At 40.4% G+C, this 60,948-nt stretch overlaps 2 protein-coding genes across 6 annotated transcripts; one reads left to right on the forward strand and one right to left on the reverse strand.

The window, feature by feature from the left end:
- Positions 1–21,828: 21,828 nt before the first annotated feature.
- HNRNPDL (heterogeneous nuclear ribonucleoprotein D like) lies at positions 21,829–27,537 on the reverse strand. Of its 5 annotated transcripts, XR_009052554.1 has the most exons (9): positions 26,407–27,011; positions 25,444–25,612; positions 25,183–25,344; positions 24,580–24,711; positions 24,317–24,431; positions 23,656–23,826; positions 23,246–23,338; positions 22,768–22,872; positions 21,829–22,088 (listed from the first exon to the last, which is right to left on the reverse strand). XR_009052554.1 is itself a non-coding variant. In XM_057726167.1 (8 exons), coding segments are annotated over exons 1-8 (1,026 nt in total). In that variant the 5' UTR covers positions 27,523–27,537; the 3' UTR covers positions 21,829–23,267. The 5 variants fall into 5 exon arrangements, 4 of the variants coding, with proteins under 4 accessions (XP_057582150.1, XP_057582148.1, XP_057582147.1 ...); XM_057726167.1 differs by adding an exon at positions 27,521–27,537 and having other exon boundaries at positions 21,829–23,338; positions 26,407–26,610; XM_057726165.1 differs by lacking the exon at positions 22,768–22,872.
- On the forward strand, positions 27,311–60,498 carry ENOPH1 (enolase-phosphatase 1). The gene is made up of 6 exons (XM_057726162.1): positions 27,311–28,095; positions 47,551–47,652; positions 49,080–49,282; positions 51,306–51,438; positions 53,459–53,582; positions 59,384–60,498. The coding sequence occupies exons 1-6, from the start codon at positions 27,457–27,459 to the stop codon at positions 59,521–59,523; spliced, it is 1,341 nt and encodes a 446-aa protein (XP_057582145.1). The 5' UTR covers positions 27,311–27,456; the 3' UTR covers positions 59,524–60,498.
- Positions 60,499–60,948: the final 450 nt, after the last annotated feature.

The following is a 60,948-nucleotide window of genomic DNA, read 5'->3' on the forward strand; positions in this document are numbered from 1 at the left end:
AATAATAAATAAATAAATAAATAAATAAATAAATAAATAAATAAATAATAAATAAATAAAATAAATAACATTTGTGAGGAATTCCCTGGTGGTCCAATGGTTAGGACTCCATGCTCTCACCACCAAGGGCCTGGGTTCAATCCCTGGTCAGGTAACTAAGATCCCACAAGTTGCATGGTGTGGCAAAAACAAAACCAAAAAACAAAAATAATAAAATAAAGAACGTGTGTGTATATACTTATAAGCAACACTCACTGGTGTGTAGTTTTCTTGTTATATCTTTCTCAGGATTTGATATCAGGGCAATATTGGCCTCATAGAATGAGTTGAAACATGTTCCCTTCTCTTTTGTTTTTTAGAAGATTTTGTGAAGGATTAGTGTTAATTCTTTAAGTGTTTGGAAAAATACACCAGTTAAGCCTTTAGTTCTAGGGCTTTCTTCGTGGAAAGTTTTTTAAAATTTTTATTATTATTAATTCAATGGCTTTACTTGTTCAGTTTTTCTGTTTCTTCTTGGGGCAGTTTCAATAGTTTTTGTCTTTCTAGGAATTTACCTATTTCAACTAGGTTAACTAATTTGTTGGTATACATTTCTTCATTGTATCCATTCATTGGGAAGTTACAACCTCACAAAGCTTACTCTTCTGAGATTCAGTCATAAAAAAAAAAAAGCTTCTTGGATTGTTGCAAGACTTTATTTCCAGAGTGATGAAAAAGTTGATTTTGACAATTTTTGCCACTGTTCTCATTACTTTTATGGAGTACTAAAATTTTGGATGTCCTCACTGCTATTCTGGCACTTCTTCTGATTAATTCATCTATTATATATCCATTCCTCACTCTCTTGGGTTTTTTTTTTTTTTTTTTTGAGCTGAAATGAATTTAATAATGACTATTTTAGTACCTTAGACTCTCCAGGATAGTTGGAAAGCCACACTTGGGAACTCTCATCCAGGAACTATTTCCAAAATCACACCAAAGAACTGGCTCCATAAAGCTACACTGTTTCTTTCTTTCTTTTTTTTTCCTGACAGTCTGTTTTTTTTATTTTTATTTATTTGTTTACTTATTTTTTTAAGAACTTTTACTGAGATACAGTTAACATACAATAAGCTGCATATATTTAGAGTGTACAATTTGGTATCCCAATCTCCCAATTCATTCCCCTCCAACCCTCTCTGCTTTCCCCACTTGGTGTCCATATGTTTGTTCTCCACATCTGGGTCTCTATTTCTGCCTTGCAAACCGGTTGATTTTGTACCATTTTTCCATATTCTGCATATATGTGTTAATATACAATATTTGTTTTTCTCTTTCTGACTCACTTCACTCTGTATGACAGTCTCCAGGTCCATCCATGTCTCCACAAATGTCCCAGTTTCATTGCTTTTTACAGCTGAATAATATTCCATTGTATATACGTACCACATCTTCTTTATCCATTCATCTGTTGATGCACATTTTGGTTGCTTCCACGTCCTGGCTATTGTAAATAGTGCTGCAATGAACATGGGAGTGCATGTGTCTTTTTGAATTATGGTGTTCTCTGGGTATATTCCCAGTAGTGGGATTGCTGGGTCATATGGTAGTTCTATTTTTAGTTTTGCAAGGAACCTCCATACTGTTCTCCATAGTGGCTATATCAATTTACATTCCCACCAACAGTACAAGAGCGTTCCCTTTCCTCCACACCCTCTCCAGCATTTACTGTTTATAGATTTTCTGATGATGCCCATTCTCACCGGTGTGAGGTGATACCTCATTGTCGTTTTGATTTGCATTTCTCTAATAATGAGTGATGTTGAGCAGCTTTTCATGTGCCTCTTGGCCATCCGTATGTCTTCTTTGGAGAAATGCCTATTTAGGTCTTCTGCCCATTTTCTGATTGGGTTGTGTGTTTTTTTGATATTGAGTTGGATGAACTGTTTATATATTTTGGAGATTAATCCTTTGTTGATTTATTTGCAAATATTTTTTCCCATTCTGAGGGTTGTCTTTTCATCTTGCTTATAGTTTCCTTTGCTGTGCAGAAGCTTTGAAGTTTCATTAGGTTCCACTTATTTATTTTTGTTTTTATTTCCATTACTCTAGGGGGTGGATCAAAAAAGACCTTGCTGTGATTTATGTCAAAGAGTGTTCTTCCTATGTTTTCCTCTAGGAGTTTTATAGTGTCTGGCCTTACACTTAGGTCTTTAATCCATTTTGAGTTTATTTTTATGTATGGTGTTAAGGAGTGTTCTAATTTCATTGTTTTACATGTAGCTGTCCAGCTTTCTCAGCACCACTTATTGAAGAGGCTGCCTTTTCTCCATTGTATATCCTTGGCTCCTTTGTCATAGATTAGTTGACCATAGTTTATCTCTGGGCTTTCTACCCTGTTCCACTGATCTATATTTCTGTTTTTGTGCCGGTACCATACTGTTTTGATCACTAATAGCCTTGTAGTGTAGTTTGAAGTCAGGAAGACTGATTCCATCAACTCTATCATTCCTTCTTAGGATTACTTTGGCTATGCGGGGAAAGTCACCCTGTTTCTATTGCTGCTGCTCTTGCTGCTTTCAACACTGACATCATCAATGCTACATACTGGATGTTGTTGCTAGAACATCACTGCTCCTTTGGAAAAGTTGCTACCGCCGTGGCTGCCGTCTGTCCTAGCACTGATTCCACTAAATCAATTTGATTCACTAGTGCCTATCTCAAAGTCTAATGTAGGAGAATTCTGATTGAAACAGCTGAGGTCATATATCTGTGCTCTGGCTGTAGGAGGCTGGCTAAGTTCATTCTTAAAATATGATGTTGGGTGGTACTCTATGCTTCTTACCAAGACTCATATAATGGGAATTCCCCAAACATGGGCAGGTAGTCTCCATTTTCCACAAAACCCTTGCTGTGTCATAATTAAAGAATAGTGATTTGTACTTTAAGTGTTTGCTTACCATAATACATGTTGCTTACCATAAGTCTTTTAATCTTAAATCACCTCCACTCCCCACTTATGTCATGTCATTACTTTTTTTGAAGAAGTGGGACATTCTAATAGTTGAATTTCCCACATTCTGGATTTGGATCATTGCATCCTCATGGTAGTTTAACATGTGCCTCTGTTTCTTATATTTCCTGCTTACAGGTGGCTGTCTAGGTTTAGCTGCTTTTAAGATTTTCTTCTTGTGGTTGAATATTTTGGTTTCACCATGATGTATCTTTGTAAAGATTTTTCTGTATTTTTCCTACTTGCAGTTTGTTGATATACTGAATCTGTAGATTCTGCCATCACTTCTGCAAAAATTTCAGCCATTATCTCTTCAAATATTGTCTCTTATTCTGTCGCTTCTTTTAAACCTCCGATTAAGCATGTTATATCTACCGACTGTATCCTTTATGTCATTGGTTCTCTACGGCAATTTTCATGTTTTTGTCTTTCTGTGCTATGTGTTGGATAGTTTCTTCTCTATCCTTCAATTCTACAATTCTTAAATTATGTCCAATCAGTTGTTAGACCTACCTATCTTTTGTTTATAACTTCATTTATTGTGTTGTTTTATTTGTATAAGTTCTGTTTGATTCTTTATCAGATCTTTTATGTTGCTTTTATACTTTCCTCTTCCCTGGAGATATTTTCAAGCTTTTATATTATTTCAATGTAATAAGCATGGAGGACTGATACCTCCTGGAATTGTTCATTGTGTGCGCTCATTCTTATTTTTGCTGGCTTTAATTTATTTATGTGCTGGTCATTATGTCTTAAAAAATATTTGTAGAAACAATCAGAAACCCAGGAAGAAATAATGATTTTCATTTGATTCTTTCAGGCACTTGAGGTCCTTTATCTTTCTAGGACTATCAATCTAAATTCTGAGACTGAAGTTGCCTTAACCTCCCAGGTGAGGAATCCGGATTATCTCTTGTTTTGAGAGTATAGCCCTTTGGAAGCCCTTAGTTTAATGCAGTAATGGGGTATCAGCACTTCCACCTGGGGTTGGACCTATGTTTTTGGCTTCTGTGCCCCTTGTCCAATAAGTCCATCAAACCCAGCTTTGAGTGCCAGGTTTGCTCCAGATTTTGACCTTCTCTTAGATTTTAGCCAGGTAAACTCTTTCAGTTCTTTTAAAAAGATTTTTTTTAAATAAATGTATTTATTTGTTCATTTGTTTATTTATTTTATTGGCTGCATTTGGTCTTCGCGGCTGCATGCAGGCTTTCTCTAGCTGCGGTGAGCAGGAGCTACTCTTATTTGTGGTGCGTGGGCTTCTCAGTGTGGTGGGTTCTCTTGTTGCAGAGCATGGGCTCTAGGCATGCAGGCTTCAATAGTTGTGGCACGTGGGCTCAGTGGTAGTGGCTCGCAGGCTCAGTAGTTGTGGTGCATGGGCTTAGCTGCTCCGTGGCATGTGGCATCTTCCCTGGCCAGGGCTGGAACCCGTGTCCCCCGCATTGGCAGGCAGATTCCTAACCATTGTGCCACCAGGGAAGTCCAAGAAGAGTTTTAAAAATATTTCATCCTGCTTAATTTTCTTCAGTAGGATTGATTTGAATAATTTAGGCCATAGTTGCTGAATGCAGAGGCAAGTAAATACTTTTTGAAAAATTATACAGGAATACTTCATTTTATTGCACTCCACTTTATTGTGCTTCCCAGATGTTACCTTTTTTTTACAGATTGAAAGTTTGTGGCAACCCTGCATTAAGGATGTCTAAGGGCATCATTTTTCCAACAGCATTTGCTCATTTAATGTCTCTGTATCACATTTTGGTAATTCCCAAAATATATCAGACTTTTAAATTATTATTATATTTGTTATGGTGACATGTAATCAGTGATCTTTGATTTACTACTATAATTTGGGGGCACTGTTTTGGGGCACTGTGAACCACGCCCATTTAAGAAGGCAAACTTAATTGATAAACGTGTGTGTTCTGATTGCTCTCCCATCTCTCTTCCTCTCCTCAGGCCTCTCTGCCCCTTGAGACAAACAGTATTGAAATTGGGCCAATTAATAACTCTACAGTGGTCTCTCAGTTTTCAGGTGAAACAAAGAGTCACACATCTTTCACTTTAAATCAAAAGCTAAACATGATTAAGCTTAGTGAGGAAGGCGTGTCCAAAGCTGAAAGCTGGGCCTCTCGATACAAACTCAGCCAAGTTGTGAATGCAAAGGAAAAGTTCTTGAAGGAAATCACAAGTGCTACTCCAGTGAACACACGAATGATAAGAGAGCAAAACAGCCTCGTTGTTGTTATGGAGAAAATGTGAGTGGTCTGGATAGAAGATCAGACCAGCCACAACATTCTCTCAAGCCAAAGCCTAATCCAGAGCAAGGCCCTAACTCCCTTCAATTCTATGAAGGCTGAGAGAGGTGAGGAAGCTGTAGAAGAAAAGTTTGAAGCTAGTAGAGGCTGGTTCTTGAGGCTGAAGAAAAGAAGCCATCTCCAAAACATAAAAGTGCAAGGTGAAGCAGCACGTGCTGATGTAGAAGCTGCAGCAAGTTATCCAGATCTAGCTCAGATCATTAGTGATGGTGGTGACATTAAACAGATTTTCAACGTGGAGGAAACAGACTTCTGTTGGAAGATGCCATCTAGGACTTTCATAACTAGAGAGAAGTTAATGCCTGGCTTCAAAGCTACAAAGGACAGGCTGACTCTCTTGTTAGGGGCTAATGCAGCTGGTGACTTGAAGTTGAAACCAATGCTCATTTACCATTCCAAAAAGTCTAGGGCCCTTAAGAATTATGCAAAATCTACTCCACCTCTGCTCTATAAGTGGCACAAAGCCTGGATGACAGCACATGGTTTGCTGAATATTTTAAGCCCACTTTGAGAACTACTCCTCCGAAAAAAAGATTCCTTTCAAAATATTACTGCTCATAGACAATGCACCTGGCCACCCAAGAGCTCTGATGGAGATATACAACAAGATTAATTTTATTTTCATGCCTGCTAACACAACACCCATTCTGCAGCCCATGGATCAAGGAGTAATTTCGAATGTCAAGTCTTATTGAAGAAATACATTTCGTAAGGCTACAGCTGCCACACATTGTGATTCCTTTTTTAAAAAAATTTTTTTAAATAAATTTATTTATTTATTTATTTATTTGGCTGTATTGGGTCTTCATTGCTGCACACGGGCTTTCTCTAGTTGTGGCAAGTGGGGGCTACTCTTTAGTGGTGTGCAGACTCCTCATTGCCGTGGCTTCTCTTGTTGCAGAGCACTGGCTCTAGGCGTGTGGGCTTCAGTAGTTGCAGCACATGGGCTCAATAGTTGTGGCTCATTGGCTCTAAAGTGCGGGCCCAGTAGTTGTGGCACACGGGCTTAGCTGCTCCTCGGCATGCGGGATCTTCCTGGAGAAGGGATCGAACCCTTGTGCCCTGCATTGGCAGGTGGATTCTTAACCACTGCGCCACCTAGGATGCGCCACCTAGGAAGCCCCACTGTGATTCCTTTGATGGATGCGGGCAGAGTCAATTGAAAACATTCTGGAAAGGATCCACCATTTTAGATGCCATTAAGAACATTTGTGACTCATGAGAAGAGGTCAAGATATCAAATACCAGTTTGAAAGAAGTTGATTCCAACTCTCGTGGATGACTTTGAGGGGTTCAAGCCTTCAGCTGGGAGATGTGGTGGAAATGGCAAGAGATTTAGAATTAGAAGTGAAGTCCGAGGATGTGTCTGAATTGCTACAATCTCATGATAAAACTTTAACAGATGAGGAATTGCTTCTTATGGATAAGCAAAGAAAGTGGTTTCGTGAGGTGGAACCACTCCTGCTGAAGATGCTGTGCAGATTGCTGAAATGACAACAAATTACTTATTTTTTTAACTTTATTTTTTATTGGAGTATACTTGCTTTACAATGTTGCGTTAGTTTCTGCTGTACAATGAAGTGAATCAGCTATACGTATACATATATCCCCTCCCTCTTGGACCTCCCCCCCATCCACCAATCTAGGTCAACACAGAGCACTAGGCTGAGCTCCTTGTGCTATACAGCAGGTTCCCACCAGCTATTTCTTTTACCTATATATGTGTATAATACTGTATATATGTCAATTGTAATCTCCCAATTCGTCCCACCCTCCCCTTCCCCTCCTGTGTCCACATGTCCATTCTCTACATCTGCATCTCTATTCCTGCCCTGAAAATAGATTCATCTGAATCATTTTTCTAGATTTCACATATATGCATTAATATACAATATTTGTTTTTCCCTTTCTGACTTACTTTATTCTGTATGACAGACTCTATGTCCATCCACACTCTACAAATGATCCAATTTCATTCCTTTTTATTGATGCGTAATATTCCATTGTATATATGTATCACATCTTCTTTACCCATTCATCTGTCAATGGACATTTAGGTTGTTTCCATGTCATGGCTATTGCAAATAGTGCTGCAATGAACATTGGGATACATATGTCTTTTTCAATTATGGCTTTCTCAGGGTATATGCCCAGTAGTGGGATAGCTGGCTCATATGGTAGTTCTAGTTTTAGTTTTTTCTGGAACCTCCATACAGTTCTCCATAGTGGCTGTATCAATTTACATTCCCACCTACAATGCAGGAGGGTTCCCTTTTCTCCACACCCTCTCCAACATTTATTTGTTTGTAGATTTTTTGATGATGGCCATTCTGACTGGTGTGAGGTGATATACTTCATTGTAGATTTCATTTGCATTTCTCTAATAATTAGTGATGTTGAGCATCTTTTCATGTGTTTGTTGGCCATCTCTGTCTTCTTTGGAGAAATGTCTATATATGTCTTCTGCCCATTTTTTGGTTAGGTTGTTTTTTTCATATTGAGGTGCATGAGCTCTTTGTATATTTTGGAGATTAATCCTTTGTCAGTTGCCTCATTTGCAAATATTTTTTCTCATTCTGAGGCTTGTCTTTTCATCTTGTTTATGGTTTCCTTTGCTGTGCAAAAGCTTTTACATTTAATTAGGTCCCATTTGTTTATTTTTGTTTTTATTTTCATTAGTCTAGGAGGTGAGTCAAAAAAGATCTTGCTGTGATTTATGTCAAAGAGTGTTTTTCCTATATTTTCCTCTAAGAGATTTATAGTGTCTAATCTAACATTTAGGTCTCTAATCCATTTTAAAGATTTAAAAAAATTATTTGTTTTATTTTCTTTTGTCTGTATTGGGTCTTTGTTGCTGAGCATAGGATTTCTCTAGTTGTAGCAACTGGGGCTACTCTTCATTGTGGTGCGCAGGATTCTCAATGCGGTGGCTTCTCTTGTTGCAGAGCACAGGCTCTAGGTGCATGGGCTTCAGTAGTTGCAGCATGTGGGCTCAGTAGTTGTGGCACATGGGCTTATTTGCTCCACAGCATGTGGGACCTTCCCAGACTGGGATTGAACCCATGTCCCCTGCATTGGCAGGTGGATTCTTAACCACTGTGCCACCAGGGAAGTCCCTTTAATCCATTTTGAGTTTATTTTTGTATATAGTGTTAGGTAATGTTATAATTTCTTTCTTTTACATGCAGCTCTCCAGTTTACCCAGCAACACTTATTGAAGAGATTCTTTTCGCTATTGTATATTCTTGCCTCCTTTGTCATAGATTAGGTGACCATAGGTGTATGGGTTTATCTCTAGGCTTTCTACCCTGTACCATTGATCTATATTTCTGTTTTGGTGCCAGTAGCATACTGTCTTGATTACTGTAGCTTTGTAGTGTAGTCTGAAGTTGGGGAGGCTGATTCCCCCAGCTCCGTTTTTCCTTCTCAAGATTGCTTTGGCTATTCAGGGTTTTTTGTTTTTACATACAGATTGTAAAAATTTTTGTTTTAATGTTGTGAAAAATACCATTGGTAATTTGATAGGGATTGCACTAAATCTGTAGATTGCTTTGGGTAGCATAGTTTTCACAATGTTGATTCTTGCAATGCAAGAACATGGTATATCTCTCCATCTGTTTGTATCATCTTTGATTTCTTTCATCAGTGGTTGTTTTCTTTTGTTTGGTTTTCTTTTGTTTTTGTGGGCTAAGTAGTTGTGAAGTGTGGGCTGTAGGGCTTACAGGCTTCAGTATTTGTGGCACAGGGGCTCAGTAGTTGTGACTCACAATTCATCAGTGTTTTATAGTTTTCTGTGTACAGGTCTTTTGCCTTTTTAGGTAGGTTTATTCCTAGGTATTTTATTCTTTTTGTTGCAATGGTAAATGGGATTGTTTCATTAATTTCTCCTGATCTTTCGTTGTTAGTGTATAGGAATGCAAGAGATTTCTGTGCATTAACTTTGTATCCTGCAACTTTACCAAATTCATTGATTAGCTCTAGTAGTTTTCTGGTGGTGTCTTTAGGATTTTCTATGTATGGTATCATGTCATCTGCAAACAGTGACAGTTTTACCTCTTCTTTTCCAATTTGTATTCCTTTTATTCTTTTCTTCTATGATTGCCATGTCTAGGATTTCCAAAACTATGTTGAATAAGAGTGGCAAGAGTGGACATCCTTGTCTTGTTCCTGATCTTAGAGGAAATGCCTTCATTTTTTCACCATTGGGAATGATGTTTGCTGTGGGTTTCTTGCATATGGCCTTTATTATGTTGAGGTAGGTTTCCCCTATGCCCACTTTCTGGAGAGTTCTTATAAATGAGTGTTTAATTTTGTCAAAAGCTTTTTCTGCATCTACTGAGATGATCCTATGGTTTTTATTTTTCGTTAATATGGTGTATCACATTGATTGATTTGCATATATTGAAGAATCCTTGCATGCCTGGGATAAATCCCACTTGATCATGCATTGGGTCTTTGTTGCTGCATGTGGTCTTTCTCTAGTTGTGGTGAGTGGGGGCTGCTCTTCATTGCAGTTCATGGGCTTCTCACTGTGGTGGCTTTTCTTGTTGTGGAGCACAGGCCCTAGGAGTGCAGGTTTCAGTAGTTGTGGCACGTGGGTTCAGTAGCTGTGGTTCACATACTCTAGAGCACAGGCTCAGTAGTTGTGGCACATGGGCTTTGTTGCTCCACGGCATGTGGAATCTTCCCAGTCCAGGGATTGAACCCGTGCTCCCTGCATTGGCAGGCGGATTCTTAACCACTGCACCACCTGGGAAGTCCCTATTTCATTTATTTCTGCTCTCATCTCTATGATTTCTTTCTTTCTACTAATTTTGGGTTTTGTTTGTTCTTCTTTCTCTAGTTGCTTTAGGTGTAAGGTTAGATTGTTTATTTGAGATTTTTCTTGTTTCTTGAGGTGAAATTGAATTGTTATAAACTTCCTTCTTAGAACTGGTTTTGCTGCATCCCATAGATTTTGGTCATCATGTTTTCATTACCATTTGTTTCTGTGTATTTTTTAAATTTCCTCTTTGATTTCTTCAGTGATCTCTTGGATATTTAGTAGCATATTGTGTAGCCTCCATGTGTTTGTGTTTTTTACAGTTTTTTTCTTGTAATTGATTTCTAATCTCATGGTTTGTGGTTGGAAAAGTTGCTTGATACAATTACAATTTTCTTAAATTTTCTGAGGCTTGATTTGTGACCCAAGATGTGATCTATCCTGGAGAATGTTCCATGTGCACTTGAGAAGATAGTGTATTCTGCTGCTTTCAGGTGGAATGTCCTACAAATATCAATTAAATCTATCTGGTATATTTTGTCATTTAAAGCTTGTGTTTCCTTATTTATTTTCTGTCTGGATGATCTGTCCATTAATGTAAGGGGGTGTTAAAGTGCTCCACTATTATTGTGTTACTGTCGATTCCACCTTTTATGGCTGTTAGCATTTGCCTTATGTATTGAGGTGCTCCTATGTTGGGTGCATAAATATTTATAATTGTTATATCTTCTTCTTGGATTGATCCCTTGATCATTATGTAGTGTCCTTATCTCTTGTAACATTCTTTTAAAAGTCTATTTTATCTGAGTATTGCTACTCCAGCTTTCTTTTGATTTCCACTTGCATAGAATATCTTTTTCCATCCCCTCACTTTCAGTCTGTATGTGTCCCTAGGTCTGAAGTGAGTCTCTTGTAGATAGCATATATATGGGTCTTGTTTTTGTATTCATTCAGCCAGTTTGGGTCTTTTGGTTGGCATTTAATCCACTCACATTAGGGTAATTATCAATATCTATGTTCCTATTACCATTTTTAAAAATTGTTTTGGGTTTGTTTTTGTGGGACTTTTTCTTCTCTTGTGTTTCCTACCTATAGAAGTTCCTTTAGCATTTGCTGTAAAGCTGGTTTGGTGGTGCTGAATTCTCTTAGCTTTTGCTTGTCTGTAAAGCTTTCAATTTCTCCTTTGAATCTGAATGAGCTTCTTTCTGGGTAGAGTAATCTTGGTTGCAGGTTTTCCCCTTTCATCACTTTAAATATATCCTGCCACTCCCTTCTGGCCTGCAGAGTTTCTGCTGAAAAATCAGCTGTTAACCTTACGGAGATTCCCTTGTATGTTATTTGTTACTTTTCCCTTGCTGCTTTTAATATTTTTTCTTTGAATTTAATTTTTATTAATTTGATTAATATGTGTCTTGGTGTTTTTCTCCTTAGGGTTATCCTATATGAGAGTTTCTGCATGTCCTGGATTTCGGTGGTATTTCCTTTCTCTTGTTAGGGACGTTTTCGACTATGATCCCCTCAACTATTTTCTCAGACCTTTCCCTTCCCTCCCCTCCCCTCCCCTCTCCTCTCCTCTTCTCTTCTTCTGGGACCCATATAATGCGAATGTTTGTGCATTTAGTGTTGTTGCAGAGGTCTCTGAGACAGTCCTCATTTCTTTTCATTCTTGTTTATTCTGTTCCTTGGCAGTTATTTCCACAATTCTATATTCCAGCTTACTTATTCGTTCTTCTGCTTTAGTTATTCTGCTATTGATTCCTTCTAGTGTATTTTCATTTCAGTTATTGTGTTGTTCATCATTGTTTGTTTGTTTGTTATTTAGTTCTTCTAGGTCTTTGGTAAACATTTCTTATATTTTCTTGATCCATGCTTCCATTCTACTTCTAAAATTTTGGATCATCTTTACTATCATTACTCTGAATTCTTTTTCAGGTAGGTTTCCTACTTTCTCTTCATTTATTTGGTCTTGTAGGTTTTTACCTTGCTCCTTCATCTGTAACATATTTTTTTGTCATCTTGTTTTTTTCAGTGGGTGGGGCTGTGTTCCTGTCTTACTGGTTGTCTGGCCTGAGGTGTCCAGCATTGGAGTTTGCAGGCAGTTGGGTAGGGTAGGTCCAGGTTTTGGTGCTGAGATGAGGACCTCTGGGAGTGCTCATTCTGATTAATATTCCCTGAGGTCTGAGGTTTGGATGTGCTCCCACCACAGGAGCTCAGGCCTTACCCCTGGCCTGGGAACCAAGATCCTTCAAGCTGCGCAGCACAGGAAAAAAAAAAAAGAAAAAAAGAGAAGAATAACAAAGAATAAAAAATAAAATTAGAAAAATAAAAAAATGTTAGAAAAGATAAAAATATAAATGAAATAACAATAAGGTAAACGGAACCACAAAAGCAAAGAAAAAAAAAAGGCCAGAAAAGGCCTTGGTGGGTGGGACTTAGGTGGGGGGCTTATGCAGGGAGCGGGGCCTAGGCTCAGGACCCTGGCAGCCGCAAAAGGCCCTGGGGGGGTGGGGTGGGGGGATGGCTTACACCCAGCCCAGATGGAGGTATCCCTGGAGGGCAGAGGTACAGGCACAGGACCCCAGCAGGCTCACTGGGACCCAGTGGTTGGGGGAGATGCTAGCTGTTCCCCTCCAATCCCCCCATCCCCTGAAGGTCTCTCCAAGTCCCCACTGATCCCCACACTGTGGGTGGGCTCCTCTGATCATGGGAACAGGTCCCCTCCCCTAGCTGCCCCTCAGGGGTACGGGTCCCATACCCCTTCCACTTTTCCTCTCTCCCTCCGTCCCCTCATGTCTTTCCCAGTCACTTGGGAGTTCCTCCTGTCCCTTTAGGTGTCCAAGGTCCCCCACCAGCACCTGGTAGGTGCCTTAGTTGTATCAAGAATTTAGAATATTACATAAACATAGTTGGTAAAGCAGTTGCAGAGATTGAATTGACTCCAATTCTGAAAGAAGTTCTACTGAGGGTAAAAATGCTATCAAACAGACCTGCATGCTACAGAGAAATCATTCATGAAGAGACAATCAATTTTGCTGACTTAGTTGTCTTAAGAGATTGCCACAGCCTCTCCAACCTTCAGCAACCATCACTTTGATCAGTCAGCAGCATCAACACCAGGGCGACACCCCCCACTAGTAAAAAGATTAGTACTTACTGAAGGCTCAGATGATGGTAAACATTTTTTAGCAATAAAGTATTTTTAGAGTTTTTTTTTTAAGGTTTTTTGTTGTTGCTGTGGACCATTTTCAAAGTCTTTATTGAATTTGTTACAATATTGCTTCTGTTTTGTATTTTGGAATAAAGCATTTTAAAATTAAGGTGTTTACATTATCTTATTAATTTTTTGAAGAATTGGTTTAGTGAGCTTTTTTTTAACATCAATTAATTAATTAATTGGTTGAGTTGGGTCTTCATTGCTGCACATGCAGGCTTTCTTTTGGTGCAGGGGTTACTCTTTGTTGTGGTGTGTGGGCTTCTCATTACTGTGGCTTCTCTTGTTGTGGAGCACGGGCTTCAGTAGTTGCGTCATGTGGGCTCAGTAGTTGTGGCTCACGGGCTCTAGAGCTCAGGCTCAGTAATTGTGGCACAAGGACTTAGTTGCTCCATGGCATGTGGGATCTTCCTGGACCAGGGCTCGAACCCATGTACCCTGCTTTGGCAGGCAGATTCTTAACTACTGCACCACCAGGGAAGTCCCTACATTGTTTTTTGCAGACATAATGCTATTGCACACTTAAGAGGCTACAGTATAGTGTAAACATAACTCTTATATGCACCAGGAAACCAAAAAATTGTGTGACTCACCTTATTGCTTTATTGTGATGGTCTGGAACTTTACCTGCAATATTTCCAAAGTATGCTTGTATGCCTTTTATCTTATGTAGGTTATATGTACACCTGAATTCTCTTACACTATATGTAGGACTGCACTAATGCATGGAAATGTAAATATGTAATGCAAATTAAAAAAATAGGGTATGATCTTAGCTGTGATTTATGGAGTAATTCTGAGAACCACTGACATCTTCATGTAATGCTTTTTTCCTTTCTTATGCTAATAAATGGAGTTAATAAGCTGTGACCATTGTTCTTAAGTTATACTAAGAGTCTGTACACCTTTCCCAAGGGAACTGTCAAGAGAACAGTAATGCCTGTATATTTCCAGGTTAAGAGTGTCTGTTTGCTTCTATTAAAGGCAGAGAGAGAAATCTGCCCCTTGGTATCTTTAATGAAGTAAGAGAAGCATGATTTCATTTCACCAAGTGGCAAATATTCACAACAGGAGAATTTTAAAAGATTCAGATTAAGGAAAAAACAAAAACAAAACCCTATTCTGGTAGTACCATGAATCTTGGCTATGGGTTGGTGGAAAATCCCTGTACCTGCTACCAATACCAAGACCCTCCTCTCCTGGGGTCTTAGATATGGGGAAAAAACAAAAACAAAAACCCAAACTCTACCATCAGCAGAGAATTTTGTCTTGGATGGGGAATGAAGGGAATTTAAAAACCCTTGTGCTGTTTCTTTACCTTGGTGCTCTAAAGCATCATTCTAATAGCAATTAAAATAACTTTAACCAAGGGACTAAGGGAAGGGAACTTCCTGGCAGTCCAGTGTTTAGGACTCTGCACTTTTACTGCCAAGGGCCAGTGTTCAATCCCTGGGGGTTGGAGAATTAAGATCCCACAAGCTGTGTAGTGTGGCCAAAAACAAGGGGGGAAAAAATAGTGGAGTTATTCTTGGTTATCACAGGCTCTAAGTCCTATCTTTACATGGATTGTAACTTAATTAATACATGAAAGAAATAGACATATTTTAAATGAGATCAAAGGTGTAATTTGGGGGTCTCTTCATTTCTGATGAAATCATTCAAATGCATAATTCAAAAAAATTATAATTGTATCCATAAAAATATTTTAAAATATCACCTCTTCCAATTATGAAAGTAACAGACTTAAAAATGCCTTTTGTTTTTCCTTATTTCCAGATGATGTGCTAAGTGTAGTTCTAAAGACCCAGGAAGAAGTAATAAACAATTCTTGGACTTATTTTCAGTATTTTAAAAGTCTCATAGAAACCACATATTAAAAATCTGTATAAGCTAATGAAAATATTGCTTCTTTGATTTTAGCTGGCATCAAGTTGATGGTACAATGCTAATTATCACTGCAGACATTCTAATTGACAGCTATATACCTTTGATTAATAGAAATGTCGCTACATAATGAAAGCAATATACATGACAAGTACAGCCATTCAAAACATATAGTTTACAGTAAGAAAATATTTAAAGGGTTTCCTGGTAATGAAAAATATAGGAACTACCCTAAAATATCTCAGTCCCCACTGTCACACCCTCCCGTCATCCCTCTGCCTGTATGGTGGTCTATGAATAACTTTTATGTTTCAAATGTCTCACGGTTCAAGGGCAACCAAAGTGATCATTGTCAATTCCACAGGACAGGGACTTCCCTGGTGGTCCAGTGACTGAGACTCTGTGCTCCCAGTGCTGGAGGCCCGGGTTCGATCCCTGGTCAGGAAGTTAGATTCTGCATGCCGCAGCTAAGAGCACACATGCTGCAACAACAACAAAAAAAGAAAAATCCTGTGTACTGCAACAAAGATCCTGTGTACTGCAACTAAGAGCTGGCACAGCCAAATAAGTAAATAAATATTTTTTTAAAAAAATTCATAGGACAGATCTTTCATGGGAATGAGTAGTTTCTCCAGATTATCTAGGACCCAGTTTCATCAGAGGAACAAGAATGAATCAATTGTAATATCATACTTTTGTACAAAACCCCTCAGAACTCACAACTTAAAAGACTGCTGACCAATCTTTTTTTTAAAAAATATTTAATAATTATCTTGGCTGCAGCAGGTCTTAGTCGCAGCATGCATGTGGGATTCCACCACCAGGGAAATCAATCAACATGATACATCATATCAACAAATTGAAGGAGAAAAACCATACGATCATTTCAATAGATGCAGAAAAAGCTTTTGACAAAGTTCAACATCCATTTATGATAAAAGCTCTCCAGAAAATGGGCATAGAAGGAAATTACCTCAACAGAATAAAAGCCATATATGAAAAACCAACAGCCAACATCGTTCTCAATGGGGAAAAGCTGGAAGAATTCCCTCTAAGAACAGGAACAAGACAAGGGTGTCTACTCTCACCACTATTATTCAACATAGTTTTGGAAGTTTTAGCCACAGCAATCAGAGAAGAAAAAGAAATCAAAGGAATCCAAATTGGAAAAGAAGAAGTAAAATTGTCACTCTTTGCAGATGACATGATATTATATATAGAAAACCCTACAGACTCTACCAGAAAACTGCTAGCACTCATTGATGAGTTTAGTAAAGTAGCAGGATACAAAATTAATGCACAGAAATCTCTTGCATTCCTATACACTAACAACGGAAGAGCAGAAAGAGAAGTTAAGGAAACTCTCCCATTCACCACTGCAACAAAAAGAATCAAATACCTAGGAATAAACCTGCCTAAGGAGGCAAAAGATCTGTATGCAGAAAACTTTAAGACATTGATGAAAGAAATCAAAGACGACACAAACAGATGGAGGGACATACCATGTTCCTGGATTGGAAGAATCAACATCGTGAAAATGACTGTACTACCCAAAGCAATTTACAGATTCAATGCAATCCCCATCAAATTACCAATGGCATTTTTCACAGAACTAGAGCAAGAAATCTTACGATTTGTATGGAAATGCAAAAGACCCCGAATAGCCAAAGCAATCTTGAGAAGGAAAAATGGAGTTGGTGGAATCAGGCTTCCTGACTTCAAACTATACTACAAGGCCACAGTGATCAAGACAGTATGGTACTGGCACAAAAATAGAAAGGAAGATCAATGGAATAGAATAGAGAACTCAGAAGTAAGCCCAAACACATATGGGCACCTTATCTTTGATAAAGGAGGCAAGACTATACAATGGAAAAAAGACAGCCTCTTCAATAAGTGGTGCTGGGAAAATTGGACAGCAACATGTAAAAGAATGAAATGAGAACACTTCCTAACACCATACACAAAAATAAACTCCAAATGGATTAAAGACCTACATGTAAGGCCAGACACTATAAAACTCCTAGAGGAAAACATAGGCAGAACACTCTATGACATCCATCAAAGTAAGATCCTTTTTGACCCACCTCCTAGAATCATGGAAATAAAATCAAGAATAAACGAATGGGACCTCATGAAACTTAAAAGCTTTTGCACAGCAAAAGAAACCATAAACAAGACTAAAAGGCAACCCTCAGAATGGGAAAAAATAATTGCCTATGAAACAACAGACAAAGGATTAACCTCCAAAATATACAACCAGCTCATGAAGCTTCATACCAAAAAAGCAAATAACCCAATCCACAAATGGGCAGAAGACCTAAACAGACATTTCTCCAAAGAAGACATACAGATGGCCAACAAACACATGAAAAGATGCTCAACATCACTCATCATCAGAGAAATGCAAGTCAAAGCCACAATGAGGTATCACCTCACACCGATCAGAATGGCCATCATCACAAAGTCTGGAAACAACAAATGTTGGAGAGGGTGTGGAGAAAAGGGAACTCTCCTGCATTGTTGGTGGGACTGTAAATTGGTACAGCCACTATGGAAGACAATTTGGAGGTTCCTTAAAAAACTACAAATAGAACTACCATATGACCCAGTAATCCCACTCTTGGGCATATACCCAAAGAAAACCATAATCCCAAAAGAAACTTGTACCATAATGTTTATTGCAGCACTATTTACAATAGCCAGGACATGGAAGCAACCTAAATGCCCATCAACAAATGAATGGATACAGAAGATGTGGCATATATACACAATGGAATATTACTCAGCTATAAAAAGGGATGAGATGGAGCTATATGTAATGAGGTGGATAGAACTACAATCTGTCATACATAGTGAAGTAAGTCAGAAAGAGAAGGACAAATATTGTATGCTAACTCACATATACGGAATCTAAAAATGGTACTGATGAACTCAGTGACAAGAACAAGGACGCAGACACAGAGAATGGACTGGAGAACTCGAGGTATGGGAGGGGGCGGGGGATGAAGGGAAAACTGAGACAAAGCAAGGGAGTAGCACAGACATATATATACTACCAACTGTAAAATAGTCAGTGGGAAGTTGTTGTATAACAAAGGGAATCCAACTTGAGGATGGAAGATGCCTTAGAGGACTGGGGCGGGGAGGGTGGGGGGAACTCGAGGGGGGGGAGTCAAGGAAGGGAGGGAATACGGGGATATGTGTATAAAAACACATGATTGAACTTGGTGTACCCCCCAAAAAAATAAAAAAAAAATATTTAATAATTATCTTGGCTGCAGCAGGTCTTAGTCGCAGCATGCATGTGGGATTCCACCACCGGGGATTGAAACCAGGGCCCCTGCATTGGGAGCCTGGAGTCTTACCCACTGGACCACTAGGGAAGTCCCCTGCTGATCCATCTTAATGCTTAAAGATCCCTCCCAGAAGTTGCAAACACTGAATCTAGACCTCAAAGATGCTTGAGAGGACTTTAATAGATTCCAAAATGTAACGAGTTATTTTCAACTAGCTAAATTCCTCAACTTGAAAAATCAGGGGATTAATTATCGTTTTCCACAGGCCCTTTTGTGGGGCTGGCCATTCCTGTCTCATCAAGAAACAATCACCCTATATGTGTTCACCAGTCAACACACAAATTTCTGAGAACATCTAAAGAAACTCCCTTTAGAAGGGAACCTCATTATCAAATTCAATAAATTTTGGTAATTCCCTGACAATCCAGTGGTTAGAACTCGATGCCTTCACTGCTGGGGGCCAGGTTTGATCCCTGGTGGGGGAACTAAGATCCCCCAAGCCAAAGGTGTGGCCTGAATGAATGAATTCTAGTTAACTTGTCACCATAAAAGCCAACTTCAAGTCTTCTAAACTAGATGGCTTTCAAAGTATAATTTCCTTGAGACTACATTTAGAGTATTTATGCATAGACATGAACTTTTTTTGTCAACTCATTTTTAGTCAGATTCTCAAAAGGAGACAACCACTGGAACACTATGAGAAAACTTGTCTGCAGCACAGTGCTTCTCATGTATTTCCAACACATGCTATACTCTTCAATAAACCAAAATCTTAAGCATTCTGTTACTTAAAATTTTTAGATTTTTGAGTAACAAATCAGAGATTATGTTGCATATCCCTTTCCCAACCACACTTAATTTCCATTCCCCTCCAAGATTATGACATACCTCCCCAAATGGGGGGTAACTCCTCTTGAATGAGCAGACCAGAGAAACATCAGAAATTAAACTGCCACTTAAATACAAACGCGATCTTCAGAATGTTCAGCATTACACTGTAATCCATAGACCACCACAGTATTCTTTGCTAGTTTAGAAAAATGCAGTGGTTAAGTTAAAAGTGTTTTAACTTCTCAACCAAAACTCGCTGAAATTCCACATCTAATTTAACTATTTCAAGACAAATATAAAACCTCAACCAATCCTAAAGGAACACCCCACATTTTTATGGCAATACATTTTTGAATGACTTTATACGAGATAAATTGCCTTGCTTTTCCTTAGAAAGGTGAGATCTCAGTAGATGTTGGAAGATTTTTATAGAATGACATTTCTTAATGACTTTGCTTAACACCAGGAGCAACTGAAATGGTAGAAACACACATCTCCTGTAACTAAAAATTACATTAAAAATGCAATTATAATTAGTGTCCTTGAGTCACCTTCTTAATCAATGAAACTTAGCATCCTGTGGTTGATCTGTCACATATTCCCAATGTGTAGAATTTCTCAAGTTTCCTTGAATTTTATAAGATTAGCAAAGTGTCTAGTATTGTCACCATTATAAGATGCATGAAAAAATGGAACAAATGCTGTTTATCCATGTTAGTATCCCAATGACATCTTAATCTTAATCCCTAATCTTGTAAACATAGCTGAAACTACAGAATATTAACATGTTAATCAACAGAACTGCTAATTAAGTTTCTTTTAGGATAAGTAGCAACACACAGAGCTTGGTCAAAACTCAGGAAGCATATTAAAGAACATACAGGTTGAGTATATTTGTCATAGGTACTTCAGTTTTTCTAAAAGACTTCAGACAATCTCTAGATGTAGTGTATTTCTTCAAAGTCATATATATCAAGACTTGATTGAAGAGTTTTGATTTTGTTTAAAAAGTCTTTATTCATTTTTGATCAGGGAAAGGACAATCTCAATGTCAACTTGTCACCTAATCATAAATTTGAACTTACAGAATTCACTGCCCTAAAAACACTGACTTTGACAACATAACTTAAAATGAAAATCTCCTTTCTGTTCCCTAAGGTTGCATATTGAAAGAATTAAACAATCCCTTGCAATAGCCAACACTGGTACTTGGCCTAAGCGTTAAGGTCAAACAGCAAAACAGGAGCAAAACAAGGCCAAAGCATTGTAACTTGATAGCCCAGGAGGTACAAACATCATTGGAACAAAGAAAGTTGCAGGCACCAAATGAAACAAAAAAAAGAGGCAGGTTCATTAGCATAAAAAATTTACACTTGGTTGAAGGTGAATTCAACTACTCCACATGTGAACATGTACGCCAATCCTAACGGCTAACATGGAACCACAGAAACAAAAACAAAAACCTTAAATTCAGTAACTACACCAAATGTAAATTCAAAACTTGAATTTATCCAGGACATCCTCCAAAATCTAGAGCTAAAACCACTTTTAATGCCCCAGGAAAATCTGTTGTAATGACATGACTTGGTCACACTTAGGACTTGCATTTACATAAGATTTAAGGGATAACTTTCCCTACTATTCCTTATGTCTGAATATGGATATGCTTAACTACTCAGCTCATGCACTAACTGCACTAAAAATGATGAAACCTACTACCTACCATGACTTTTTCTAAGAACTCACACCACATAACAGTTACACCCAATATAGCTTTCTAAAAATGCCCCAACAGAAAACGTTTTGTTCAGTTTGGTGCTTGCTGTGACATAATACCAACAAAATAGTATACAGATAGTTACTCAGCCACTACTTCAAATGTTTTAATCTAACTTGTTCAAAACTTTTATAACTTCATACCTATTTGCCAAAATTCTTGTGTGAAATGTAACTACATGGGATATTCTTAAACTGTAGCTCCTAAAACATAGTTTGAGTGTTTTTTTCCACCCTGGGTATATCTGGACATTTTAATTAAGAAAACAAAGTTATGGTATTATGATTAGCCAAAGCTCTTTCTAGCAGACCACTGAATACAGCAAATTATTAACAAATGCCTTTCCAGAGACAAGAACAAAGGAAATTTTTTTTTTATTCCTAAAAGGAGCTACCAGCATGCTTTATGCCATTAAAAAGTTACTTTTCGAAATATAACGACTTACGGTCTACTAGAAAGCTTCCACTAACCACAACGCTATAACCATGCCAAAGAAACTTTCATGAGTCTCCAGATACACAGAGAGAAAACATTAGTGTGTGATGGAAGCCTCAGTTAACAGGGAATGAAGCCTTAGAGCATAGAATACACCTAACAAAAAAGTGGAACAGAGTAGACACTGTAGCTGGCTATTTATAAAGGACCACAGTTTCTCCCTATGGATCAACAATCCCTACAAAATAAACTGTGCCTTAATTATTGCTTATTTAAAATTACACTTTTACAGAGCTATTTAGTACCTGACGCAGAAAAACAATCACATAAGGAAGCATTTATTTGAGGTTTAACATGAAATCATACAAATAAAATTTGTATAAACACAAATCCACATCGAGTCATAACACATATAGCAAAAGACAAAGCAAAAAACAAAGGAAACTAACTGGCAGCTATATACAGTTGGACACAGTTGTGTCTTGTACACTAGAAAGTCTTTTACAAAATAATCATCTTAGATCAACAGAAGACCAATCTTCAATGTCGTCCTGCAAGATGGGTTACTTTAGCAATCTCTTCCTACAAACAAAAACAAAATGGCAATTAGATTTGTGCAACTCTGACAAGCTTTCAAAGGTCCACTTTCATGAATTGTTTTAAGTTCTCACTTTATTCTTTTCTTCAATAATTAAAGATCACATGCAAATTCACTGGCAAAACGCAGTTTGGGTAATTAATAAATTCACCCTGGAGTTCCCAAATGACAGTAATTTAAAATTTAATTAGAAAATCTGGGAATGCAACCTTCCCATATTCACAGGTTGAACTGTGCTAGATTCAAGGTCTACTAGAAGCATCTCTAGTAAGCCACGTAAAATATTACAAACACGAATTTCTAACAGGTTTCTTATTGCAAAAAATCAAATTTCTGTGTGCACATGATCTTTAATTTATATCCCAGATTTTAAAGTTCTTGTTTTGGTTTGTAGATTTCACTATTAGCTATAAAAAGAAAAAGCAAGCATTAAATCTTAAAGAATGAACACTTAAAATGAGGCTCCACAATTGAAATACAACACTAAACAGAAGACCAAAATGATTAAGCTGTAAAAAGGCATTTATGTACTTTAACTCCTGTAAAAAACCATTTAAGTTAAGTTTAGACACTTAATCTTCAAAAAGATTAAAAAAGAAGCCAAAGTCTGAAGTTTTCCACTTTAATCTTTACGCTGGTACATGAAGTTGGAAGAGACCATACCACAGGACAGCGTTTTCTGGTGTATGCCTTGCGCTCTGCCCGCAACGTGCGACCCCCAGAGATAGACGTGGTCAGGGTGACACACGGCCTGCAATGAAGTTCCCGCTGGCGGGTACAAACAAGGTATAATGTCAGAGTTAGAAGACAACATTCCTGTTTTCCTTAAGTTGTACCCATTTCAGTACTTTACCTGTTAATAGTTCTAAAAAAGTTTAATTATTCCTCTAGACCACCTGGTACACAAAGCAAACAGAAAAACTCTTAAGTTTTTCTGTAATACTAAAGAAAGTGAGATAAAACTTTAAAGTTAAAGATCTATAGACACTTTAGGCAAAACAGGCTTATAAAGCAAGTAAAAAATTAACAATTTAGTAAAAACAGGCTACATGATATTTTGTTTTTACTTATTTTTCATTTGTCTATTGATCTTTAAATTAAATTAGGCATTTCCAGTGGTTTCTTGAACTCTTATACACACCTGTTTTCTCCAACGTCCCCTTTTAGTATGGCTGGTAATTATTTTGGTGATTGCCACCCCCTCGAGATGCCTTGCCATAAGTGCTCTGTTGGCCTAATTGAAAAGACAAAAAATTATGGCTTAGACCTTAACGAAATGGTTTCGCTATATATTTAAAAACTATTAAATATGCAAAATTCTTCAGGTCAAATATTAATTAGATGTCATTATAAACTAGTCACATATCACATTCTAGAATGACTAAAGTCTCTATATCAGTATAAGCTCCTATGACTATTAAATGTCTCAAAAATTTTCCTCTAAACACTTCAATAAACAGACCCCCCCCCCAAACAGTCTCAGAATGGGATTATACTTTAACACTAAAGTTTAGTACCATTGGTTTATGAAATTAAGTTAAATATTCTTACCACTGTAGTCTGCATATCCCTGTCCATATCCATAGTTCCCATAGTTATACCCAGTATAATCATAGCCGCCATAGCCACTATAGTTTTGATCACCACCATAGGCACTATTGTAATTTCCATATCCTTGATCATAATAGTTATTAAATCCTTGGTTCCAGTTCTGGCCCTGACCTGAAACAATGCACAATTGTTAGGAAACAACTTCTGACCCCCAAACCTAACATAAAATGATGTGATCCTGTCCCTCACTCTGCAAATCTTAAAAAGGCAGAATGAACACCTATATTGCTATCTGACCAATAAAGTACAGATATCACAAAAAAGGGGCAGAAAGTCCAACTGTGCCGGTATCAGGCTTCCTAAATTTAATGAAAAATCAGGAAAAAGAAGAGTTTTACCTTTAAAACAAGGACTCCTGGCCTAAAAAAACCTACCATGCCAAAGTGTACCATGTAATCTTAATTACATTTAATGGTATTTTCCCATCAGTAATGACACCGTCAGAGTGGCCATTCTTTGAAGAGCTGACACCGATAGATAAAAACAAAAGCCCGCCCACTATGTTAAGCACTTTCCATGTTTTAACAGTTTAAATTTGGCTTTACTTTTCTATGGGCTTATTCATAAAGCACCGACTCATTTCCCAGGAATTAAGTCTCACCTCGGCCACGACCCCTAGTACCACCTCGTCCACCAGCTGCAGCACCTCTTCCTCCTTTTTGTTGTTGCTGTTGCTGCCTATATACCTCTTTGGGTTGTGCAACTTTGATTTCACACTACAAACAAAATTTAAAAAGCAAACAGAATTGTTACCAATATGCTAATGCCAAGCCATTTCCCCCCTTCAAAACAGGTTGAGAAATTTCACTTAAACAAAACAAACAAAAGCATATTATTCATTTAATATAATCAAAATGGCTTTACCTTCCCAGAACCAATTTGATGATATCTGCTTTCTAACAATTTCTTTACTGGCTCTTCGTCTGTATATGTTATAAAACAAAATCCTCTTCTTTCATTTGTTTTTGTATCCATAGGAAGTTCGATATTTTCAATCTGAAATCAAGATGCACACTCAAGATCACCCAGTAATGGTAAAAATCTACCAAGATGTTTTAGAATGCCCCAAGTCCTTTTTCAAGCTTCAACCTGTTACTCTAACAAAATAACTTCTGTACAAGCTACCGGTTTATTATCCACATCAAACTAGAGTGGTTTGTTTTATCCATGGAGAATTTAGAGGAGAGAGCAAAACCTCCATATTTAATATCATTTCTTACCCCACAGATGCCACTAGTTAATAAACCCAAACCCTGACCACACAAAAGCATCCACCTTTCTGCCGAACTAGTTTCCATTAAATTAGACACTAGTTTTCCATTATAACACAGAAAGCACGGATTATGGTACAGTGACTGGAAGGTACTTCAGCAATAATTTAATCCCACCCTCATCCATGGACCAGGGATTAACATTATATAAACGTTATCAAGTGAAAATACATGTAAACATAAAAGCACAGCGCACCTCTCCAAAGGCTCCAAAATATTCTTTAATTTGTTCTTCGGAAGTATCTGGGCTCAATCCACCCACAAAAACCTTTTTTGGGGGCTCCTTCCCTTTTAAAGCTTTGGCCCTTTTAGGGTCTATCAATTTGCCATCCAGTTTGTGTTCTTTCAGTTCCAAAACCTAGAAGACAGGTTTATTTAATCTGACAACATACAACCAATCCTCTGAACAATTTGCAAGCAGCACACAAAAGCACCACAATGCGAAACACGTTCCTACCTTATCAACACTAGCAGCATCTTTGAAAAGCACAAATCCAAATCCTCTTGATCGTCCAGTGACTGGATCTGTTTTAATTGTGCAGTCTACAACTTCCCCAAATCGAGACAGATATTCAGTCAGATCTTTCTTGCTTGTATCCCAGCTCAAGCCTCCAATAAACATTTTACTAGAAATAAAAGTTGTCTTTTAAGGTTAGCAGCAACTACAACGATTACTTAAATTCTGAAAGTTATTACGTTTGCGAAACAAAGTAAGTACGGGGAAATTTATCCTTCTGTACAAGTAATTTAACCCGTGTACAGACACACACGAACAAAAGACCACAAGAACCCCCAAATTCCATCGAGATCACTTATTCAAAACGGTGGACACCTAGCTCTCCACACTGCACAAGGCAAAGTTTAAACGAGGCCAACAACACGTTAAAGATTGTTCCCGACTAGAGAATCCAACTTTCTAAACTGATCCCACACAACTTAGTCTCACCATCTTCCTCAGCTGTCAAGCCAACGTTCCACCTAAAAAACTCATCATCGCGCGTACTGGGGATCTGGGTACCAGTCGCCTACAGGTTCCCACACCAAGAGTTCCCTAAATCCTTCCCAGGAAAACTGCGCGGAGCCCTAACAGACGCACAATGAAGAGGCGGCGGCAGATGCAGCATGTGGCGCAACGAGGCCGGCCCCTCCCCCTCGGGCCCCACGCGGCGCCTGCGCACTCGGGACACAGACGCCGCCGCCCTCCACCTCCAACCCCTCTGCCCTTCCCCCACCTTCCGCGGGCCTCTCGAGTCACCCCCTCCGTCTCCTACTCTCCTCTTCCCTCCAACCTAATGCGGCCCAGCGGGCACGCGGGGAGTCGACTCGGAGCAAGAATAGGGGCAGCGCGCGGTCCCCGAGGGACGAAGGGGCGCGTGCGGAGCGCTGGGGAAGGGGGGGAGAGGGGAGAAGTGTGCGGTACCCGTCATCCTGCTGATTCTTGCTCGCGTTGATCTTCGATCCCTCTGCAAATTCCTCTATGTTGCTGTACTCGTTCATGTCTTCCATAGCGGCGGAGTTGTCGGCCGGGAGGTGCTGGCGCGCAGTCCGAGTCGCGGCAGCGGCGGCGGCGGAACGTTGTATGGAGCTGGATTTAAAATGGCGGCGGAAGAGATCCGGGCGCCGCCTGCGCCCTCCCTTTATAGCCGCCCCGCCCGCCAATCGGGAGGGCTGCTGGGCGGTGACGTGGCGCTGGGCCCGGCGCGCCCCCTGCCGGGCGGAGCTGGGAGCGAGCGAAGGGAGGAGCGGGGCGAGCTGCCGCGGCGCCCGCGGCCGCCAATGGGAGAGGCTGCGGGAGGCTAAAGTAGCGGGAGCGGAGGGGAACAATGGCGGCGGCACATGGGAAAGCCGGGGCGGGACCTCCATCGCGGCCCTCCCGCTGAGGAGCGAGGTCGCGGGTGAGGGGACGCGGGCTTGGGAAGAGAGGAGCGTCAGAAGAGAAAAACGAAGGGGCGAAAAGTCCTGGGTCAAATATCCCGAGCAGCGCCACAGTCCCTCTTGCCTTGAGAGCCTTTGTCTCTGGCGTCCGGTCCAGCCCACTCCCAGCAAAGAGCCGTCAACCCCGCCTTTTTCCGCCCTCGGTCCCCCAGTTCGGAGCTGCTGCGGCGGCTGCCGCTATCGATTAGCACCGTGGCCGCGCTGCTCCGGAAACAGGCGGACTGCGCCTGGCGCCGGCGGCTGAGGCGGCGAGCGCGCCCGCCCGCCCGCCGCGCGCACGCGTGTTTTGTCCTCGAGCTGGCTGGAACCAGCCGAACAGGAAGCGGGCGCGCGGCGGCCCCTCCGGACGGCGGCGCGGCGCGGGCGCCTCTTCCGCTGCCGCCACAGGCGCGCTGGCCGAGGGGGCGCGGCGGGCCTCCCTAGCCGATCGGCCGGAACCGGGGCCAACGCGGTCAGGCTGACCGGGATCCAGACGGCCTCTTTCGCTGGCTGAGGACGGGAGGAGGGGCGCGGGCCCGGTCGGATTACTGTAAAAATGCAAAAGCGGAGGCAGTGGGCGGGGAGGGGGCTAGGTGCCGTAGAGGGCAAGGGGCACTCACATCCCCGGCGCGCCACTCGCGGGGCTCCCGTCTGCACGTGCCCCCGGGCCTCTCCCGCTTGCTCTACCAGTCTGCGGAGAGCGCGCTCTCGCGCACTCGGCTCCCGCGTTCGCTTCTTTGTTCCCGCCCACGCGAGACCCATTTTGACGGATCGGATTCGAGGCCCTCTAGCGGCCAATCGACGTCGGCGCTGTTACCTCTCCCCGCCCCCTTGGAACCTCGCGAGGACCGCCCCCTTTCCCTGCCCACGTGGTCTCGGCCTCCAGTCCAGTGCGGCTTGCGAATTCAGGGTCCCCGGGTTGCGGCTTTCTCTACTTGCAGGGGCGCGGCCGTGTCCTCTCCGCCTCGTGCGCCAGGCCGCGCGCGGTTGTCCGCTCCGGGACTCTTTTCGGGGCTCTCGGAAACCCAGCACGTTGCTGAGGGCGCGGCCGGTGCCGCCCCCCGCCCCCCCTACCAGTAGGCCGATTCTCGTGATCGCTGCGGGTGGGGAAATGGTCGCGCTTTCGGTGCCCGCCGAAGTCACCGTGATCCTGTTAGATATCGAAGGTACCACAACCCCGATTGCTTTCGTGAAGGTGAGGGGCGGAAGGGAGCGGGGAAGTTACTTGTGCTTTAAAACGAAAATTTTAAACTATGGCAGACCTTGCGCTAGGGATACGAGGCGTGGGAGAGATGATGTGGCTTTGCACCGGCTCTGGAATGGGAGGAGGTAGTCTGCGGAGGATTGCGGAGATGCTTTTCCTCACCATCTTCACCTCACCCCGTCCCTGCCCTCGATTATTTGCAGGTGGGTGGGAAGGGATGGAGATGGTGGTGAAGAAGAGGGGAAGAGGGCAGGTCTGCCGCGGTTAGGTGAAGAGCTGTGGGCGCCCCCCGCCGGGCAGGTATGCGCCCCTTCACCCGGCTGATGAGCGCCCGCCTTGTCCCAGGTTGGACCTAGTGGTCTGTGAGGCTTCTAGTCCCGCAGAATGGGAAGGCTGAAGGGTTGAAGGTGACTTTTCCAGTAGCCCTGGTGTCACAGGCGATAATGGTTGCTCTTCGCCCTTTCCCACTCCTGCTGTTAGTGGCTGAACTGCACACTGTATGTGACTGGACTAGGCTAGCAAACGCGTCTAGATTCCGTTTATTTTCCTCAAAAGAAAAATGGAAGCTTAAAATTATTATCCAGAGCCTTCCTCCTAGGATGTCAGTGCTAACCAACACTTGTCTACGCCTAGTTCACAAACCTACAACTTTGCGTTCGAGCAGGTTCCTTTTTTATATATGTTGTATTTGTCAGGATAAGTAAATATAGAATATTAATATAAATTTTTAAAGAATTCCTCGGGCCTGGTCTTCTCTTTATATGACTTCTAGAGGTTTAAGATAAAAGTATTCACTGTACTTGCGTGCAGTTTACAAAGTAGGAAAAATAATAACTTTTCTTGTAATTTTCAAAGAAAAAAGGACTCCTCATCTTTGTATTTTTTAGTTTACAAGTCACTGTCTCCATTCTGGCTTTCTCTTGCTTTCCACTGTTATCAGGAGACCAGGGATAATGACAGGATAGGTAGTAATATGGTATATGTACTGGTCTTGTAAAGTTGATTTAAGGAGTAAGATACCTCATGCAGGTCAATTTTGTAACAAAACAAAATGCGTCTATTTCACCTGTTTATGACAGGTTTATTCTGAGAATAAAAATCCCTTGATGGTCTAAATAGATTTGTTTGTTTTTGTTTTGTTTGTTTTTGTCTTTTACCGTGATGCCCAGCTTGTGGGACCTTAGTTCCCCAACCAGGGATCGAACCCAGGCCCCTGCAGTGGAAGCGTGGAGCCCTAACCACTGGACGGCCAGGGAATTCCAAGATAGATTTTTTTTTGGATTTGACACCAGACTGCAAAAAATGATTCAGGGATCTTGTTTAAAGTGTAGTTTCTTGTGCCTTGTCCTATAATGTTATTAATTATTTTATTAATATTAATTGATTACAGTATAATTGTTAACTTGTTATACATTTATCAAAACCAGTGTTTCTAAAATAAAAGTATGTTCAGAAGAACATTAGGTCTGTGTGGTTGTTTATAGTAATTATGCAGGAAAGGATTCCATTATTAAATGAACTTTGGGGAAATGTTCTGTATGTATTCAACTGGGTTTATTGCATGCCTTCTCAGAGCCTTTATATTATACATACACATACACATACAAATACTTTGTGAACCTTCAAGAGACTAGCATTGCACAAATTTACTTGAACCAAAAAAAACTTAGTAGAGTAGCTCTATATTTTTAAACACCTTTTGAAGAGATGCTAAGTTATATCCTTTTTGGAGCTCCGAGCATGGAGCTGGGAATTGGGAGATGTTTGTTCTGCTTTGGGTTTTATTAGTCACATTAGATGTGTGAACTTGTAGCCCTACTTCCTGTGGAATGGTGGAAGGAAACATTGAGTACTATATACTTGCAACTTGTATACTTGAGTCATCCTCAACAACTTTGTGAGGTATGTGCACTGTTTGCATTTTACTGATAGGAAACTAAGGCACTGAAAAATTGAACATTATGCCTGGGATTTGAAACTGAATTGTCTGATTCAACAGCTCTTACTCTTTCCATTATTGCACTCTATCTCTGAAATGGGAACCACAGCGCTCGTTCCATGTTCTTTGCCTGGCCTTGTGGGTGTTAAATGATACAGCTGGTATGAGAGCACTTTAATCAGTAAGAAGTACCATAATAATATATGGTAGCAAATTTCAATTTACACTGTCTCTAGGCGGTAGATTTAGGAGTGAACCTTTGGAACAGAATAACTATAGTTGTCTTACCTTGGGGGATTGGTTCTACAGTCAGTGTACACTATGAAAGTTGAGTATTGTCAAAAATTGCCCTTGAAATACCCTTAGAAAGTCAGTTTACTTTGGAGACTTGATTTCATCTTTCAGTAAATCACATGCAGCCATTTTTCCTTCAGGGTTGAAACGTACCCCTGCTTCTTCCTTTGAGCATCAGAGGAAGTTGGTTTGGGATTAGGTGATGTAGGTGTTAGCCTCACACTGAACCATTCATGCTGTAAGAGACACTGGGGAACTGAGACTGTCCCAGGGAACAGAACACCTTCATTGAGTGGAGTGATAGACAAATTGCCAGCACTGGTTATGGTTATTTTTTCCCTTTCTTCTTCTCTCTCTTTTTTTTTTCTCTTGCTGAGCACTTACAGTTTGAATGTGTATATGATGTAACTTAACTCTATAAGATGACACTAACAGTCCTGGATATCTTATCGGATTCCATAAAATCTTCCCAGTTTGGGAAGTGGTGCTCTGTGAACAGCCTATTGCTCTATCAGGGCATGCTTCAGCCTTTGGGGTCCAGGCAACAATAAACAATGTTTTTACTTACCTGCTATTATATCTTATTTTCTTTGAGTCATAATGGTCAAATTTTTAGAGCAGGAAGGGTTCCTAGCTTGGGTCATCTAGTCAGTGTCCCAACCAGCTAATTAATTTCTCATGTGAATCAGTTGATGCCTGGAGGGATGTCTTTGTGAGGATCGTCACAACATGTTGGGGCAGAGCAGCAATAGAACCCAGCTTTCCTTAGATGGTTCCCAGTGCATCTGAGTCCTCAGAGCCATCAGCCCTGCCCCTCACTGCAGGACATGTGCCTCCAGAGTTTCTTTTCTTTTCAGGTGCTAACTTTGATCCTCTACAGTGGTGATCTCCCAACGTTTTTTGGTCATGTACACCATCAGCAGAATTGGAAAAGGCACTACCAATAGAATTTATTGTGTACACATATTACTGTACTATTATTAGATTATAAAGTAAATTGGAATTTAAAGATGAGATTTAAATAGTAAATGTAAATGAATGTTGTTGTATTCTCTTCCCTTCTCCCCTTGAATCATGTTGCATGCACCTCATAGAGCCACCACCTGATCTCTGTCTGTGGTGAAGTAATATTCATTTTCTGACTTTGTGCATTGTATTATTCCAGTGTTTTTAGTCTGTAAGCTGTGAAATAACACCATTACCAGTCCTTGTGGTTATCCTGTCAAGAACCGTCAACTATTGTTTTTGAGTTGGGGGAAATGGTCTCTTGTTTCTGAAAATGCTCTGTAATTTGGTGCCTTTCCTACCATTACATATTAAGTTAGTACATGTAACAACAGTTGCGGCAGTTATGTTCTATGAAGTCACCATGAGCACCATCTTAGCAAATACTGAATCATTGCCCCTAGAGAAAATACAGGGTTAGGTTCCTGTGAGCCTCTGGTCACAACTTTTTTGTCAGCTGATCAGTACGTGACTTTGTTTTATGTATGTTTCCATTTTCCTTATTTAATATATATCGTTGATTCATTAGCCTCGCACTCACTGCCAGTGGTTTTATAGCTTATGTTTTAGCAAAGCTTATCTAACACGTGTTTTCTCTGTAAGGCAGCTTTCTTGCTTTAAGGAACACTAGACAACACTTTGCTTGGGGGCCATTTTAAACTGCAAACTCACCAACAAAAAGCACAAAATGTGAAAAATGTGGCACTAAGTAGACTTTGAAAAGGATACTTGTGTAAAATGTGAGAGGTGAAATAAGAAGGCAAAGCATCACCTCATACTGGAAATGTGTGCATCTCGCTTTTCACAATTTTTGCTGTTCTTCTCCTGTATGCACCTGTCCTCAAAAATTTGGGAAAGTGCAGTGAGTAATGACTTTGGGGTTACAAATAAATTTTAGTGAGTAGGAGAATTTGCAGGCATAGAATCTGTAAATGACGAAGATTAGTTGTATAGAGTAGTATTTATAAGGATGGGCTTAGAGACTGTGCAAGTCTGGGTTAGCATTCTGGCTCTTCCCTAAATGTTTTAAGGCAAGTTAGCTGATGTCTCTGAGTCTAGGTACATATTCCCTCAGCTGTACTTTGGGGTTATCAACCTCATAGGACTACTGTGAACATTTAATGAATGTTTAGCCCTTGAAAAAACTTTATATAAATAAATAGATTTCCATCAATATTTCATCCACTATCTCAACAAATCTCGTCAGGGAGTAGTGGGTGGCAGTGGGGGCGTGTTTTTCACTTATGTCTTAGGAAGACTTTGTGCTTGGAAATAAAATCTTTGTAATAATTTTTTTTTAATAAATTTATTTATTTATTTATTGGCTACGTTTGGTCTTCGTTGCTGCACACGGGCTTTCTCTAGTTGTGGCGAGCAGAGGCTCCTCTTCCTTGTGATGCGTGGGCTCCTCATTGCAGTGGCTTCTCTTGTTGCGGAGCAGGGGCTCTAGGCTCATGGGCTTCAGTAGTTGCGGCACACGGGCTCAGTAGTTGTGGCACACTGGCTTAGTTGCTCTGAGGCATGTGGGAACTTCCTGGAGCAGGGCTCGAACCCGTGTCCCCTGCATTGGCAGGAAGGTTCTTAACCACTGTGCCACCAGGGAAGCCCTGTTTTGTTTTTTTAGATATGTGAAATCAGATGGTGTTTGTCTTTCTCTGCCTGACGTACTTCATTTAGCACAATACCCTCTTGGTCCATCTATGTTGTCACAAGTGGCAAGGTTTCATTCTTTTTTTATGGCTGAATAATGTGGAATGGAACTTGATGCTGCATTTTGAACAGGTTCCCAAGTGCTGCTGAGGCTGCTGGCCCATGGACTGAACTCTGAGTACTTAGGCTTTATACACATTCGTAAGTTCTACCTCTGCCGAGGTCTCTTAGCCCTGCTCTTTTCTAATGGTTCATTGGAGGCGACAGAGCAGACCAAGAGAGTGTAGGTGAATTAGAGGAGGTCTGTCATCATTAACAGAACCCAAACCTCTCAAAAGTCAAGTAAATTGACAAAAGAGAGCAAGATAATGAAATAAGCTGGTAGACAACAAAGCATCAAGCAGGTGGCCACTTCCCCAGGTTTTGCAAGTTATTTTCCAGAAACTGCAATGTAAAAGCAACTTTCTTAATAATAGAACGGAGTTATGTGTACATGTAGGAAAGCAGGATAATAGGCTTGAAAATTCCTGAGAAATCTCCAGAATTCCTTTGTGGGTTCCTCTTCTCCCTCACTACTGCTGTCTTGTGTCATTTTCTAGATAATTTGTTAGTAGAAATGTTACACTGAATGTGTGTACAACAGAGACCTGAATAATAAGCCTTTAGGTATCCTGGCAGATGGGCAGGTGAATAGTGCCTTGCTTTACCTGCTATATTAGTTTCCTGTGGTTGCTATAACAAATTACCACAAGCTTAGTGGTTTAAAACAGTACAGATTTATCATCTTACAGTTCTGGAGGGTCAGAACTCTGAAATAGGTCTCAGTGAGCTAAAATGAAGGTGTTGGCAAGGTGTGTACCTTCTGGAGACTTTGGGGAAAACTCTTCCTTGCTTTTCCAGCTTCTAGAGGCTACCCACATTCCCTGGCTCTTGGGCCCTTCCTCTGTCTTAAGAGCAAGCAGTGTAGCATCTTCAGATTGATCCTTCACTCCCTGACTTTGACTCTGATTCTCTACTTCCCTTTTTCACTTGCAAGGACTTTGATTGTATCAGGCCTAACCAGATAATCTAGGGTAATTTTCCCATCTTGAGATTTAAAGCAAGTCTGCAAAGCCCCTTTTGCCGTGTAAAGTAACATGTTCACAGGTTTGAGGCATTAGGGACATGCACATTTGAGGGTGGGGGGCAGATTCCTCTCTACCACACTTGACTAACACCAGCATTTTTGACTAATAGATCCCTTTTACAGGTTCTTGGCTACATCGGAGTTAGGCTTTATAGTAGCTCCAATTTTGTTTTGAAATTTATTATTTATGGTACTGGATAGCATCTATAAATTTTTTAAAAAATTGACAGGTTTTTTTGTTTTTTTTTTAAGATTGTGTTTCTCTTTAAGGATTGTTGTAGTGTGCAGGTTGGTAAAGACAGTGTTTAAAGGCTGGAGTTTTACCTTAGAGAACAAGATATTTGGCAAGGTTTTGAACAAGACTAAGGGAAAAGAAGAGATCTCAAACTGAACGTTCTATGTTAGAAAATATGAATTAAGCGGACAGATCCTTTTTCCTATAAATAATATTTATTTGAAGTAGCAGATACTCATTTAATTGAAAATCAAAATGATGAAGATACTGATTCCATTTAACAACAGAATCGTGTTTGTAAGCTCTTCTGACATTTGTTTAAAGAATTTCTTTGGAATATGTTTTACGTTAAAGCACTTTTAGAAATAGCTAATACATTTTTGATTGTTTAACAATACTTGTAATTTACTCTTTTATGTTCTCTTATAGTCTAACTATATTTTGGAAGATAATAATCAGGAAGTTTTGAAGTTGACATTTTTTTTCTCATGAAAACTGTTATGTTAATTTTATAATCTTTCTAGGAAGAGAACTTGTGTTGTCTGAGAGTATGTCCTAACTTTAGTTAAACATGCATTTGGTAAGTATTATCATTTCTGATGTTCTCAGCACTGAGAACTATATGATGCCCACTCTGCTCTCCACATGAAACTGCTAGAAGACTACCCGCAAGGGACAGCAACCAGGAGCTTGCTTCCACCTGCTCTGTTTACTACTGATGCTAGTGATTATGCCACTTTCCCTGGCTTCATTCAGTCGAGGGATTTAGGCTTTTTCATCTTCAGGAATGGGGTAGTAGGATCTATTATGCTTATAAGGTAGTGAAGAAGATTGAATGAGGTAGAGTACAAAAACCTTTGAAAAATATAAAGCTCTGTAGAAACACTGATTGTAATGCAGGAAATATCACACTGGTGGAGACAGACAGCACTTATAAAGGGTCTGTACGGAAAAGGGGAAAACTAACATTTGCTGAAACCCACTGTGATTACCTCCACCTCACTCCTTATGGCCCTGGCCAGAAGCACATTAAAAAAGAGATGCAGACCATGGCTAACCTGAGAGAACTTGAGGAGGCACTGGAATGGGAGGACTGCCTCGATAAGTAGCTGTTGAAGCATTGGTTAACGTTCCCCAAACCTTCCCTATTGCTCAGGATTCCTAAAGGGAGATATACCTATGGCAGTATGTGAGAGGATTTTTGTTGATTCAGCTTGAAACAAGGGGAGGAGCCTTTGGAGAATCACTGTATTGGGTCTGAGTATATCATGAGTGGATTAGAAAACACCTCTGGCCTTAATTTCTGGTCTTTTATTCGTCTACAGCCTTCTGTATCATGGCACTTGCATAATCTTTCTAGCCTAATCAATCTTCACTTCCTTTCCCTCACATACGTTTGAATACCTATCATGTGCCAAGCTCTGCAAGGCAACAAAAATCCTTAAAGATGCAGCTGCCACCCTTAAGGAACCTAGTAAGGAAGACAGGTATATTAACAGGTTGTCTTTGCACCATCAAAATCCTTTGTGGTTTCCTTTTGGCTCAAAGATAGTTTCAGCTCCTAAATTTCAGTGAATTGGGTTTTCCAGCTTTCTATTCCTCTGTTCCTTTCTTTACACTTTTTTTTTATAGCTGAACATGCCCATTTGGGTCATGCCACCCTTCATGCCACTACCAGTCCTCCAACTTGGGATGTCATACCTTTTCCTCTCCATGTGTAGGTTGCTTTCATGCACTCATTGACTTAAAACATTAATTTATCATGCTAGGTTGTGGGAATACATGGGTAAGATCTGCTCTGCTTTCAAAGGACTTTTTTTTTTTAAGATTTATTTTATTATTTATTTGTTTGCTTATTTAGGCTGCGTTGGGTCTTCGTTGCTGCACAAGGGCTTTCTCTAGTTGTGGAGAGTAGGGGCTACTCTTTGTTGCAGTGAGCCGGTTTCTCATTGTGGCGATTTCTCTTGTTGCAGAGCCCGGGCTCTGGATGCACGGGCTTCAGTCGTTGCAGCACGTGGGCTCAGTAGTTGCAGCACATGGGCTGAGTAGTTGTGGTGCATGGGCTTAGTTGCTCCGTGGCATGTGGGATCTTCCCAGACCAGGGATCGAACCTGTGTCCCCAGCATTGGCAGGCAGATTCTTAACCATTCTTCCCTGCGCCACTAGGGGAGCCCTCAAGGGACTTTTGTTTAAGCAGGAATTTCAAAGTCCTGTCCCTCCCTCCTTTTCAGGGCCATGTATTTGCCACCGTAGCAGATGGTGCCTTGTGGTGCTGTCTGTGTGTGCTGTTTTCCAGCAATGCTGAGAGCTCCTTAAGGGCAGAGAGCAAAGCCTGGCGCAGTGCTTGCACATAAGGCATTGAGCAAATTCTTGTTGATGGTGACATGATGCATTCCAGAATGGGCCTGGGAGGGGCAGGCATTGCTCCTCCCACTTCTGCTATCCTTGCTATTTCAGATTTTTTTCCAGGTGATACTGTATCTTATTCGTATAGCATGCAGTTTAACTGGAGTGCCTTTAGAATATTCATTGACCCAACATTGCTAAAACCTGCGTTTTAGAGAAAGAAATCAGTTAACAATGGAAATTAAAAACCACAAAAATTTTATTGACAATTAAATTTAAGTATTTAAAGAGCCAAATACATTCGTCTATGGAAACTTGTATCTGTTAATGTGAGGAGAGGAAAATGTTGTTTGTTTGTTTTATAAATTTATTTATTTATTTTATTTATTGGCTGCATTGGGTCTTTGTTGCTGCACACGGGCTTTCTCTAGTTGTGTGAGCGGGGGCTACTCTTCATTGTGGTGTGCAGGCTCCTCATTGTAGTGGCTTCTCTTGTTGCGGAGCACGGGCCCTAGGCACGTGGGCTTCAATAGTTGCGGCATGTGGGCTCAGTAGTTGTGACGCACGGGCTTAGTTGCTCTGTGGCATGTGGAATCTTCCCAGAGCAGGGCTCGAATCCATGTCCCCTGCATTGGCAGGTGGATTCTTTACCACTGTACCACCTAGGAAGTCCGAGGAAAGTGTTTTTTGCCCAGAATTTTTCCTCAAAAAATTAATTCACACTTGTTATGAATTGTAAACGTTACAGAATAGTGTAGACAATGAATGCCCTTTTTGCTGTTACCACCCAGCGATAGTCATTAAGAGTTCGGTGAACATTCCTTCTGATTTTTTTCCCTGTGCATACAGTAGAGTCACTTAGATCCTTGAAAGAAATGTAGTCAGATTGACCCACCAAAAAGGTACCCATTCTAATAAATTACCCCTGTTTTGAAAGGATATAGATAGGCCTTCATCTTGCTCAGATAAACTTTTAAAGGATATCCTGTGTTTAGCTCTGAAAAGTCCTACCTTGTCTGATGGTTCTTAAAATTTTCCATCCTTACAGTTCACCCCATGTCACCCCTCCACTAAAAAAAAAATTAAAAGCTTATTTTTGTATAAAACTTCTTACTTTCACATTTATTAACTCAATTTTCAAAATTCGTTTTGGTGGAGGTAGGGGTCAGAAGAAGGGTGGAAGCCAACCCACCCTGACCCTCGTGCATCTGGTTCTCCATCACCTCTCTGCATTGTGTGGAAAGTTGGTAGCCCTGTCCTCAGAGGCCCTCCTGAAACCTCGTTGGACCCTTCCCAGGGGACTCCATTTCAGAAACACGGATTTCTTTTCAAAGACAGAATTCTTTAATGCAGAAAAGGGTTCTTTGTCTTCTGGGTATGTACGTGAGGCGTTCATTTCTTAACTTGATTTTCTTTTCAATGATTCATTATGTGACCTTCTAACAAGTTCCTTTTCTTAAGTCTAAAGAGTGTTGGAGCTGATACCTTTACTGAGTAAAGAGAAACTAACGCATGTGGTTTGGAAACTAGTGGTAATCCTGACAGTGGGACCTGCGTGGAACTTTAGAGAGGAGCTCATGATCAAACCGGTGTTAGGCAGTTAAGCGGGTGTCTCCAAGAGGCTGGCTGACTCCTGCCCTGGGCCTTGTGTAGGTCCAAGTCATTGTGAGTTCAGTAAGCTAATTAGATCCCTTCGACTGGAATGATCAGGCTCTGGGGATCTGACTCCTCATACTAAAAAAAAAGACCTGATTGATAAACCAAAGTCATAGCTTCTTAATTTATACTTAACCTTTATATGCCTTTGTGAAATGGAGGAAATAAGAGCACTTGTTTCATAGGGTTATTATGAAGATTGAAATGACATAATTCAGGCCATTCATTAATCAATTCATTGAATAAATTTGGAGTGCTTGGGAGCAGTGGCAGATGGTGAGAAGTGATTAGATTCTGGATATATTTTGAAGGTAGGGCTGACAGGATTCGCTGATGAATTGGTTGGTTGTGGAGTGTGAGAGAAAGAGGAGTCAAAGATGACTCTAAGGCTTTTGGCCTGAGCATCTTGGAAGGATGGAGCTGCCACTTACTGAGATGGGGGAGGTGGGGGAGGGGTAGGATTAAGGGCTAGAAGCCCTTAATTTAGTTTCAGACATCCAAGTGGAGATCTGGGGTAGGCAGTTGGAAAAAATCAGTCTGGAGTTCAGGGAAGAGGTCCAGGCTAAAGCTATGGATTTGGGGGCCATCAGCAGCAGATGGTATTTAAAATCATGGATCAGATGAGATCACGAAGGATTGACTGTAGAACGAGAAATGCCTGGAATAGTGAGGGCTCAGTCAGAGTTGGCATTTATTCTCACTATTACTACAATTACTCACATTATCCCTATTTATCAGAACTGTTACAGAACTGCCAGGTGAACCAAAATCTCACTTTTTTTTTCCCCCCACAAATCTCTCTGAGAAAAGTGGTATTAGAAATTTCTGTAGAGAATATAATATCCAGGGAGTTTGGTGACACTAATGAGTTGTGCTTCCTGAAGTCATTCACCCACAGAGCTGGATAGGCTCAGGCATTAGGATTCAGTAGACCTGGGTCTGAGTCTTGGCTTTACTTTGTACCAGCAGTGAAACCTTTTTGAACCTTAGCTTCTTCATCTGTTCTAAGGGGTCACCTTGCACAGATGATAGGTGGATTCAAGGAAGTAAATGTCTGTTCCTTCCCCTTCTTCTCCACCCACAGGGACTAGGACTCTGTCCTAGAGCCAGTCAGAGTTCCCTCTCTGGAACGCATGAGATACTGATATTCTTTCTGTCACTGTGCTTCTTTTTAAAACCTTATCCCAACTGCTATCCCCTTGTAATGATAACCTTCCCTTGTGAGATGTGATTCGTTGCAGTTAATTAGATTATAGTTTATCTTTCTTTAATTACAGTTTAATCTTAATGGGATTTAGAAGACACGTGTCTTATGAGCAACACATTTTATTAATTTTTTTTGAATGCAGATGATGAAATCTAATGTTCATTCTTAAAGGCTTCAGCTTTCAAAGGGGAATGGTTATGTCTCTGCTTACCCCATGAAAATAGGGACAGCAAAGTTATCATTTCTGAGCCCCTGTGGCCCTTTGTAGCAGCTGGAGCACCGAAACTCCTCTTCATAGTTCCTAGTATGGTCTTCAGGAAGGATATTTAAGGAGTAATTTTAATACCACAGTTGCTGAAGCAATCTGATGGATGGCATGGACCACTCCAAGAAGTAGGAACTTCCCCATTGTTAGAAGTGTTCAAGCAGGTACAAATTTCCAGTTATAAATAAGTCGTGGAGATGTAATATACAACATGCCGATTGGCATTAATACTACTGTATTATGTATCTGAAGGTTGCAAAGAGAGTAGATCTTAAAAGTTCTTATCACAAGAAAAAAACTTTTAACTGTGTCGTGATTGATGTCAACTAGACTTATTGTGGTGATCATTTCACAATATACACAAATATTGAACCAGTATGTTGTACACCTGAGACTAATATAATGTTATATTATGTCAATTATATCTCACAAAAGAAAGACTGTACTAATTAAACTTAAAAGCGTCTGCACAGCAAAGGAAACCATAACCAAAACAAAAAGACAACCTACAGAACTGGAGAAAATATTTGCAAATGAAGCAACTAACAAGGGATTAATCTCCAAAATATACAAACAGCTTATGTAGCTCTATGTCAAAAAAACAAACAACCCAATCAGAAAATGGGCAGAAGATCTAAATAGACATTTCTCCAAAGAAGACATACAGATGGCCAAAAAGCACATGGTTCAACATCACGAATTATCAGAGAAATGCAAATCAAAACTGCAGTGAGAATCACCTCACACCAGTCAGAATGGCCATCATCAAAAAGTCTACAGGGAATTCCCTGGCGGTCTGGTGGTTAGGATTCCATGCTTCCACTGCAGGCGGGACGGGTTTGATCCCTGGTCGGGAAATTAAAGTCCTGTGTGCTGTGCGGCACAGCCAAAAAAAAAAAAAAGTCTACAAAGCATAAATGCTGGAGAGGGTGTGGAGAAAAGGGAACCCTTCTACACTGTTGGTGGGAATGTAAATTGGTACAACCATTAGGGAGAAAAGTATGGAGGTTCCTTAAAAAACTTAAATTAGAACTACTATGTGATCCAGTAATACTACTCCTGGGCATCTGGAGAAAATTCTGTTTCGAAAAGATACATGCAGCCTAATATTCATAGCAGCACTGTTTACAATAGCCAAGACATGGAAGCAACCTAAATGTCCATCGACAGATGAATAAAGACGACGTGGTACTTATATACAATGGAATATTACCCAGCCATAAAAAGGAATGAAATAATATAATTTGCAGCAACATGGATGGACCTAGAGATTATCATACTAAGTAAAGTAAGTCAGAGACGGAGGACAAATATCATATGGTATCACATATATAGAATCAAAAGAAATGGTATAAATGAACTTATTTGTAAAACAGAAATAGATTCATAGATGTAAAAAACAAACGTTCACCAGTGGGGGAAGAAGGGGAGGGATAAATTGGGAGATTGGGATTGACATATACACACTGCTGTATATAAAATAACTAATAAGGACCTACTGTATAGCACAGGGAACTTACTCAATAGTCTGTAATGACCTATATGGGAAAAGAATAAAAAAAAAAAAAGGGTATATGTATAACTGATTCACTTTGCTGTACAGCAGAAATTAACACAACATTGTAAATCAACTATACTCCAATAAAAAATTTTTTTTAATTTAAAAATAATCTTAAAAAAATAGACTGTACACTTTCATTGTAGAAATAGATATGTCGAAAAAAAAAAACTGCTTTTTTCACCTTGATATCTCATGACCCAGAGAAAACCTTTGTAAACCTTTATGTCCATATTCTCTTAGATTTTGTTTTACATATTAGATATTCCCCAAAATACGATTGTGCTCTATTTTTTATTTCTTATTTAGAGAATGTAATTTGTTAAGACCCATCAAGCCACTTGATTTTCCTTTGCTTTTTATCCTCTGAGATTAATACAGAAATAATAGCCCACCAAAAATGCCTTTGTGTTGTTTAATTTCCTGGCTGGAAAAATGTTAAATTCTCAAATACTATAAATCATTTGCACTGTGTGGTTCCTTTGGAAGGCTTTTGAAATAGTTTCTTTAAATAGCTGTAGTACTCTAAGTATTAACCGTTACCTTTTTATTACCCATTTTCTTCAAAGGAGACGAGTAAATATTATAGCAGCAATTTTATTTTTATTGATTCTGTGACCTTTTCATTAAAACAACCACTTGACCATAAAGCAAATCCATATTTGGGCTTCCAAACATTTATGAGGCACTTCTTTAATTTGATGTTCAGAAATATTGTAGCCCTTAATGGAGCTCTTTCAGAATGCTATCATTGAGCTGTGTAGAATAGTATAAATTGCTGCTTGCAGAGTATCCGTCTAGCCTTCAGTGGAATTTAATCATAGTCCCCTGAGAGACAAGTACTCTCATTTAGTTCTATAGCCCTTCCTTATGTGTACTACTAAACTGTAACAACCCTGTAGGTGACTGGTGGACTAAAATTATTTACATCTTTGCAGAATCCTGGTTTTATTGCAGCATTTTTTCATACTATAGAATTTAGAAATTATCTATAAATGGATTTTAACTATAACTGAAGTTAAAGTATTTATCATCACAGTTATTTCTGGAATTAACTTTTAAAGCCCGAAAATTTTCAGTGGGCACGTTTGGGCAATAAGCACTAGCTTTAAAAAGTATTTTTGGAGCGTTCTTATCTGGTATCATAGTACATATCAAGGTATGATATAATTATTGGCTTTTAAAAATAAGCAAATTGAAGGCATTTTATTTGTTTTACATAATAGATGCTCAGTAAGTATGTTGAAAGAATGGATAAAATCTTCATAATTTAGTTATTTGCCCCATGTACTTTTATGCAGTAACTTTTTTTTTTAATTTATCTTTTTAATTTGGATGACCAGGAGTTCTAAAGTAATTTCTAAGTTCTAAAGCTTTTCCTAAAAGTTCAGAATTGTTTGAAATCTTGACCTTTTATTTCTGTGAGTTCTCTGAGAGGGTCTGTGGTTTATAATTCTGTTGTCAGAAATGTCTAGCACTTAGTAGGTCCTCAGTAAATGTTGAATGAATGAGTTGGTTGTCTTTGTGATTTATCTTCCGGGGACTTCTCTGCTATTATTTGTCACTAAATTGGGGTAAAGGTGATCTTTGCCCAGTTTAAATGTTCTGTGGTATATAATTAGTGGTAAGGTACTGGGTGCTTTCATCTATCTAGTTATCTCTAATGACCTCAGTGACTTTGCTTGGTATTATCATTGCCATTTAGCAGATGAGAAAACAGCCTCAAAGAGGCTAAGTTACTTGAACACAGCTAGTAAAAGGTGGAGGTAGGACCCTGGCCTGGCATGCTGCCCAGAGTCTTCATCTGCTCTCCCCCAGAGATTAAGGATCTGGGCTCTCAGGATTAACAGGCTCTTCATGAATTATTCTTGGTACCAATAAAGCTGGATACAGGAAATGCAACTTTGCGAAACACAAAGTAGGATAGCACTGCGTGCATTTAAAAATTTTTTGAGTACTTCAGCTCTTCAGTTACTGGGTGGCCCTGAATCTGACCAAAAGTTTTCCCTGGGGAATATTTCCAGTTGCTTAGGAGTTGGGGAATAATAGAGGTAGGACGCTAGAGGAGAAGGACCAAATGAGAAAGGTGTAGGATGAGGGATCAAAGTTGGCTTGTTTGTTTTTTAACTGTAACACATTTAAAATAAGCAAGGATAAAGATTAGTGTAATCACTATGCACCCATCACAAAGCTAATTAAGCCTTCATATTATGATTGTTTCAGATCTTAAAGAAATAAAGCATTACAGCTATAAGTGAGGCCCTAAGCACATCCCATTTTGTATGTTTTATTCGTATGTTAGAGTTTATATTCATGTTGATAAATACAATTTTAGTACATTCATTTTTAACTGCTATGTAATTTTTAGAGTATGAATATACTCGTTTATTCTCTAGCTAATGGTGATTTAGGGTGTTTCCAATTATTTTGTAGCATACCCAGTGTGACAATAAACTGTTTTTTTTACTTTCCTCTCTGTACATGTGTGTCTGCCTAGGAGAGGAAGAGTTATATATGTGCACCTTCAGTTCTGCTGCATCTTCTCAGATAGCACTCTCAAGTGGGGGCCACTGCCGCAGTGCATGAGTGTGGGAGAGATGCTAAGTGGGAAAAAGGAAGGAATGAGGAGGGGAAAAGTGCGTATTTAAAGAAAATCAGAAGTATATCCGCACAGTAAAAGGTATCTCTTACAGAAAAAGAAAACTCTCAATCTTAGCTTTTCATTTTCCTTCTTTAAGATCAAAAATGAGTTTTTATTGTCAAGTATGCTGAAAATTTTGCCTGATCACACTGTTTGTGTGCTTCTGAATCTGCTGAGTGATTCATTACTTACGGGAGTGCCACATGAGAACAAGCAAAATTGAATGGCTTCTTTATTTTTACTAGGGCAGGTGAAATTTGAATAATGTGCTATACAGAGAGGTAAACACTTCAGTCCTACCATTTAAGAAAAAATCTGTAATAACTTTCTTGTGTTGTATATTTTCATTTGGGACTGCAATTTAAATTGAACTTAGAATTGGGTCTTTTGAAATGTTAAAAAATTCTAATTTTGGAGTCAAGCCTTTGTTCCAGTCAGGGAAATTCTGTGCACACTAAAAAAACATGGTTTTGTTCCTCATGATCTATTAACTATGTCCTAACCATATCATCCCTCAGGCCTGTTAGCAGGAAATAAAATAAAAAGTTTTCTGTCAGCTTCCTCTATTTTTTTTTTAAATTGAAGAATCACTGACTTACAATATTAAATTAGTTTCAGGCATACAACATAGTGATTTGATATTTTTGTACATTACAAAATGATCACCACGATAAGTCTAGTTTCCATCTGTCACTGTACATAGTTATACAGCATTATTAACTATATTCCCTATGCTGTACATTACATCCCTACGACTTATTTATTTTATAACTGCAAGTTTATACCTCTTAATCCCCTTCACCTATTTTGCCCATCCCCCTACTCCCTCCCCTCTGCCAACTTCTTTCTTCTCTTTTTGCACTGGTTCACTCTCTTGTAATAGGAGTTAAGAAAATCTCATGATTCAGAAGCTTGTAAAAAGGAGGAAGCGGAAAGGGAAGAGAGGGAGAAGACACAGATCAGGGGTTTCCAGCACAAAGCTGGGTGGTGGGCTGGCACTGGTTAGTACTCATCAGAAGAAGCTGGGTGTTCCGTTTGGCACAAATGACCCTGTGATAGCACATGCTGGCGCTTCATCAGCTGGAGCCCATTCTTATTTTTACATTTAGCGAGCCCTCTTTGCAGGGAAGAGGATCGCTTGTCTTCAGGGCCTTTTGCTCACTACCAGAGTCTTTCCCTACCCACACCGTTCTCTCTGTGTGCAACATTCTTTGTAGTCTTCTCCAGAGTAGTCCTGTTCACCTTTGGTGGTTCGTAGGCTTCTTATTCTCAGGATTCCTTTATACAGTTAAAAATTACTGAGGACCCAAATAACTTTTGTTTATGTGGGTTATATTGATCAACATTTACCATATTAGCAATTAAAACTGAAAAATTTAAAAATATTTATTCATTTTAAACAATAAACCCCATTACTTTGTTAATATTAATAAATATATTTTTATGAAAAATATTTTTTTTGTTTTGGAAAACATGGTTAGAAGACTGTTTTAGACATTGTTTTACGTTTTATAAAATGGCTAAGAAGACGACCTTATTCTCATATCTGCATTGGGTCTCTGATGATATCACACATGTGCAGCCTCTGGAAAACTCTGTTGTACACTCCCGAAAGAATGAAAGTGAAAAAGACAAATAACATCTTAGTATTTTTATGAAAAGTGTATGACCTTGTGGAGCCCCCCCAAAAGGGTCTCAGGACCTCAGGGGTTCTGAATCTCACTTTCAGAATCATTGCTTTAGATCTCAGTTCTGTTGCCACTTCTCCAGCAAAGCCTTTCCTGACCTCTGTCGCTAGGTCAAACTTTCGTACTTTATGCCCTAATAGTACTGTGTACCTCTCCTCTGTACCATTTGTTAAAGTAGCATCTTAAACTTAATGTCTTTTTCTGCTACTTGGCTCCTTGAGATTAGGGATTATGTATGGGTTTTGCTCACAAGTATATCCTCAGCCCTTACCACAAGGGCCTGCCCCGTAATGGGCATTCGGTACATATTTGAATAAATAAATGAGTGAATCAATGTAAAAAAACAGACTTCTTGGATTCCACTTGATTATAGACTTTCCTTTAAAATGTAAGTCCTTCTCTGAATGGTATACCTGGCGTCTGCATTCATAGCATATGCTCATTTTCTGTGTTTTCAGACTGAGTACTGCTAAGACTGTTGCAGGGCCATTACACCCTGCACCTGCACCGTGTTCGTGTTCTGCTCTTACTTGGTCACACCCATTGCGCCACATTACAGTTCTTTGTTTACCTGCCATCCCCAACCCCTCCCCCCACTAGATTCTTGAGAAGCTTATTGAGAAAAGGGATTGTGACTTGTTTATCTTTTCAATCCCCTTCCCCATGCCCCATTAGCATATCTTAGCATATAGTAGACACCAAAATTTTATTGACTGTGTCACGTTGGATTTGAAAAGATACATACGCTACAATTGCAAGTAAATGTAAAGATTTTGACCTAAGAGAAATCATGTTCCCAATGCGTGGATTACTGACAGGTTATTTCTGAATTGTTTTGCACATCAGAATACATAGGGTATTCTGTAGGTACTCTGATATCCAAGAAAGAATCAGGTGTTTTTTAAAACATGTGTCATACGTGGACATCATTCAGTCAGCAGATATGTGAGTTATGTGCATGTCCCCGGTACTTTGGTGTGCACTGGGGATGTAGCTATGAGCAGGATGTGCTCGATCCCTGCCCTCGAGGATGGTCTAGCCATCTGGTTTAAGAGTCAACAGGCTTTTTTCTTTTTCCTTTTTTTGAGGCAGGGGCAGGTGCATTGGGTCTTGTTGCTGCACGAAGGCTTTCTCTAGTTTGGGTGAGCAGGGCCTACTCTTTGTTGTGGTGCGCGGGCTTCTCATTGCAGTGGCTTCTCTTGTTGTGGAGCACGGGCTCTAGGCGCATGGGCTTCAGTAGTTGCAGCATATGGGCTCAATAGTTGTGGCATGCACACTCTAGGGCGTGTGGGCTTCACTAGTTGTGGCATGTAGGCTCAGTAGTTGTGGCTCATGGGCTTGGTTGCTCTGAGGCATGTGGGATCTTCCTGGACCAGGGCTTGAACCCATGTGCCCTGCATTGGCAGGATTCTTAACCACTGTGCCACTAGGGAAGTCCCAGCAGACTTTTTCTGTAAAGGACTGAATATTAAATATTGAGACTTTGAGGGCCATATGGTCTTGGTTACAAGTACTCAGCTCTGCCTTGTGGCCCCAAAGTGGCCATAGACACCCTGTAAACAACTGAGTGTGGCCATATGCCAATAAAATTTCATTTACAAAAATGGGAGAAGATTGGATTTGGCCCATGGGCTGTAGGTGCTGACCCTTGATCTAGTTCGTTTGTTTCTCAGTCTCTGTCTCACTCCTGTATCCAGAGTACCAATTTTCGTATTTTCAGTGAAATTTGCAGTGTCTTATTTGCTAGAATTAGCTAAGGTGAGATTGTTGAAGAACTTGATCTCATGCAAACAACTGAAGCTAATTCTTGTTTTTTTCTTTTGTGCTTTTATCCAGGACATTTTATTTCCTTATATAAAAGAAAATGTTAAAGAGTATCTGCAGACACATTGGGAAGAAGAGGAGTGCCAGCAGGATGTCAGTCTTTTGAGGAAACAGGTTGGGACATTTCTGTTCCATTGCTTCTACATTCCCAAGGGTGTTAGAACTGAGGATGCCTGAAGACTCAGAATATTCTCTGAGCGTATTTTAAAATAAGTGCTCTGGAGTCCCAGGACACGAAAGTTGCAGTGACTTGCTTGCTTAGGAATTCACAGTACACAATTAAAAGGCCAATGCACAGCAGTTTATTGTCTCTACAGTTGCCTCTTTCTGGAGCTGTTTCAGTTACATAAAAATATCATGTGTTTATAAAACTAAGTCATTTCTGGGTGGACTGCAAAAGAGGTCTTGTGCCTTCTCATCACATTTTTCATTAATGTCTCCAAGTGATAACACCTCATCACCTTATTCTCCAGTCTCTCCTCCTCTCAGCCCCTGCTGCCCCTCCACAGAGCTCTGGAGCCTCACACACCTCTATCCCCAGCACACACTCAGCCCAGCCTTCGTGCCTGCCTTCGTTGCACGTTCTGTTGTGTTCTGACCCCTCCCTAGTTTTCAGTCTTTCTTCTTCCACATTGTATGCTGTGGAACTCCTGTTCTGTTGTTTTTCTTATTAAAATTGCTTCATTGGCAAAGGTCTTACATGCTGTTCAGAGTTAACTGTCAGTTCTTTTTGAGTTAATTTTCTACATTGGACTATGTAGAAGGCTCTCTGTAAGTTTTTTAACGTTAGGAGTTAGAATTGGAAAGAGAGTCACATGCTTTGGGGCATGGGGCATTTGGGTTCGTTGGATTTTCTAGATAACTGGGGGTTAGTCTGAAACACTCCCCTCTTTACTTTTTTTGTCGTCTGAACTTTTGCTGAAACATACATACATATTCCCCCATTGTAGTATATAAATCATTGAGTCTTTAGGGGTTGGACATGTGCATTGTCACAGGCTAAATAGCTCCTAAATAGCTATCGGGGTTTTATAAGATGTGGGAGATTGCAGGAGATTGAAAGTGAACCAACCCCAGGCATTGCTTCACTAGCTTCTTTTCATTGAATTCCAGGCATAAACTAATTTCACTGAGATTGTCTTTATTTCTTCCTCAGTTAGTTATAGTGCAGAGAAAATGATCAGATTTAAGTGAAGTCCTGGTTTGTTGATCCTGGTAAGTGAATCAACAAACCAGGTTTTATTATAACATTTTATCATTTTGTGCTGTCTCTTTTCTCACATACAACATGCCTCTCGGTTTAAGTTTCAGCTTTAGTGATACAGGAAAAGTATTGTAAGTTTATTAGTTATAATCCAGTTTTTTCTAGGAATCATTCATATCAGCCCCAAAGTGTAGGATACTTTAATTTGTAACAGTGCTTGGTGTTAATGGTGTTAACAGTGCTTGGAGAAAGTTGGTCTGCTAGTTTTCAGGTTTCATTTAAGGAATCTTTTTAAACATGAGTGAGAAACAAATTTTCTGTTGTTTATGACTTAAAGGCTGAAGAGGACTCCCACCTGGATGGGGCTGTTCCGATCCCGGCAGCATCTGGGAATGGGGTGGACGACCTGCAGCGGGTGATCCAGGCCGTGGTAGACAACGTGTGCTGGCAGATGTCTCTGGACCGGAAGACCACGGCACTGAAACAGCTGCAGGGCCACATGTGGAGGGCGGCGTTCAAAGCTGGACGCATGAAAGCAGAGTATGTAGCTCCTCAAGTGACTAAACACTTCACCAGCCCCCAAAGCAAATACGTTTTCTGCTAGTCCTCTCTCTCCAGTGTAAGTTGCAGAATTTGCAAAGTAGATAAAATGAACATTCTTTTTATTCCAACACAGTGAGTGTTTTATTTTGTTTTTTCAAAGCTGGGATTAAGCATTTTCACCCAACCAAATTCCCCAGGCCCATGTCTGGCTTTGTGTGATGGTTGGAGACTTTTAACTCCAGGCTAAAACAGCTTCCTAGATGTTAATCAGCTATACTCCAGTTAAACAAACAAACAAAGAAAAACAACAACAACAGAAAACCCCCCCCACAGCCCAGCTTCCTAGAAAATGCCGACTTCCTCGAACGAAGTCATATCTGATCCTCCGCGTATGAGTGACAGCACTGTTGGGCTGCTGCCCAGGACTGCTAGATTACCTGCTTTCTGCTCCATTAGGGAAGTGAGAGTGCTGTGGCATTCTGCACCCCGTCACTGTGGGGTTACTCAGTGTCAGCAGTGCCACTCTCTTCTGTGCTCTAACTGCAGCTTCCACAGACCTTGGAGTCTTGATTGTGGTGTTCCTGAGAGCGCTCCTGCCGAAGGAGACTCCTGAGTCCTGTATGACTGAGAAAGTCTTAAGAAGTCACTGCCACTAAGGATTTTAGGGCATTGCCTGATGTAAACCCTAAGATCCAAGGCTGTTACTAGCTGCCTATATTCCTTTTCTTTTTCTGTCAATGGCATTTTCTGAGATGCTGTTCCTTTATGTACTTCATAAGGGGCTTCCACCTTTTGAGGATACTTTAGACTTTTAGGATAGGCCAGTAATGTGGAAATGAATATCAGTTAGTTTACTTTGTAAAACACTCAAAGCAGTGGAGCCAGGAGATGATGCTCACAGGAGTTAGCCCTTCCTTCTCTTGATCTTAGTTCCTTAATTATAAAGCCAAGGGCTTGAAATAAATCATCTTACACTTCTAAGCCCTGCTTTGGAGCAATAACAATCTGCAAATTCAGCATAGACTAATCCTGTCTATGTGTGCTGGTTTTGAACTAGTAGTTGGCCCCCTTTCTTCACTTCGTTCAGTATTGTTTCATCCAGTAGAAGACTTCTCTGACATTTTCCAGTTAATCTTTTATAGATGACTGATTCCACATCCCAAGTTTCTGGTGCTTCTCTTTTCACCCATCTCCTGTGATGTTCCCACCACTAAACGCAATACACCGAAGAACTGGTGAACAGGACTGAGTGTCAGGAACCATTGCTGATTAGCTAATGTGAGATGGTACATGTCTGTTAACTGATTTGTTACATAATTTTTTTTCTGTATAGTAAAACCTTAGATTTTCTTAGTTCTCAAGAAATGTAGTTCTGTTTTCTAGCTAATCAAAGATTAATAGCTTTGAGCCCCCAAACTTTTTTTTAATTATTTGGGTATAGATCTTTTTAAAAGCATTTCTGTGCTTTCTTAAGGCACACTGGACATAATTGAACCTTTTTCTTGTCACAAATTATATCAAAGATACACAACAGTACACTATTCTTGTAGTCTGCTTTCTTTAATTTCTTGGGAAATCAAAAAATCCCTTTCTCAGGGAACTATATTCAATACCTTGTGATAAATTATAATGGAAAAGAATCTGAAAAAGAATGTATATATATAACTGAATCACTTTGCTGTACACCAGAAACTAACACAATATTGTAAATCAACTGTACTTCAATTAAAAAAATCAACTATACTTATTTTATCTCTTTATCTGTAATCACTTTTTAACTGTCAATGTGGCTGTCAGCCAAAAACTCTTCTCTCCACCTAAGTTACTGCTTCTAATCTGCTGTGACCCTGGAGTTCTGGGGACATGCTCATTAAATCTGTAGGAGTTCACAGTCTCATGGAGGTGCTTTTCCTGGTAGCCATCAGGACACAAATAGAGAACCTTGTGGCAGCTATTTGAATGGTTTTCATTTGGCTGGATAATGTGTTCCTGCATTTTAACTTGGTTGTCTTCCCTCTAGGTTCTTTGAAGATGTGGTTCCAGCAGTTAGGAAATGGAGAGAGGCTGGAATGAAGGTGTATATCTATTCTTCAGGGAGTGTAGAGGCACAGAAACTGTTATTTGGGCATTCTACAGAGGGAGATATTCTTGAGGTAGGTTACCCGGTTGCTTTGTTTTTGATACCATCAAAGCATAAAATAGTGAATGTGAGTGCTACAGTTATAAGCTAATCAGCATTCAGATAATAACAGAAGTGGAAAAGCTGGGGAATACATTGTGGAAGGATGCGATGTAGCTGTGGTACCAGTCTTTGTATCAGAGGTTCTTAAACTTTGTTGTGCATACAGATCACCTAGGGAGTTTGTTAAAAACGTAGATCCTGCTTCCTAGCAAATCTGTATCAGCAGGTCTAGGGTATGGCTAGGAATCTGCATTTTCAGATATCCACCCTAAGTGATTATGATGACAGTAGTATTAGAACCAGAGATGTATATCTATGTCACAGCTAAATAAGACCTAAGCTAGCGTGTAAATCAGCTCTCTTGTCAGTGTTAGAAAATCATCAACCCAAGGGAAACGAATGGCTTCTTTTGGTTGTTTGAAATATCAGGTAAGATGTAACATAGTGAGTGGCACATGCCACTATCCCCCAAAAAAGGGCACACAGGCTTCTTGAATGCAAGAGAGTACACAGTGGATTCATTTGTTTCTGGTACTTTGGAGAGAGATTTTATTTTAGCAGAATCAGCATTCTTCTGTAAGAGAAATGGGCATGTTATTACACAGTGATTACTTAAGGCCACCTATCAACATTCCCTGTGCATGAGAAAAGTCTTGCTAGCTTTTCTGTCCCACTGTCCCTGCGCCCCCTGGAAGACAGGTTGGTTATTGGAAAAAGGGACTACATTTAGGACTTCAAAAAGAAATGCTGGGGGGGGAGTTGAGGGAGGGAGGGAATATGGGGATATGTGTATAAAAACAGATGATTGAACTTGGTGTACCCCCAAAAAAATAATAAATAAATTTAAAAAAATTGGAAAAAAAAAAAAGAAATGCTGACTAACTGAATACAGGCAGAACTTAGTGATACACAGTAGTTTACTCAGCCAAATATTTTTTTAAAAAGATATTTATTGACTCCCTACCATGTGCAGAGAACTCTCTGAATTTGGAGATTGTCATAGTCTCATTTTACTTTCCTGCTTTTCATCTTAGTTCTAAATCAAATATTAAATCAGTAATAAAACCCTTTAATTGTTTTGGTAGCTATTCACCTCTGGATACAGATATAAACTTTTTTTCTGCTCTCTGTTGAAACAGACAATAAGGTGATAGTAGACAGGACACAGTAATTACCCTCCGAGTTCAGTAATAAAAACTTTATTCTCCACTTGATTAGTGTGAGGCAGACTTGAGAGAGAAAGAAAATATGCAAAACTGTTCTTAACTTTAAAAATCACAATATTAATATTACCTTAATTTATCTTTGAGTGATTGTTAGGCTTATTTTTAGTTTGTGAAAAGTTCTGAAAATATTCAAAAGATCACATCGTAATAGCTGATCCTAAATGTGAACTTATTTTAATTACTGTTGGTTAAATTAGGAAGTTACATATTTGACCCCAATTATTTCTGAGACGTCAAGGGTATATATGAGCTCTTGGGTAGAATTTAAAAATGTTTTAATTAGAAAATGAAAGTTTCTTGAAAGTAAAGTAATAGCTTACTAGTGACGTAGGTTAGAGAAATCTGTTCATTCTGGGATCAGAAGGACAATGTTGAGAACCTTTCATCAGGGGTGAAACCCAGTCCAGTGAGTAGTTTAAGTACATAGAGTGTTTTAAGGATAGAAAGTAGGGTATATATATTTTAAAAGATTTTGGATATAAAATTCATGCTCGTGAATGAAAACCAAGGAGATTATAAAATGATCTCATATACATTGAATTGGTAGTTTTCTTCTTCTAAATGTTTATTTCTATGAAACCTTACTTTATACTTACTTTTTGTAGCCTCCATAATGTTCTCTATGAAGTAGACTTACAGGGAATATTTATTGAGCAGATGAAGTCACTGTGATTGTGGAGTATTTCAGAGAAGAGGGGTGGGAGACAGAGGGGCTGGGGTGCATGTGTATTTGCAGCGTTACTCTTTTCCCTCCTCTGTGTTCAGCTTGTAGACGGTCACTTTGATACCAAGATTGGACACAAAGTGGAGAGTGAGAGTTACCGAAAGATTGCGAGCAGCATCGGCTGCTCAACCAGCAACATCTTGTTTCTGACAGATGTCACCCGAGGTGAGTAAGCCGACGTACACGTCAGGGTAGGACCTGAGCTGAGCTCTGCAAACGCTTTGCCTTGGTAAAGAAAGTTCACGTGGGGAGCCCTGAAAAATGAAACAAGTTTATAAAAGGAAACTGTGAACCACCCCACCACCTCCCTCTCTGTTTACCCATCCTTGCGGGTGTGTGTGGGGAAGTGGCATTGGACAGATGAATTCTTCTCCTTTTAACATGAAATGGGGAAATGACAAAGGCAGCCAGCCGTGGAGGGGGGGGTGAGCATACAGCCAGGAGTATGAGGGTAGGCGCACGGCTGCTCCAGGACAGTCAGGTCACAGGGGACCTGCATCATCGTACTGAACACTTAAGTAACACTTAACGGACTCATTGTCCTGCTTGCTGAGAGAGAGAGAGAGAGAGGGACAGAGAGGGATGGACGGAGGGAGGGAGGGAGGAAAGGAAGGGAGGGGAGGGGAGGGGAGGGAGGGAGCGATTTGCCTCCTTGTCCTGCTTACTGAGGAGCACCGCCCCTCAGCGAGGAGGAGCCTCATTTCCTCCTGTCCTCAGATGGGCTCAGGTGCCCCTCATGGTGTAAACCTGAGCCTCACTGCACACGGATCTCCTGTGTAAAGACTGGCATCCTCTTACCCAGCACGGCGCTCCTTATTACACACGGTGCATCAGCACACGCATTGTCACGCTAAGGACTGAGTGTATAAAACAGCACATACTGTACTTTATTGGCAATTTAAGTGCATTCAAGAGCAGTTTTGACCAAATGAGAAGCATACACTCGTGTCTGTGTGAGAATATCAATCCTCCAGAGAATTACAGAAGGAACCGGAAGTGAAGGAGGAAGCACGGAGCAGCAGGTGAAGAGGTCGGGGTGCTGGGGGCAGGGTGGTCTCTGCTCCTGGCTAGTGAGGCTTTCCCAGACTCCCCCAGCTGGGAGCAGCAGCCAGCAGCCTTCAGTTGTGTGGTCATTTTTCTTAGAGTCTGTGCATCTCTTGGGGGCCTACTTTGGTGTTTATAATTGCACTTGTGTTGGAGGACAGTTTTACTTGTTTGTGTTTCTTCCACTCACCTTGGATCATAAGTTTTACGCTTTGTTTACCCATAGAACAGGGCTTTGTTTACTGTGCAGCTGCTCTGATACACTATATCTGTGTCACCAGCCTGGGGAAGCGAACTAGGGAAAAGGGGGGTGTGGGCAGGGCGTTCTCCTGTCTAGTTGGCGCTGTGGGACTCCTGGGCCCCGTGGAAGCAGCTTCAGCAGTCTGCAGTTTATAGCCAACATTCCTCCCTGCAGCCCTTCTGTCCATTGTCACAGAACTAGAGTTACCCCCACTCACTAGGACGTTCAGAGACGTGGCCCAAAGGCAAACGCAGGTTGCTGGCAAAGGCATCTCATCTGTGCTAGTGTGTGTGAGTATATTCTTTGTCTGCTGCTTTGAGGTTTGGTTTATTGTAGGCATGTAAGCAAATATATAATTTGCGAAGCACTTAAAAAAAAATCTTAGGGACTTCCCTGGTGGTGCAGTGGTTAAGAATCTGCCGGCCGATACAGGGGACACGGATTTGATCTCTGCTTCAAGAAGCATGTGCTGCGGAGCAGCTAAGCCCATGCGCCACAACTTGAGCCTACGCTCTAGAGCCCGTGCGCCACAACTATTAAGCCTGCGCTCTAGAGCCCGTGAGCCACAACTATTGAGCCTGCGCTGTAGAGCCCGTGAGCCACAACTGTTGAGCCTGCGCTCTAGAGCCTGTGAGCCACAACTATTGAGCCCATGTGCCACAGCTATTGAAGCCCGCATGCCTGGAGCCTGTGCTCAGCAACAGGAGAAACCACCACAATGCCTGCGCACCGGAATGAAGAGTAGCCCCTGCTCACAGCAACTAGAGAAAGCCTACGTGCAGCAACAAAGACCCAGCACAGCCAAAAGTTAAAAAAAAGACTAAATTAAATTAAAAAAAAAATTAAAAAAAAAATCTTAACCATTGTAGGTCATCTGATGCCTTCAAGAAGTTATAATATGTTTTCCAAAGAAAGAAAGGTAGACAGGCTTAATTTTACCTGAGATACAGTTGATATTCTGTACGTCAGTGTTAGTAATTGCTAATATCTTTGTTAAATTTCAGGCCTTAGTGAATCTAGGCCAGAAATTTTGATCTAGGTAGATGGAACCAAATCACAGCCATTTGTTGTTTTGAGATTTGAAAGCTTAGCAGATTTAGTGGGGACCTGCCCCTGCTACATGTCCTGGTTTGGGTCAGCCTCAAAGTCCAAGGGTTTTACAAACTGTCATCTTATTTTTCTGCATCCTGGAAAGATTTTCACTTGCGTGTCTGATTGCACTGAAGGTGAGAGACAGACAGACGCGTGGACACACAGCTTCAAGGTTCACAGCGTAACCAGATGGCCAAGCTATACAAATTTACCAACAGCCACTTCACCTGGCCTCTGCTTTGAACTGTCAGTGTACTGTAAATGTTCGCCTGTCATATTTCTGTATAGAAACCATTTACTGATTCAAAGCTACATTTTACCCTCTTCCTTGAATGGCGTTTCAGGGCTTTGAGTGGTGGGCTGGGGAGGTTGCTTTACTGTCTACTAGGTCAAGGTGTGCTCGCCCTTCCTGTGGGGAATGATAATCTGAAGGCCTTTTACTTTGTTTTGCTCCTTATGCAAAGGAGGGCGGCCTTGTTCTCGTGAGTTTGGCTGGTTTTATCTGTGAATTGCTTTTCTTTAATCATTCACATAAACAGGGCTGTTGGAGATGAAAACCCATGGTTTGCCCTATATTTAATTCCCCTAGCATTTCTTTTAATTAATTAATTAATTTATTTTTGGCTGCATTGGGTCTTTGTTGCTGTGTGTGGGCTTTTTCTAGTTGCAGCAAGCAGAGGCCACTCTTCGTTGCGGTGCTCAGGCTTCTCATCGCAGTGGCTTCTCTTGTTGCAGGGCACTGGCTCTAGGCATGTGGGCTTCAGTAGTTGTGGCATGCAGGCTCAGTAGTTGTGGTTCGCGGGCTGTAGAGAGCTGGCTCAGTAGTTGCTGCGCATGGGCTTAGTTGCTCTGCAGCATGTGGGATCTTCCCAGACCAGGAATTGTACTCGTGTCCCTGCATTGGCAGGCGGATTCTTAACCACTGCGCCACCAGGGAAGTCCCTCCCCTAGCATTCTGAATGGTGAAGTGTCTGCAGGCTTAGAACTAGAGATCTGCTTTGTGGCTAGAGCTCCCCACAAAGCCAGCCTGTCCCAAGTATTCTAGGATTGAATGCATGATTCAACCTGTGATGCCCAGACCCTTGCCTTCTTCCCTGCTTTTTGGTTTGCCTGAAAACCACATACAGTTTCTTCATATTCTTGTCTTTAGCCACATTTTTTTCCTAGTTGCCATCGTAGTACATCTATAATTTCAAATCTTTTTTTCACTTAAGCCATTTCCTTAGGTTGCAGTCCAAGAAATTATTCCTGTTCTCTTTAGAGACTAGAGATGACCTCCAAGTTGCCTCCCCCTGAGTCCTCTGCAAGGAGGTTTTATTCCTGCCCCTCTTATTCTGCCAGCCTCACACCTACTTAGGCAGTAGGACCAGACCTGGGCTCAGCTGTAGCTACGATGGGGCCAGGCAGCTGGCTGCCTGCCTTGCTCTTTTCTGTTGTCTCTGATCCTGTGTTTTGGTATCACATGTCCAGACTTCAATCACCAAGGCAGAGTGGAAGACTAAGTTGATATCCCAAATAATACTCAAGTATGAAAGAGAGAACTGAAAGACTCTCCCTTTGGAGGAAAAGAAAAAAAGAGGTCCAGGGTTTGAAGTCAACAAGTATTAGATAAGTATCTCAATGTTATATGAAAAGAGCAAATAGATGTTTAAGGACAGAACTTGCACCGTGGCGATCTTGGTTAGAGGCCGGGTGCGGAATGGTCACTAACTAGTAAGTCCCATGTGGACTGTGATGACTCAGCTTGGTTGGGATCCTGGGTTGCTGGTCGAGAGGACTGTGCTTGAGGCAGTCAGGCTGGGAACTTGGGGTGCGTGGAAGGCTGTGCCTCTGCTGCTGGCGTGAATGGCATCTGTAGTTTGCCTGAGGACAGGATTGCGGAGCAGTAGTTTTGCTCTGGGAGGTTACAGTCCTTTCATAGGAGGTGGGTAGGTGGAAGAGACAGTTCTGCCCCATTTACTGTTTCTTGGTACCACTGCCCTTTAATTAATGCATTCTGTTGCTCTGGCTGTTTTCCACAGGTTGAGAAAGTACTGGGGTTTCTTACCATACCAGATCTGAATTGCAAAGAATGTATTTCAGATTCTTCCCCAGTTTTGCTCTATCTGCCCAAGTATGCCCCATCTCTCTGACAGGACCACAGACCTGTGTCCTGTCTCCATTCTTCTACTGTTTGCACAACTATTTTATGTCTACCAACATTCCTCCTCTCTTGCGAGTTTTCCTTCCTTGAAGTTTCTGATCAAAACTTACCCTCTGTGCAGAGGAGTCATTTGTTAATTTGCAGGTCCTAATTCAGTAATTGCATATTGGGGCCCTGAGATTCTGCATTTGTAATAAGCTTCCAGGTGATTCCCACACTGCTGGTGCAGAAGTTAGCAAAATTGTTCTGTAAAGGGCCAGATAGTAACTATTCAACTCTGGTCCTTGTAATGCAAAAGCAGCCACAGATAGTACCTAAATGAGTGGGCGTGGCTGTGCGCCAATAAAACTGTGTTCACAAAAACGGGCGGTGGGCCACAGTTTGCTGACCCTTGTTCTAGAACACAGACCATAGAGTCTGATACATGATTTCAAATTTTAGCTCTACCACTTGCTAGCTCTGTTTCTGTATCTGTAGAATGGAGATGGTAATACTAACTACCTCAGGGTTGTTGGGAAGATTTAGATGGGAATGGAAGCTCCACGAAGGCAGGAACTGTGTTTTGTTCACGTATCTCCGGTCCTAGAATAGAACTTGGCACATAGTAGGTGCTAAATTAATAGCAGGTATTAGCTGTTATCTTTCAGATGGAAACAAAATGAGGAGCAGAATGTAACCCAAGACGTATTAGAGATGTCCCCAGCAAATGTAGCTTACTTAGTTTCATTTGACTAGTTCTGTTTTTACTTCTACCTGTCCACGCAATCACTGATCTTAAAGCACTCAGAGTCCAGTGAGGAGCAAGACAACAGGTAACAGCATGTCAAATCATATTGTCTTGATAGAACTAAGTACAGGGTGTTAGAGGAGCACATAGAATACTCTAATACAGATGGTGGTAGCTCTAGAAGATAGAATATTTGAGCTGAATTTTGAACAGTAGGGATTTGCCAGGCAAAAGATATAGGCAGTTGAGCCAAGGGTTATGACATGTTTGGGCTCCGGGTATGAGAGTAGGCATTTCAGCCTGATTAGACCCTGGGATTCCATTTGCCCCGTATCTACTTAATTGGTATTATTCCTGACATCCTGTCCTTTGGGAAACAGCTCAATTGTCTGTAGGACTGAGGGAGGGAATGGAAGAAAGCTGTGTGCAGGACATGACTCTGTCCTTGTGCCTTCGTAAGTACTTAGAAGTCTAGGACACATCGGCCTCCTAGTCTGTCAGTACAGTTAGTTATGCATTCGAAAAAAATTTTTTACAGAAAAATAAAAAATTATATAAAAGAATAGTAAGTCCATCCCCATGTGCCTATCTTTTAGCTTCAACAGTTATCAAACCTACACCAGACTTATTTCTTACATTCCCACATCCCTCTGATTATTTTGAAGCAAATCCCAAACATCCTATGCTGCCATTTCTGACGCATATTTTGATGTTCGCAGAGGCCAGCGCTGCCGAGGAAGCTGACGTGCATGTAGCTGTGGTGGTGAGACCTGGCAATGCAGGGTTAACAGATGATGAGAAGACTTACTTCAGCCTCATCACATCCTTCAGCGAACTGTACCTGCCTTCCTCAACCTAGAGGAGGAGTTCTAAGGAAGACCAAACTGTCTTCACAGAGTAGTCCCTGTAGTCTAGTTTTATTCTAATGGTAAAAGTAATTTACTTAAAAAATACGTATATACACATACAGGAGGTATGTAAGTGTGTGTATGTGTATGTTCAAATTACCTTTCACAAGCACGTAAGTGGAAAAAAGAATCTCAGTTCAGTGAAAAGGAAACTTATTTAAAGACGTTTTATATGTTGAAATTGTTTGAAACCACAACTCTAACCCTTATTGAGGTGAAATATAGTTGCTAGAAGAAATTATTACTATACAGGTCAAGTGTGTTATGTTTATCAAGTCATGTACCAAAATAGAAAGGTAGGTTTGAGAGGTTACTCAGAAGCCTTGTTGTTTTAAAAGCTAGAAGTATTTCAGAGACATTCCTAATAATGATCTATTCCCCTTTTAAATTGAGTTAGAAGATTACAACAACTGAATTTCAAACTATTAACCTCCCTATTTACAGATGACAAAGCTATTTTTTCTGCTCCCAAAGAGAGCAAAGTTGGGAAAGGAAACTCATTTATCTTGATTAATCAAGTATCTGTCACTTAAGAAACTTGCTAATCATTGTGGTACCCACAGCAAGCAGTTGCCTTACCAATGAAAAAGATGCACTCATGTAACAGCTAAAACAGAAATGTGGTTTCTAATGTTTAAGGAAACAGTCCTAATCCTGCCAGTTATCATAGATTTCAGAGTTGCCTTGCTAACTACTTCTTAGCACAGTTTGAGAACATATGTTAATTGCTGTTTACTATTAAAAAACAAAAGGTTTACTGAAATTTGTCCATAAGACCTAGAAGAGCCCTAATATCTAATATTTTCTTCTGAAATGGATGTGAGAAATATAAATTTTATAACACCATTATTTATCCTGGTTCAGCCTAATGGGATGTCATGTCAGTTTCATGTAGTGATTAATAAAAACATTTTCTTCTTCACTCAGTTTTATGTAGGTTTGCTTACCGCCATAAGCAAAAGAGAAACTGAGGAGAGATTGGACAAATAAGAATTTTAGTTTAGTTTTTGCCTTAGTCTTGTGTGTGTTTGTGATATGTGTGTATATGCATGTGTGTGTTTTAATGGAATGCCAGTAGAAAATCATTGATTATTATTTGAGTTACGTATACATATATGGCTAACCTTAGTGGTTATTATTTCACTTGGATGGTAAACATTCAAGGTATGAGTGGATTTCTTAGATTTCTGAGAATATTATATTTGAGGTATGTAAGATGATGCTTGAAGGAGGCAATTATTCTAATTAATCAAGAAAAACTAATGAATCCTGGAGGAATAATTTTGGAGATGCTTTGTGTAAGGAAAAGGAAGTAGCCGTGCAAATATGAGAGGACAGGGAACGTAAGAGATTTTATGTTGATAGTTTTTATCTTC

Source organism: Hippopotamus amphibius, chromosome 3 (genome assembly GCF_030028045.1).
Source record: "Hippopotamus amphibius kiboko isolate mHipAmp2 chromosome 3, mHipAmp2.hap2, whole genome shotgun sequence".
In the NCBI taxonomy this organism is placed as follows: domain Eukaryota; kingdom Metazoa; phylum Chordata; class Mammalia; order Artiodactyla; family Hippopotamidae; genus Hippopotamus; species Hippopotamus amphibius.

Coding starts and splice junctions, on each gene's coding strand:
- HNRNPDL (XM_057726165.1), bottom strand. CDS start 26,849: ATGGAGGTCCCGCCCCGGCTTTCCCATGTGCCGCCGCCATTGTTCCCC. Junction 25,613..26,406: donor AAGAATCAGCAGGATGACGG/GTACCGCACACT, acceptor TTTTATTTCTAG/TAAAATGTTTATTGGAGGCT. Junction 24,432..24,579: donor ATCAAATTGGTTCTGGGAAG/GTAAAGCCATTT, acceptor TTTTGTTTGTAG/TGTGAAATCAAAGTTGCACA.
- ENOPH1 (XM_057726162.1), top strand. CDS start 27,457: ATGCAAAAGCGGAGGCAGTGGGCGGGGAGGGGGCTAGGTGCCGTAGAG. Junction 51,439..53,458: donor CAGAGGGAGATATTCTTGAG/GTAGGTTACCCG, acceptor CTCTGTGTTCAG/CTTGTAGACGGTCACTTTGA. Junction 53,583..59,383: donor TCTGACAGATGTCACCCGAG/GTGAGTAAGCCG, acceptor TGATGTTCGCAG/AGGCCAGCGCTGCCGAGGAA.